At 46.7% G+C, this 71,905-nt stretch overlaps 1 protein-coding gene across 2 annotated transcripts; it reads left to right on the forward strand.

The window, feature by feature from the left end:
* Positions 1-5,926: 5,926 nt before the first annotated feature.
* EPHA2 (EPH receptor A2) lies at positions 5,927-57,569 on the forward strand. Of its 2 annotated transcripts, XM_069240097.1 has the most exons (17): positions 5,927-6,303; positions 17,036-17,103; positions 21,311-21,971; positions 39,974-40,129; positions 40,563-40,895; positions 41,371-41,495; positions 42,068-42,227; positions 42,716-42,815; positions 43,270-43,325; positions 44,368-44,493; positions 45,243-45,428; positions 45,825-45,886; positions 45,976-46,185; positions 46,978-47,127; positions 47,624-47,817; positions 51,088-51,243; positions 54,317-57,569. In XM_069240097.1, the coding sequence occupies exons 1-17, from the start codon at positions 6,219-6,221 to the stop codon at positions 54,420-54,422; spliced, it is 2,934 nt and encodes a 977-aa protein (XP_069096198.1). In that variant the 5' UTR covers positions 5,927-6,218; the 3' UTR covers positions 54,423-57,569. The 2 variants fall into 2 exon arrangements, with proteins under 2 accessions (XP_069096198.1, XP_069096199.1); XM_069240098.1 differs by lacking the exon at positions 51,088-51,243 and having other exon boundaries at positions 6,090-6,303.
* Positions 57,570-71,905: the final 14,336 nt, after the last annotated feature.

The following is a 71,905-nucleotide window of genomic DNA, read 5'->3' on the forward strand; positions in this document are numbered from 1 at the left end:
AGTGGGGGGAAGGAACCCTGAGCGTGGGGACAAGGAACGGTGTAATCAGGGCAACCGCCCCTCCTAGGGATACAGGTGAGGTACGGTTCACTTGTGTGGTCCAATGATGGTTCAGGACAGGCAGAGATCCTGTCAGATAAAGATTTATGGCTACTGATTTGTATTTCATGTTTTGTAAATATTACTGAAAGTTGAAGTGGAGTGATTTATGATTTTGATGTGATAAGAATACTATAAAAATGTTGTAATAAAAACTTCTTCCAACAAGTAAGTCTGTCGGTCTGTGTATAGCTGGTGGGGGGGTGAGGGCTGTCTGGCAGTCTCCGGATTCTATAACTGCAAGCTTGTTACCCCTTTATGACAGAGAAGATTGCAGCCTATTGCACAGAAATGTTTTTATCTGAAATAATTTGTAACGCAATGAGGGCCCTTTCTAATACACTGGACCTAAGCTCTTCATACCTTTTATTGCTACATGTGCTCCTTACCCTCAAGGGATAAGATTACTCTATCTAATTGGAAATCTGCCCACATTAAAACGCTTCCCACACAGGCTCAATACTAACACAGCAACCATGCAGCCTGCACCGTGCAGCATGCTACCAGAGAAGGCAATTGCTAGGTATAACAGCAAGGCTCAATACTAAGGCAGCACTCTGCCAATTGCACACCGTACATGGTGTAGCACGCTATCCGATGCGCAAACACTTCAACATCCCAACTAGGTGCTATATAAGTGCTATCTAAGCGCTGTATAGAAGTTATCATACAATAACATTTCAGTACACAGCTGTGCTACACATAGTACAGACAAACTGCTGAAACACTTGAATATCGAGAAGAGCAAATGCCTGCAGTGGATTAAAGTTGGCTTTTATTTACAGAAAACCAGATCTGTTTGGGTGACATTTATCTTTCTTCTTTCATTGCATTTTCTTGATATCTTGATGATAGATATTTAGACCTTGCAATAATATATTTGAAGTTAAAAAATCAATGGTATGAAAGGCACCCAGAATAATTACCAGCAGTTCAGAATAATTAAAGCATTTCCATTAGTGGTCTCATGCCCCTGGCATTGTGGCTTCATTTTCTAGGTGGAGTGAGTCTGATCCTGCAATTTAATGAAATAACCAATAAAATCACCTGTTATGAACCAGGGTGTAGGTTACTTCATTAGGTGTTCCTCACCCAAAAAGGGTCAATACAAGCGTTGACTTGTTGGAGCACAAACCCTCACCCACTCAAAGGTGGCATGCTTCACCATCAGGATGTGCTACTCATTGGGCCGCTGCTGCAGTGCCCAACGCCCCCTCAAGGGGTCTTTTTGCTGGAGATCTTTTATGAAATATAGCCGTAGGGGGTGCAATTGAGCAGCCCAGTTACCTTCAAAGTGGAAGATAAAAGTAAAATGGTCAAAATGAAGAATAATTGGTGAAGGATGTGCCTCTTAAAATTAACTACAGTACCCCTAATGGCTCTATTAATTGTTGAGTTATATGATAAAGAATAAAATGAAAGTAGAACAAATAAGAAAACAATGATCCTTATAGTCTCTCAAAGTGAAAAATGGTCAACATGCTTCTTGCACACCTATTCCCTAAGAATCTCTGGCAAATCGTCAGGATATATGATATTACCAAATCTTTTCAAATGTGGGTAATGAAGCTATGAAAATTTCCTAATCAACCCACTGCTTTTTGACCTTTTACAGTGATAGTGTATAAAGAACACTAATTGTCATTGAGGACTTAAATCCCTGACTGAAGGAGTAAAATCTCTATCCAACGCACTTTCTCAATATATAAAGAAAATAGAATGAAAACGCAAAACACAAGAAGCATACATTTAAAATAGTATATTAAATATGTAAGTTAAATTGAGATGTTCTTACAATTTCACTCTTGTCGTTTACAAGTGACCTAGTCAAAATTTGTCACACCATTGACCTGAAGACACATGCTTCTTAGAGTGCCAATAGAGAAAATCATACTGGCACCGCTATTGTGGGTAGCATTTCACCTGTTCACCCATGCATCAAGGGTTGCTCTTAAATATCACCCAAATCTTATGGTAAGTGAACCCCTTGGGAGATGTGTGAACTGGACTAAAGAAGGTTTCTCTGTAACAAAATAAGGTACATGCAAATCAGAGATGGCCATCGTCTAACCAGATGTCAGGGATTCCCAGTCGGGATAGTGTACTCACTATCCCACGAAGTAGTCCGAGTGTATATGCGCACCTGTATCCACGATTCTGGAAGTAGGGAGTGTTATATACAGTTTCCCTATTTGAGGCCGTTTTTCGCAGGCTGGGGAAGGCCCATAGAGTCTGGTATGGATTCAGCTCTTGAACCACTTTCTAAATTTTGTGACCATTTTCTTAGACCTATAGAGGAAAGCACTCCTGCATTCTTTAACAACACTGAAGATGTGTTAAGTCTGATAGACACCATCAACCATGAAGGTACTACAGATCTACTAATAACTCTTGATGTGGAAGCTCTATACACCAACTTTAACAGTAGTAGAGGAAGTGTTGAGAACAGGTGTTTGGGACTCTACCACTCCTATTCAGTTCATCATGGATTACTTCGTCATTAAACGAGAATTACTTTCAATTCGAAAATACACTGGACCTCCAAACCCAAGCAACTTGTATGGCAGCACCTTTGCCCTGAGTCTGGCCTGTCTATACATGTGTAACTTTGAGAAGACCTACATACTCACAGGCACAAACCCCTTTAAAAAACGAAATCCAATTGTAGCGCAGATTCATTAGCAATATTTTGATAATCTGGGAAGGTGAAAGAACTAGGGCAACTGAGTTCACCCAAGATTTATAATATTTTTTCTTAAAATTCATGGCATCACTATCAGACAAGGATCTTCCATGCAATGAGTTACTGATATTCATTGAAGAAGGCTGACTGAAGTCAAGAACTAATTACAAGGCTACGGATTGCAACAGTTTACTTCTTTTCAGAAGCCACCATCCGAGGGCACTGAGTACTAATCTGCCTTGTGGTCAACCCTTAGAATCAGGAGGATTTGTATTGATATCTCGGATTATGAGATACAGTCTAAGGACTTGATAGAAAAACTGAGAAATTAAGACTATCCTCAACAGGTGATTGTATGGCCCGTAAGAGGGAAAAAATAACAAGAGAGGGGCTCTATTGGAGCCTAAACTCAAAGATGATCAAACCAAATTGACTTGTGTCATCACATTTACCCTCTTATGTAATGATGTAAAAACAAATATTGATAAACGGTTGAACATACTCACTAGTGGTGGTTTGAGACTACAGAAACCAGTATTTGTATTGAAGCACACAACCAATCTGAGGGAACTTTAGTGCACACAAGACCTAGAAGACCTGCACCAAACAATACGTCGGGGCCTTCCCCCGTAGAGGAACACTGTCCCTGTGGCATTGCAATGTCTGCCAATTTGTCATGGCTGGACTGGCTGTACCAGGCATCAGGTGTTTCCCTAAGAGACTGGAGTGGGCGGTTTTGTTTCAAGGGGGTCCGTTTTGTAGCAGTGCAGCAGTTTTGAAAGCACTGCAGAGTTCCTTGTACATCTACCATTTTTCAGGCAACAATAAAAGTGCCAAGATAACTCTGGTGATTAATGCACCTGCTGAAGAGATTGGAGTTTCGTCTAGTGGCAGTTTTGATTCATCCAAGGTTAACGTAGAGCAATAAAATGCTGCTGTAAAGAACGTGTACTATGCAGATCACAGAACTGTATTATATGTGCAGTGTTCAGTGGGATAATCCTTTTGTCACAAAGGTCCTTCTGTTACTGTGCAGTCCAAAAGTTTCAATCATAATCTAGCACAGTGAGCTAAGAACTTCCATCAAAGAGCTGCATGCAAACTGCATGCTACGGGTTAGAAAGTTATGTTTTTTTCACAGTCTTTGATTGTCCTTATTTTGTTTAAAAGGGTTTCCTTGGGTAGAAATAGATTATTAGTAAAAACCCTAACCACTGTGTTAAATCTTCTGAATCCTGATTTTATGCTTCTCCAGACCAAGCACTCTTGATAATGCCTACCAGTACGGATGACATGCGAATCCTACACCTTGTAGTCCCCTTTGTCATTATGTAACATTTCCATACACTTATTTACACATGTATGATTCATTGTCTCTGTATGTGATGTAAAGTGCTCCAACACCCTTCACTGGTAGGAGAGGCGCTATCAAACAAATGAAATACATTTCCAAGAGAGGCTATGGAGAAATCAAATGCGCTGTTAAAGGGTGATGGCGAGGGAATCATTGAAGAACCCCAATAAAAATTGCTGTATTCTGATGCACTGGACGGTCATCATTAAAAATGCTTTAAAAACGAATACAATTGAATATATAATAAAAATGTGTTGTAGAATGCGCAGGTTTTTTTTGCACTATTAAGTTCCCAAATTTTCTTGGAGGAGAGAACTCACCAAGACACATTGTAGTGATCAGGCTCACTATGCACCCTAAAGGGGCTGGTCTGACAGAACTTGCCAAGGTTGCTTTGGGTTTCCAGTCCAACCCTGCAATATATTAGCTCAACAAAATAAGTAAATCTGGGACTAGAAGGAAAATGAAGCCCAATAAAATTTACTAATTGCAACATGAAGATTTGCATTTACCTAATTAGTAGGGTTGGGAGGTGAACTCTGCTCCGCTCGCGGAGTTTGTGGAGTTTTTACATACTCAGCGCTGCACTTAGAGCACGGAGTTCTGAAAAACTCCACATAGCGGCATTTTTTTCCTCATTCGCGCTCACCAACGTTAAATTGGTGAGCGCGAGCATGGAAAACCTTACTCAGACCACCTCCCAGGGAGATTTCTCAACGCGGACGGTGGAGGATGGTTGCAACCGCTCGCATTGAGAAGCACTCCGTTTGTGTTGAGGAAGGTGACGCTCAAATAAAAAAATCTACTCAAGTGGCAGAAAAGAAGCAGCGCCCTCTTGCGCTGTGCATGGTGGAGTTCACACTGATTTTTCAGCTCGGGACAAACACCCAGTGCTAAACATCAGCACGAATGCATGTGGAACTCTATGTAGTGCGGTGGAGTTTTTTGGTCACTTCGTCCAGACCTACTAATTAGTTGACCGTGCAACCTGAAAAAGACCTATCAAGATATGGATAAATGAACACAAGAACAATGTGAGATGCCACTGGGTCACTCACCACAAAAATGTCTGCGCATTTCCTAGCCTTTCCGCATATCCCTGAACATATGATCTGGGTTGTAATGGAATCGAACGGAAACACAGATGACATTCACAGGAAACTTTCTGAGAGAACTGAGAAGGACATTTCGCTTGAAAACCTATATTAGTGGTTCAAATGACGAGATGCCATGTGGGGGTTAACATGGAGGCTTTATTGGTTATTAACTGAGGTTGGGAGAGTGTTTACCGGACCACAACTTCTTTCAGTCCTCCTTATTGTGTTGAGCCTGCAGTTTTATGGTCATGGTGGAATTGGGCCCTCCAACTTCTTGTGCAGCCTTTTGGTCCAAGAGCTTCAGGTTCCTGTTTGGGTTTCTGACTTAACAGACACTTTACCAAAGAGGAAATTAGCTTTGTGTCTTCAATTGAGTTCGTCTCTCGAACCCCTGCGTCTTGGTTAGATGAAGCCTTTAAATCCTTGGAGGTCTGGAACTGCAGCGCTGGGCCCTACGTGTGTTTCTGCAGCTGCAGCCTCGTTCATTTTAGTGCGAGGAGGTGCATTCTGTAATTATCCTCACAGGAATTGACCCTGAGGGACGGACACCAGGTTCCGGAGTGGGAGGGCCTTGCGCCAGGTCTGACATTCCGCGTGCACTGTCTCTTTAAGGCGGGCCGCATTCCTGAGGGAGGGGCTCGAGTGACATCAGCTCCAGGCATGAATGAGCAGGGCGAGCCCAGCAAAGTTCAGGAACTTGGTACGGGAGCAGTCCTAGCAGACGGAGCCCGGGGCTGGAACGGAGGGAGCTGGAGGGACCGGGCATCTGCAGTCGACGGGGGCTCAAAGAGGGGCTGGAGACGGGAGCGCGGGGAAGTTGCACCTGGAGTTCGGTCGACAGTGACTGGAGCGCCTTTGAAACGTGGGGCAGGAGGAGCGGCAGGCACTTGCAGCCGGACAGGAGTCCCTGGAGCCGGAAGGGTTGAGAGCGGTGGTGGAACATCAAAGAGCACGACCTGGGACCCTGGAACCCAGGGGAGGCAGGATGGGGGACCACGGGGTCTTCGCACTCCTGCTCTTTGCCTTTCTCCTCGCCGGCTCGGCACGAGGTTCGCCGCAGAGCACTGAAGGTGAGGACAGCGCCGAGGTGGTGGTGCTTCGCGGCACTCTCAGGTTCGGTGCCCCGCTCCTCGAACACCGCCAGCCATCCCCATAGAGGCCAAGCTTAGGTTGTAACGAGGGAGCGCCTGGGTTTTATTACTTTTTTTGTGCTCATGGCCTCGAGGCTGTATGCAGCCCTCTCCGTGCAGAAACAGGTGCATGCGACTTTGCTGCTGTTCACGTATGATTGTTGCTTTTTTTAACTAGACGAAGATTTGTCTTTGGGTAACTGGTGCCATTCCTTCATTAACACTTATATGAAGTATTAATTGGCCGTCTGAAGTTGCGTACTCGAGCTAACCACGCTGGTTCCACATTTGCTAAATAGTGTCAGCGCGCGGGCGTATCTGTCTTTGTTATGTACAAGTTGTTTCTGCGTATAAGTTAGCTCTGGGTAGCACGTTGACCATGGATGCATATAGCACATTGGCTCGGTGGTTTTTCTACTTTAGCTAAGAGGGCACACTGACAGGGCACATAGTCTGGACTGACACGTTGGCGTCAGTGTCATGGATGAAACGTTGCTTTGGTTGTGGTCAGTTGGCAGACTTGTAGTGCTCGATGTAGCGCTTACTTCATGGTTTCTACACATGCTTCAGACTGTCTCTTTCTGCCTCACTGTAATGTCCATTTGCTGACGCCCCTCTTATCTCTGTAGGAGATCCAAGTGTTTATCATGGGGTTTAATGGCATACACCCCGCAGAGCGTTGTTGGGCCTTCTCTGCCCAGATGAAGAGGCTATAAACAGATATAACAATAATATATTATTCATGATGTGCTTACTTTGACACGGCTGCTTGTTTCCGGGGCCGCTGTACCGGCCTCCCCGCTGAAGAACGCACTATGCCCCATGGCCACCATAAATGCCAGTGGCTCGTAACCTTGTTTGGGAGTGTTTCCTTCCATTTCACTCCAGGGTTGTTGCACTTAGGGCTACGGGTAGGTGTCCCAGTGAGGGCGAGAGATATGGGTCGGTGGAGGGTCGGTTGATTCCGTACAAGTGCACCGAATATTTAAGAGGTTCTTAATCTGCATGGAAGCAGACGCTCTTTTATGTATTGCGCGTGATGGAATATGTATGTGAGGGTTGGGGTAGAGGCCCGGACGTAGTGTGATCTTTAGTCTGTGGGCATGGATAGGTAATACATATATCCTCCCCATCCTAAGTTTGCTGCATCTGTCCACAGCTAAATGCACGGACCTGTTTTTCAAACCTGACACTTGCTTGTAAACTGCAGCTTTCTGTTGCGTCCTTTGTCTGAATGGCGAATAAGTGAACTATTGGGGATCTGCAGGTGGACTTGGGCATTCCGAGCGCTTCCGGTGTTTAGCGGTGTTGGAATGTCGGACTGCTGCCCTTGCGCTTCCTGAGTCAGGCCCATCTGCCGTCATCGGCTCTTATTCACCCGGAAAGCTCGCTTAGAGGGTGCGGACCTGGATCAGGGGGGCAGGTCGGGCTATTGATTCATTCTCTGGTATGGCGAGAGAGAAAGTGCGGGGCTGGAGGTTAAACTGCTGCGTGTGGAAACCACAAGCTCTGATCCCGGCTCCCCCCTCTTGTTGGCTCTTCGGTCCTTGACAAATCGCATTATAGCCCCGTGTCTTACTTCCTTATCTAAAACAAATGGAGAGGTAATGAAACCTCTCACAACTAGGCACACTTGGGAACTTCTCCAGTGCTCACAAAGGCAAGAGGGTGAAAAATGTTCTAAAAGGTTACTAATTCCTAGTATATTTGCACCAATGGCGTAGCCAGTGTCACTAGTACAAGGAAGCAAATGCTTTTAGAATTGTAAAATATACCAACATTTAGGGTTCAGTGAGGTCCTGGGGGCGCTGTGCAACTCCTGCACAAATGGAGGCTCGCCCGCTGGCATCGCGTGTGGAAACCAAATACCGCCCGTCGACCCATTCCTCAGTCCTAGAAAGTAGTGGGCTGGTCAGCCAACGGGATGTGTCAGGCGATTACCCTGATAACATAGTTACTAGCCTTATACAGGTAACGTGTAACATAGCTGAGGAATACATTCAGGTAATACATGGTCTGGTAACATTTACTTTTATTGAGAGAACATGTAAGCATAGGCGGTAATTCCTTTCGATCATCCTGTAGCCCGGTGACATAACTAGCCACCTAGTTCATGTGACCTGCGGCCTGCTACGTTAGCGGACTACGTATATCATGTACCCTCCACTCTGGTAACATAGCAGGCCATCTTCTTCAGACAGCCTGCCCTGACATAGCTGAATACTTTGTGTGGTTTCGTGTTGTAGCTGGAGACCCCAGAAGGTAGCCCGTAGCCTGCTAATACAACTGATGATGTTCGGGTAAACTTTGGCCTTCGAGCATAGTTGAGAGGCTTCTTTCGGATGCCTATAGCATGTAAAAAAAAACAAAAAAAACTCTTGTTCAATCTTTGGATACTTTGAGGTGAACATAGCAACAGCGATTTACCTGTGTATAGACCATTCCGTTGATGTGCTATAGAAGTGTGCAGCAGTGGAAGATCAAAATATGCGGTAGAGTTGACTAAATTATGCAGGAGTAAAACAAATTGCGTTAATTAATGCAGCACATACGTTGGCAATACTATCTTGCCACATTTTGCCGTTTAAACACATTAGTCAAAAATTGTGCCTCCTTAGTAACAATTTTAACACCTGAATACAGCGTTCAGCAGCAGAAAGGTAACTAGTTAACCATTTTAAAGGTTATTTCATCGTGCAGCACCACGTGAGGCATTTGTCATTTTTGATCAATTTAAGTTAGAAACAAACTAGTTTTTATCTTGAGGTTTGCAAATTATGCAATATATGGAGGATTGTGTGGCAGTTGTGGTAGATGCATAACTATGTTGACAAAGCTGTAACCACATTGTTGTATAATCCCAGTGGCAGTGGTTATAAGAAACAAATGTTATTGATCCAGTCTACAATTGATTCCCTTCCTACAAATAGTCTTGATACCCGTCTCAGTGGAATTGGAGCTCAGACAGCACCGCTGCTTAATCCCCATCTCTTTAAACGTGTGAGCCAGCAGGAGCTTTCAGAACACTTCAGAACCTCCTACAGAGAGACAATAGATACCAGGACAAAGCGCCTAAGTTTTTACTGGGGTTAGGGAAGGTGGCGAAGCCGTGCTTCGGAAGGGAGGTTTGCATTTTAAGATTTTGCTTGAACACACGTTTACTCAGATTTCTTAGTAGTGTAAAGTTTTTATTTTCCAAAGAACCGCAAGTGAGGTGGGTATTACCCATATGCATCCAAAGTGAAGAAGCGTGCCCATGTTATGAATACACACATGCTTATGTATAGGTATGGAGTAGTTAATACCAAGGTTTTGTGGTAAGGTGAATTTTGGGTTATTTGCATGATGAACAAAGAATGACATATGCTATAGTTTAAAAGTGTACAGTATTGATCTACGAGGGACGGGTCCATGGCAGAATTCAGGATGACCATGGACTATATAATTGATTCCAGTTTATGCTTTTAGAATGAACAATTCCGTTTAGGATTAGTGAATAAAAAATTAACCTAAAATGGGCATCCTGGAAATCTGGTGTGGATTAAGTGTTCGTGGACCACCATTGGACATCCGTGCTCTTGGTCCTATGTAATTCATAACGCATGGATACATTTTGAAATAAACGGTTAAAAGCATTGTGACTTTTAAATCTTCGTTTTCCTTAAAATGGCCGTCCCAAATTATTGCAAATGCCTTGGTAGAATCAAAGTACTAAAGATGCAAGTCACGATACATGGAGGTGTGGTAAACTTTACACATTGGATTAAATGTTTGTCGTCCGTGACACCACCTGAGAAAGGACTGCGCATTAGGTTGAGATATTACTGATTAATGGACAGCACTTGAACAGTTTAAACCTAGCCAGAGCTGTGAGTCACCTGCTATTTTCCAAGATGAGAGAATGATTCGTTAAAATGAAGGAGAAGGTTAGTCGTCTTTTCGTAGCAGAGACTTCCGTGTGCTTCGGGCAAGCACCCTAGGCATTTTGTTCCTCCCACTATGAGATCAAAGGAGTTAAGTTGCTAACCATCTCAAGTTGGTGCTCATCTAGAGGAAATATGTTGCACAGTATTGGGTCCCAGCAATAAGTGCATCACTCTAAGTATGGGGTATACACAGAGCTGCTGTCATTATTAATTTCATAGAAACGTGGTCACTTTCTAAAACACTGAGGAGGAGGGTGGATGTGTACATTTGTAAATTGCAAGGGACAAAATATCTTCATATAACTCTTCATATTTTAATATAATTCAAATAGGGTTAAAAGAATGCATTCTTACTCTTTATTGCACAAAAATGCATGTTTCCATTCTGGTGTTCTCCAAAACAGCAGTTCATCCAAGAGGGTAAGTGCTGTTTAAAAATACCAAACACTTTTCACCTCTTAGGGTCTGATGTGTTTGACCCTGAAGTGCATCCTTGTGAACGCACGCATAATAACTGCAGTACATGATTTATTCTCACCTGGAGGCATGGGAATAACAATATATTAATAAGTGCTTTTTACCTCCCAGGGTGAAATTTTGTGTAAAATGCAAACAAATCTGAGCTCAGAAGACCAGGAACCCATGTATATTCTTATTTTAATAAAAGCTGTGCCTTTTTTAAACTGTACATTTCAGCTCCGTTTTTTTAAAACTTGACTCCTGGGGTCCAGTGTTGAGTTTATTCTATTTCATCTCCTGGGGGCTGTGGCAGCATGTCTTCCCAACAAAAACTGTTCTTTGGAAGAGTGCTGTTGGCAAATAACATTTTTATTAGTAACTGTGGAATCTGATGGACTCATTTTAAGAAAACTCTTTATTTATTTGTGGCATTGGGTTCCAAACTATGTGTATGCGCGAATATATTAAAGTAGCTAGAATACCCTGCTTAATGTGGCTTTAATTGCATGTTATGCCGCATAGCAGCCTTTTGTGCCTCATAATTCAACCCTGCCACATAATTTGGATCTGATGTACCACATAGTAGTAGTTTGACTGCGAGTACACTAATATATTACATTGTTTTAAAAATAGTTCCCAATGTGCTCCCGAGGGTGTGTGATTCCATGGCTTAACATGAGCCCTTTGGAGGGGTGAATCCGTTCCCTAGCCTTTTTGACAAATATGACCTTCTAGGCAGTTGCATAATAATTAACTCTTTTTAAACATCATGAATCTCTCCTGTCTTTGTTGGCAGCATTTCATAGGTCTAAGCATGGCAAATGTGCTGGAGGGGTCTGGTTGGTGCTGCAGTTTGGAAATGTGCACTTTTAGTTAATAAATAAGAATATTTGGCCGGCCTGCTGCTTACTCCCCCGTTCAGGAGTTCCCCAGTCTGTTGACTCCAGGAGATGTCCGGTGAGGCTCAGTGCATGTTTTTATCTCATAATATCTGCTGGGGGGTTTCGGTATTAGCGCCGGCTGTATGGAGCCCACAACTAAATGCTACTAGTCATATCATCGGAAATACTTCAGAAACATATGGCGCCACTAAACCTGTTATTCTAGGTGGTTTCCTTCCATAAAACCGTCATTTTTGTGATTCATATTTCTTCCGGAGATACTCAGATATTTCAGAGGAATCTTTCCACTCAGAGGACCTGTGTGATCCAGCCACCCCCTGTAGGGGAAAACCAAAAATATGAGACCCTTCGGAGCTACTTGGTTATATGGTACCTACGTAAGGCCTTATACTTTCTCCAGGTAGTCCCCAAAATAACCATAGATATGGATGTGTATACTGCTTTAACGCCTTAGCACGTGCCATATATCATCAAAGGGTAGTTATCTAAATAACCAATCGTTCACTACCCAGAAAGGTGGAAGACACTTGGAATGCCTTCAAACAACCCATATAGTGCCTGGGAGTTCAGCTCTCTTATTCAACTCTACAGGAAGCTGAAGACCTTGCTTTTCAGATAACCAACCTATCCTAGCGAGGGCAAGGCACTCACACCTGCTCGGTGTCAGGATACCCCCGTGGCTGATAGTCTGCCTTACAAATACACATAACAATGCATTCATGTTCTCTGAACCATTTAATGGGCTGTTCAAGGACCCCCTGAGACAGACAGACAGACAGAGAGACAGACAGACAGACACACACACAACCCTGGCAATTGTCTTGGTTGCTGATGTTGGGTCATGCCTGGTGCGCGTAAGTGCTCCCCGCAAGTGGCTATAAGGCTAGAGAGACAGCGTGAAGAGGTTAATCCCCCCCCCCCCCCCCCCCCCCTCCAAACACCCGATGAAATGTGTGGAACCCTGAAGTGCCCCCATATATCAACCCACCTCCTTCAAAGGACTGCCGGGGCGAGTCCTCTGAAAGTCATAAACGGTCCTGTTGAATGATTTTTGAGCCTTCGAGGCTCGGCGCATGAAATTGGGCTCCGCTCCTAGGGGGCTTTCAACTTTACTTTGAAAACCTGGGTGGTCAACTTAGCTGAAACTTCAAAGTCTATGCCTACAACCTCCTGTCTCCCTTCGACGCCCACTCCTAAACTGCTGCCATCTCCGTCGCAGGTGGAACGGCATTTGTGGGAATGTGGATTTCCCGAGCCAGGAAGCACCCTGTCTCGTGTCCTGTGTGGGCGCCCCCGGGGCACTTCCTCTCCCTCCCTCCGCCTTCACAGCTCCTTCCAGGACCCCAGAGGGGCACTGTGCTGACAGAATTTCGGTGCCAGTGTTGGCCTAACTGCAGCGGTGCTGGCCAGAAGTCCAGGCACTTGAAGGGAGTGTGTGCAGCGCGTTCAAACAAGATGTTGTACCCTGCACGACCCTTAGTCTCATCGTCAGTCATACTGTTGAGCTCTTTGAAAAAATATATGTATATATGTGTGCGTATGTATGTGTGTGTGTGTGTGTATGTATATATATATATATATATGGGAACCGCATTTCTTGTCTTTTGTAAGGGCTAAATATAAATTTTGAATGCGCACACTTCATTCTGCATACACTGAGTTTTGCAAGGGACGGACTTTGTTCGTTTTTATTTCAAATACTTAATCTGTTAATGTGAATCACCCGACTTTGCGCAAAGAGTGAGTGCATTTTTGAATAAGGCGAGCACAGGGGCGATGTTTCAAAGATTTTATCGGGGGCACCCCCATCTCACTTCAGCACCCTTTCCATACTGAGAGCCAAGTGAGTTGAGAGCTGGATCTTGAGATCTCCAGATGAGTATAACCGAAGGGTCGATGTCGCCAAAATGGGAACCAGCTATGTACTATTGTTTGTAAATGTTCATGTGAAGCACTTTGGCCAACTCACTATACAAATAAGAGAATATTTTGTTACCCTCTTATTGTATGGTGTCCGGCGCACCGTAGACGACGGCAGAAGGTTCCAGATTGTTTTCGGACCCCCGCCCCCCTTGTGTGCTGGGACTCAGACAGGGAATGTGCCACATGGTTGTCATGCCATGAAATGGCACGAGACAAACAGGTGGTACGCTAGCCTTGTCACTGCTTTATCAGTGGAGTCATCATCCTCTGCAAGCTCGAGTATGGTTTACATAAATGCAAACTGCTGCAGCGCGGTGCAGAGACTTTGGAAGCCGTGCCTGAGGCAATGTGTGCCATGAGGAAACCTGGACATTATTTTCGGCTGCATGTCCTTGCCCCTGCCTTGGCAGTTCTACCTTTTGGACGTTAGCACTTCACCTGCGTGGTGTGGGTATGCTGATGGCTCCACATGCCCGGGCATGTGTCCTGAGCCCCTGACTGCAGAGTCCCAGCTCATACAGCACGTTGTTCAGTGGGGAAGCGGTGCTGTGGCCCTTTGTTGGGTTCAGGAGGGGCGACTTCTCAGCTCCTAGGTGCCAGTATTCACAACTCGCTGTGACGAGTTTGCAAAAGCAGTATCACTATCTGCAAAGGAACTCATTCTCAGTTGATAGCTGAAAATAAATTGAATGATGTTAAACTCGCACCTGTTCTAGCTCCTGTTCGCACCCACACACTGAACTGCTGCTCGCGTTTGGAAACATGATTTCACAGAGACCCGGGTCAAGTGAGGTCTCCAGCCGTTGTACGTCGCTTCCGTTACAGGGCTTAATGTACACACCCACAGGTGGTGCTGATTGGTGCTTGCGCTTTCCGGGCCCTAAGGGCTAGTCTGATTTGCAAGAACGTTGGGTCCTAGTAGGGGTGATGACTTGCATCCTCCGCCAGCGTTTCTTGGTTGGGCAGTTTCTGGCCATTTCTCCGTTTCCCATCTGCATTTCCCCTTCCTCCTGCCCCATTGCTTCCCTCTGCCCGTCCAGTGCCTTTCTTCCCGCGCCCCTTCGTGCTTTTGTTGATATGTGTTGTCATAAGTTAAGGAAGTGCTTAATTTTCATACCTGATTTTTACCCATGTTTGAAAATAAGATAATTATTTTTAGTATTTTGAAGTACACTATTTGTATGCCTTTCAGGAAAACTTGAGGCCTCAGATTGTGTTTCAGACACGGTTAAGAATATGTAGAGCAGTGTTTCCCAGACTGTGGGTTGTAAGCTACTTTCTAGTGGGTCGCGAAAATGCAAGCAATAAAGAACGATTCCTTTAAATTCTGTATTTATCTTGTTACATTTAATGTGCTTTAAAGACTGAGGTCAAATGTCAGGCTATGCCTTATGACAATTGCTGCTTTTGTATCGTGGGAGTATTGGTGTGTACAAACTCCTCTCACTTTGCAGTCAGAGAATGAAAAGTGACATTTGATAAACATGCTGAAGTACAGGAGTATGAAAGGAAAGGCTGTACAAAGCTATTTGTTTCATTGCACACAACAAACTAAATATCTGCTAATGAACTGTAAGCACTTAGCAGTCAGGAAATCAAAAATTAAACCCATTTTTTTGTAATTCTGAAGTGTGATGGAAAACAAAAAATTTAATAGGACTTTACTTATGGTGCATAAATGATAAATATTCACTGAACCCCGATTTCCACACTTTATTATTTGGATGCAGTATAGTTTGATCAATAAAACTGTGTCTGTGCAGACTTAGTGGCCACTTAAATGGAAAATGTGCTTTCTCTAAATGACAGCATACGACCACAACGCATTAGTTACCTTTAAAAAGTCACCCACCGCATGTGTGGTGCAAAAAGTTTTGTCATTCTTAAAAGTGGTGGTTGTACTAAAAGTCTGAAGTTTGGGACCCACTGTAAATTATTCTCTGTGTGTTTGAAAAGATAGGGACTGGTCATCCCTGCAGTGCTGCTTCTCATTCATTCATCTCTTGAAAAGCCAGCTTGCTGCTTGCAGGATTTCTAAAGGTCCTACTCTGTTGGCACATTGTTGAAGTGTCCAGGTTTCATGTGCCGCCGTCATCGAGGTGTACACGCCTTAATTACACAGCTGTTGACACTAGATCCCTTCCAGTAAAATATTGCAATCTGTATTTTAAGGTCCAACAACATATGTTCTCCAGGGCATCCCCAGATATGACTTTCAGAAAGCCTGTCATGGCACGAAGTGATCTCATGAGTGACCTTTTCAGTGAACAGTTTAGTGGGTTTCATGTAAATTATCAGTTTGAGCAAATTGGTTTTCCAAAATGAGCGTGCCCTGAGTTAGGTATTAGAGTGTATTTACAGTTGAGGATGTCATTGCCTTTGTGGGTGACTTGCTTCACCAGGCCCAGGCCGAGGTCAGTACCTCGGTGCCAATTTATACATTTGACACTTTTGCAGACCTAGGAGGCACCAGGGCTTCTTACAAGTATTGCCAATGCCAATAGTACTCACCTTATTGACTTACTGGCTTTGTAAAACCTTTTTTGCAATTCTATAGAGAATAATTGTTAATATTTGGACAACGTGAATCGGTTTCTGCTGCAGGTTTCCGCCGGTAGAAGTGAACTCAGTGCATTTTCAGAGATTCTAGACCAGTGGTTCCCAACCTGTGGTCCAGGGACCCATCGGGATCCGCAACTGCTTAGAAAAATTAAATAATATTAACAGATTAGGTCCCCAGCTTTCAGTAATGACTCATTGGGGGGGGGGGTCCCCAAATTGCAATTATGATTCAGTGGGGGTCCCCTGGTTCCAGTAATGATAAAGTGGGGGTCCACAGAAGTCAAATGGTTGGGAACCATTGTTCTAGACCATTTGGCTTTACCCTGCATTGCTTAGTTCTGCGAGGCTCTTTGTAACAGTTTATTTACAGGTATGTGACTGACAAACGTGCCAATTCATTTATTTCCGGGACAGCAGGCGATGTTGAACTGCGCAACTTCTGCTGCTGGGATGTAGTGCATGTGGTTTGAGGTTCTTTTTCAGGAGGCGGTGGGTGTTATTTCAGCAGAACGGAAGTCACCTGTTATCCCCTCAAGTTGACGACTCCTGTTTAATAGGTCGCATTTTGTCACGGTCTGTAAAGGGCAGCTTTTCTGTTGTCCATTTTAGGAGGATGACACCTTTGGTTTTGAACTGAGGAGGCCACAGGTTGAGGGACTGCGCAGAAGGGACCCGCATGTAAAGTTCCTCGTGAATGGGTCTCAGCCCTCTCCGGGTTGATTCTGCTTCCCCGTCTTACAGCCAGGCAGGCGTTGTTGCTGTCCCACCCTGGGTCTCCCATTGAGGGAGAGTGACATTGGTTTAGTGAATTTGTCGTTTCCCCAAGGGTATGCATCAAAAGTTGTTGATTTTTGAGTTTACATCTTATCATCATTTTCATATTTTGTTTTTACCTTACAGTTGAGCTTCTGAATTTTAAGAAGGCGCACGGAGAACTCGGCTGGCTGACACATCCATACGGCAAAGGAGTAAGTGAAAGCGTGCTTGGTGCTCTTTTATTCATTCATTTATTTATTTATTTTTGGTTGAGGGAAAGGGGCCTGGTACTTTGTGACGGGGACCATGCTCTGTGCCGGTTAATGGCTGGTGCAGCGTGACAGGAGTTTAGGTGTTGTGATCCGGGCTTCAGTACAGTGGAAGGGCCTGGTTTAGAAGTGCCATTTATACGTGAGACCCCATTTTATGTGTTATGTGAGGGCCACATACATTTTGCTGTGTAAGGGCCCAAATGCTGTAAGTTGGTGTGGTGTTGCAAGGGCCCATTCTGTTTGAGTATCCAGGTGCTGAGTTGAGTGGCTGTGCTGTGTGAGAGCCCGGGTGCAGAAATTGAGTAGTGTGCTGTGTGAGGGCTCCGGGCAGTTTTTGTGTGAGGGCCCCGGGCAGGTTTTGTGTGAGGGCCCCGGGCAGGTTTTGTGTGAGGGCCCATTCGCTGAATTGACTAACTGAGTGTCCGTGCTTTGTGAGAGTCCCATGCTGTTTGCTCTGTGAGAGCCCAGGTGCTGTATTGAGTGACTTTGCTGTGAGGGCTGCTCAGTGTGAGCAACTCTTCTGTGTTTGTTGTACGAAGACCCGTTTTATTTGCTGTCTGAGGGCCGGGGTACAGCGTTAAGTGCTTGCAGGGCTTGTTCCCTTGTCATTCCTCACCCACTAGTGTCAGGAGGTTAATTGGTGTTTGTTTTTGACTCCCCCATCCTAACCCCGATGACAGCTTTAATCCGAGGTCTTGGCTAAATCCTGTTAAAACCTGAAGCCTCCTGGGACCTCCTCTCCGTGGCGGACTGAGTGAGCGGCAGGCTCGTTAGCTCACAGTGAGCTTAAGGCCCAGCCTGGCCACGGTTTTGCCAGGCCCTGTTCGCTGTAGACCGGGCCCGGTCGGATGCAGCCCCGGCAGACTATGGTTCCCGTCAGATGCAGGCCCTCTGGGCACCCGATGTAGGCTGCGGTCCAGGCATCGCAGGTTCCGTCCTCGGTGTGAGCGGCAGGCCCTGCTTCCTCGCGGTGATCTTCATGTTTGTTAACTACCTGCCCAGCTTCTGGCCTAGTCCCTGTGGACTGCATGTTGTTTACCGCATGTCCAGATTCCTCCGAAGCGACAATTAGCTGATTTGTGCAGATGAGGTGAAACACCTCTCTCAGAGGGACTTGTCTTGTTTATGCTGTAATCTGGCCGGAGCACAGCGCAAAGGGCTTTTGTCGTGTCTGGCTAAAACCAAGGCCCAGAGGGATCGCTTTTCCTACCAGACCTGGCTTCAGCCTCGCCTCTGACAGATGTGCACCTGCGCTACTTGGCGATGGAAATTGCAGTCGGCCATTCAGCGCTAAGTCACCATGGCATAAAAATAAAAAAAACAAGGAGGGCTCAATCACTGACTCTTTGTAGCATTCCTAGGATTTTATTTATAAGGAGCTCGGACAGATTGGACGTCCTCCACAGGTACACAAATGACACCCAGATGTACTACAAGTAAGTAAAATAGACTGGGTGTGTCACCAACAACCTAAACCTGTTGCGTAATCTACAGTCATAGCTAAAAACACCACCATTGGCTCTTCCATCGAAGTCCCACTCTCCACCCCAGCAAACCATTGCATCATCTGGCGATTGCCATGAGCCACTGGTCACCTTTCTCAGCTCCTTAGGAAACGTTTCATAGCCTGGATGTTCTTTGATTCCCCTTCAACATCTTCCCCTACCTGTTCCTGTTTAGAGGTTCAATCAAACTACTGTAAAGCGTTTTATGGTTGCACAACCACATATCTGAACAGATTGTTCTCATGTTACCAGTTCATAAGATGCCCTGTGCATCCTTGCAGCATAAAAATGTGCCTCCTCCTTTTTGAGATGGGAACTTGATAAATGAATAACCCGGCAGGCTCAGTTCTCTAGCCAGGATCTCTATCCTCGTACACTCTTGCATCGGCGAAGACTGAGAAGTTCCTTACAGTTCTGCCTGGTCTGCCACTTGTAACCACATTCTGAAGAGGTCAAGGCACCTAGTCAGACACAGTGAACTGGTTGTGTCCAGGCTTGATGTGGCTTGAAAGGAATTTTCCTACCAGGTTGCACCTCAGTATCTATTGTAAGGCTGCATTATTATTACATCTGCAAAAGTAGTTGGAAGTACTCTCAAAAAGATATATAGGTGCATTTAAAAAATAGGCAAATTAATCATTAAAAAGTTGAGAATGACAGCTGTATGCCTAGACAAATAAACCTAAGAAGATGCCATCTGCATGCCCAAATGTTCTGTCCGCTATGACTGTATGTGGCAGGGAGTTGGAATGGGGATGGAGGTGTCATTTGATAAACTTGGAGGGTGGGGGGGCTGAAGTTTCATTAGACAGGTTACTGGGGATAAGTGGAAGTCTTGCAGGTCTTCTCTCCTTAGCATTTCAAATTCTCCTGATATTACCTCTTCTCAGCAGTTCTAGCCGTTCCCCTGTTCTCTCCTGGCCGGCCTTGGCATTTCCTGTTTTTCAAGGATTAGGCACAGGATTTTGCGTGCATGTCATTACAGACCTGGACACAGTTGTTGAGTTAGGGTGTGTTGGGTTCACGTTCTGTGCTACTAATCCCTGACGTTAAGTACACATGCTCTTCTTAGTTGCTGCATTGTTGCAGTACTTATTTTTTGGGAAGTCGGCCAGTGTCCCTTTCTTTAACAGCAGGTCTAGGTGTGCTTGTATTGTTTAGAAACTAGTTGTAGTGGGTGTGGTCATCAATACTGATGTTTTATTCTACACTGAAATCCTCTTTCCTAGTGTTCCACTGTACGTTTTGATCTACTGGCTGTCCATATTAAGGGCTGACTGATTGCTGAGAACCAGAATGTTTAGCTTTTACTGCCTTTAAGAGTCCTCCTTACACCTAGTATCTGGGTGTTTGAGTATATTCCCTTTTTTTGTCTGGTTTTGGCATTCAGTGGTGAGTTGATGTCTGCAGTGGGAGTGCAGAAGAAGATGGTTTTGAGTCAGATGGGGAAAAAATGAGAATTTAGTTTTTTCTGTAACTTGCGTTGTGTGATGGATACATAAGAAGGCGTGGATTTTCAAAAAGATGAAAATATAACGTTTTGGTTAAAAGAAAAAGGGCCTATACACGTGTGCCGATTTTTCTGTCCGAGGATTAAAGATGTCCTAGTGTCTACAGTGGGACTTCATCACACTGCCCTTTTCTTCTCTTGATGTGGGGGAGAGGGGAGGGTAAGGTTTTAGAGACACTGGTTCGTGATTTGTGAGACCTACGCTAGCCAGTCTGTATGTTTTTTTTCTTTTTCTCTTTGAACTTTTGTGTCTGCCTCCTATTGTTGGGTGGGGTGTTTAAAGATGACAGTGAGTGAAGTGACAGAGAGATTGTAGAAAAAGTCTACTACGACCAACAAATGTCTATTTTGGAGCAAGTGTGGTTCTTCTAACTCGTTTTCTGCAGTGGCTTGTTTGGTAATGGGCGGGGGGGAGATCAGGTGGTGGTGAATGGTTTCTAACTTACAGGCTCCTCTCACTTTCCATAAGGGGGTGTTGGATTTGGTGAACACATGTTGTAGTTTGTGGTCTTAGGTAATCTTCTGATTGCTACTGTGAGTGTTGGAGTTTCATGGGCTCTGTAGTTACTAGTTGACTAGCTATCATGCCCCCGTATTCTTCCTGATGTTGAGGGTGAGCTTTATGGGAGACGAAGTAGCTTTGGTGAGTAGTCTTTCTGTTTTCTGGTCTTTACACCACTATGTCCTTGCTGTAGTTAGCCTTGTATTTTAGGGGAACTTTACTTAGTTATTTATTCATCCTCGGGCCCAATTATTCTCCTACTGTGATGGGTGTTGTGTTTTCGGGGTAAAGTGAGCTGTGGTGAATTGTTTTTCTCTATGGTAAGGCCGGCTGCATCTCCTTGCTGCCTTGGGTCCTGAGTTGGTCTCTGGATGATTGGTGTGCAGGGTGGTTTCTCCGTCCACAAGCCTCTCCTTGGTGCATTGTGTTGAGAGTCTTAGTGGAGCTCCAAATGTTGGTCTTTCCGGCCTTCTGCCTCCATAATTCATTGTGTGTTGGAGCTGTGAGAGGAAATGTCATTTGTGGTCTCTCCAGACTCGTTCTTCAAATTGATGCAGTGGAATCCAGGCTTAGGTGGTGGGGACTGGTCAACCTCCTTCCTCCACTCATGTCTCTCTCTTTCTGTTGCAGTGGGACCTGCAGCAGAACGTGATGAATGGATCCCTCATCTACACGTACATTGTCTGCAATGTGTTTAATGGGGACCAGGACAACTGGCTGCGCACCAACTGGATCTATCGCAGCGAGGCCAGGCGCATCTTTGTAGAGCTGCAGTTTACCGTCCGCGACTGCAACAGTTTCTCAGAGGGTACTGGCCCTTGCAAGGAGACGTTCAACCTCTACTATGCAGAATCCGATGTGGACTATGGTACCAACTTTCAGAAGCGCCAGTTTACCAAGATCGACACAATTGCACCCGACGAGATGACCACCCAGGTTGACTTTGCATCGCGTAATGTCAAAATCAATGTGGAGGTGCGCCCAGTTGGTCCACTTAGCCGTAAGGGTTTTTATCTAGCCTTCCAGGACATTGGTGCATGCATTGCACTGTTGTCGGTGCGCATATACTACAAGAAGTGCCCAGCCCTAGTGCAGAACCTGGCCTCCTTTCCTGAAACCATTGCTGGAGCTGACTCGCAGCCTCTCACCAAGGTGCATGGGGCCTGCGTAGAGCATGCTGTGGCTGCGGAGGAGCCCATGATGCACTGCAACGGTGACGGAGAGTGGCTGGTGCCCATTGGGCAGTGTCGATGCCGTCCTGGATACGAGCGGGTGCTGGAAGCCTGCCAAGGTAAGACAGCTTGGCTTTTGTGTTGGGTAAGCACAGTGATGAAGAGTCCTACATACTGGTGGGGGTGTGGGGTAGTGCGATGGGAGAAAATGGGAAGGAGGAGGGCAGAGGCAGGTGGGGTGCATAGAAATGGGAGGCCGTGAAAACTTTCTATGAGGTCCATCTGGCTCGTAGCCAGAGAACACGAGCGCCTTCTCTAACTTGGCATCCAGTGTGCTCTTGAGGAAGAATATGTTTCCATTACATTAGTTAGGATTTATTAGTTTATTTGAACATAGAAGTACAGTTTTTCGAGATTTATAAAGTGCGTGAAATATTGTAATTCTATTATTGTTTTAAGGAAGTTTGCATTAATTACAGAAAATTAAATTAAAAGTAAAGGAAAAATAGTCCATCTTTGTCCGTCGCCCTCCAGGTTTGTTTGATTTTAGATTTGGTGCAAAGGCAGCTTAACCACGATGGGTGGAGTGGGGCTTGTATGTCCAATTCTTTTGCACAAACCCATACTAAAAAGTGCTTCTCGCATCGTTGGTCGTCAAGTTTAACAACAAAGGGGGCATTGTAACATAACATGGTTCCCGCCTGTAAATCTGCCCCGTTTACCATAACCAGAAGGGCTCTCTCCGTTTCTGGAAAGCTTTCCGAGTCCATTCACACAGCGTACGTCTGTGTGCGCAGCGGTTTAACTCGTGTCCCCCCGTCTATCGGGGGTGCCTGTGTGATACAGGGCCCGGCTCTGGGGTTACCTGTACCTGTCTTCTGACTCCCCAGGCCTTGATTTGAGATGCAGCTTGATGAGCGCGGCCTGTTAATCAATCGCCGTCCCATTTGGCAGCTCGACCCCTCGGCCTCTGTGTACAGGACGAGACCGCAGTGCATCAGTCTCCCCGCAGGTCATGGCTGGCTGGACACCTTGTTCCCAGCGGGCCCCCGTGCATTAATGGCCTGTTAACCTCCTAAGCCCCGCTGCAGTTGCACCCCATCCGCTCCCCGCCATTATCCATGGCGTGCAGGCCCCGTCGGGCTCCTTCCATCCGCCCTCTTAAGACAGGCAGGACAAGAACACGCTATAAAACCCCCTCAAGGCGCGCTGTGGGGTAGGGGGAGCTCGTTGGTGGGAGACAACAGTTTTGGGTCTTTCAGCTTTTATTGTGGGAACAAACACAGAATGCCTGCTTACAAGAGGAATGACAAAGGAAGGTGAAGCCTGGAATGAAAACGACTGGTTCACTTGTGTCTACAACACCGAATTCAGGGTTAGTTTGTCGCGATATCTCAACTGATTGGGTGTTTTATTTGTATACTTTCATGCATGTGAACATTGTGTGGCCGAAAAGAGGCGGGATTTTCCCTGTTCCAAACCACCATTCGCTTTAAACCCTAATGACATCACGAGAAATGAATGACCTCGCACTAACGTGGCCTTTGAGCACTGTGGCTGGGCATAACCCTACGAAAACATATCTCCACCATCTGACGTATCAATGCAATGGACTGTTGTTACTAAGAAACGGCAGGAGGCGCTGCAAGACGTGCATTTCAAGGCACTACCCTCATAGACGGTTTATTGTTAATTCTCTTCCTGTTCAGGTTGTTGAGGCTTACACTCTCAACTGGTTGAATCCGGAACTCCCTCAGCGTGGCATGATCACACTATATGTTTAACATTCGTTTTACTAAAACGCAGTAGTCGCCCTATACCAATAGGTTTGGCGTCAGGAATAATTTTAATCATCAGATTTTAACCCAAAGCGAGAGAGAGAGAGAGAGAGAGAGAGAGAGAAAGAAGAAGCGAAAGATAGAAAAAGGGGCAGATAGAAAAGGCAGGGATAAAAAAAGAAGCTGTAAAAGGGAGAGGAAGAGACGGGAAGTGTCGTGGTGGAAGAAAACTGCATGAAGTGGAATCAAAACCAGGCTGCTTTGACATGCAGAAACCCAGCATTTGGCAGTCAGTGGTGGACTTCTAAGGAAAGCGCCTGGACATGCTTTATTTATTTAAAAACTCAGCGATAGTTGGAAAGTTCATATTTAATTTCCACTTACATTTATTAATGCAAATAGAATATTCCATCAATAAACTACTGCCGTGGCCTATTTTAACATGCCTACATGTTACTTTGCTCTCAGGTTTTGCTTCAACCCATACTCATATCTTATGATTTTTTTTTTTTTGTTAGTTTTTATTTTAATATTTTATTATATTTTTTGCGGGAGGGGGCATTTGCATGTAGTTAAAACTGCTTCGAGGGAAGGTTGGTGGCTAAGAGGTATGTGTGAGAGGGCCAGAAGGCCCTTTGCCCACTTTAACCTGTTCCTGTCTTACTGATCTTGGGGTGATAGTTTTACTAGCCATACTCTGGAGGCCCAGAGCCTTGCCAGCTTTTCAGAATGTCCATGTAAGATAAATTTACTACCATGGACAAAAATGGAAATAATTGACAGTGGTTATCATGAAAATCTGGGTGGATCCAGCACTTATACAATTATGTTAGATGCCTCTGGTTTGATGCATTTGTTTTTATTGCATTTCTGAAAAAGATGGGGCTTCATCTAACAGCCGTAGAAGGAAACCTTACTTTGGGGCCAGTATGATTTTCTCCATATTTCTTTATGGTAATATAGGTTATTTGCATAGCACAGGGGCTTCCACGCTGTGTCTACTAGTTCCTTATCTATGCCAGATCTTCAGGATGACCATATAATACATTTACATACAACAAATGCGTACAGAATTAATTTCCATATGTTGTGGTCATTTTGAAAATGTGTCATGGATCCAGTGGTGCTCAGCATCCTACATTGGGCAAATAAAATACTCGAAACTTTTCCAGAAACACTTCAGCGTGGAGACGATCTGCCCTGACAAAAGAATGAAAAAGTGTCATTTTTAATATGGGCTTGTAATATGAGTGGGGAACTGCCGTGTTCTGCTGATCTATCCCTGGATATTTGTGTACCAGTGCTTGACTATCCACGTGTATCATCTATCCTTGCAATTCGGATACCTAGAACCTCAAGGAGAAAGAGTTTTTAGAGGGACAGGGAGCCAGAGCACACGGGGCCCTTCGTAGACTGACCAGACGTTCGGGATTTCGCAGGACAGTCCCAGTTTTCAGAGGACAGTCCAGAAGGTGCAAAATTGAAAGTATGTTTTGCGCCTTTTATAGTTTGAAATAACTTTCGGAATTTGTTTTTTTTTCCAAGTGGCACAGGAGGTCAGCAGCGTGCTCCCAGCAGAGGAAACACCAAAGTGGGACGGAGGGCAAGGGTGCTCAGGTGGAGGTCCTGCCACAGCTAATTTTATTTAAAGGTTGTAAATGTGTGCTATGTATGTATGTATGTATGTATTTATTTATATATATAATATATATATATATATACACACACACCTTGCCCATTGTCAGCCTCCAGTCCTACTTCTGTGTTCCAAGTGCAGCCTCTCCGGGGTTTTGCTTCTCAAAATCTGGGCATCTTAGCCTTTTTTGCAAACATTGCAGAGGACGGATTCTTACACACACACACAGACCCCAATCTTTCCTAATGCCACCAGTTTAATTTCTCCAGAAGGGCAAGAGTTTCATAGCAGATGCAGGTTAGAAGAAGTCCTTGCATCCCGATCCACTGCACAGAGTCATCCCTCCTGTAACTAACATTGGTTAGTTTGGAAGGTTGCATGATTTTACAACTCTCCCTCTTAATGGAATATCATTTAAGAATAATAAAAATTATGTGTATATAAACCCCACTTCCCCTCACCCCCATATGGTCCTGTAATGAAACCTGCCAATGGAGAATCTCCGTTGCATGATCCACAACTGCATACTGATGTCTGCACAAAGCACCAAAATGATAAGTAATTGATTGCTGTGCTTTACAAGGACGTAGTATATCACACCTCACTCAGCAGCAGTCGCAACACATTACTTTTTTTTTCAAATACAATTTGAAGGATGTTCTTTTATGAAGTCATTAACGAAACGAGTATCCCTTTCAGGTAAAGCTCTCACTACTTTTGCTGTAATCCAGGACGCCCAGTACCAGGGGTTACACGGTGTGCACACCTGGCTGGGCAGAATTTACATTCCTAATTTAGAATGTGCTCTCTTCGAGAGTAAACCATGCTTTTGGAAACAAAACAACAACTAATGATTCTTGTCTTGAGCAGAGATTTTAACGTGAACTAAAAAAAAAACACAAACAACTTTTTTTTTTTTCCATGGAGTTCTTATGCTGAATTACATAACTATCCATATACAAGTATTGGGTAAAAATGTGTCCTGCTGGTGTGCAATGTATTTACTGATGCCTGCCACATGGGGGATGTATTTATCCGGGATCACTTTTCTGAGTATCTCTCCTGTTGTTCAGTAGTGAATGGGGTTAAAAAAACATCGACCAAGTACAAAGAGCCCCCTGCCTATGGAAGGCTGTTTGGAATGGGGCCAAGTCAATCCCACCTCGCGCACAAGAGTGTAGTGACCACTCCCCCAACACAAACACACACACCAAGATTCAGGCTTATTAAAATTCATGCACGCAAACGAACCTGTGTATTCTGGGTTTTCCTACCAGCCAGTAGGACATCGCCTTCTATTTGCCTCCGGCAGATTTTGCATTTACTTGTTTGAAGGATGTGTTCCTTAGAGACACGTGTGTCCCCTGCCCCTCTTTGGGCGCCCCCCTTGCATCTCCCACCCCCAACTCCCCTGCTACAATAGCTCTCTGTCCCAGCCCGGCAGATGGAGCCTCGGTAGTAACTCCCCGGTGAGCGCAGTGCTGAGGAATGTGCCCTGGTGAAGGGCCTGCAGATAATGAAGAGGGCTGAAGGAGGACTGTGTGTTTGAAGGATGGAGGGGGTACTGGTTAGGGGCGGGAGTGGGAGAGCGAGCTGCAGCCCATATACAGAACAGACACTTTCACCTTGCTGGAACCTACAGCTTTTGAAGTGCACCTTTAGAGTGAGCTCAGAACAGATAAAAAGCTGGTGCCCCATGTGTTATGTCAAATTTACCAACACACAAGGATGATGGGTAGAGTGTTGAAACTTTTCAAACACACACCCCCATTCACAGATCTGGGTTGAATCCATCGTTCTTTTACTAACGTGACCCTGCGCCTCCTGGGAACAATCCAGCCCAGCCCAAACTGCCAGGCCAGGCCTGGACCGAAAACTAGCATCCTCTGACGGTTTCAGGGTATCGTTAGCCAGGCCAGCTTGAATCAGTGGAACAGTGAGAAAGGGACCTACTTCTGGGCATATACTGGCCACTTAAGGCGACCTTAGCAACAAAAGAGGATGATGGAGAGAGTGCTGAAAATTTTCACTCGCCTCCAGTCACAGATCTGGGTTGAATCCATTGTTCTTTTGCTCTCCATGCTACTCCAGATTGAACCCAGCCATATTTTTTTTTTGTGGTGTTGCTGTGTGAACCCCAAGTGGCTAGGGTATGCCCAGACATTGGGTTCCTTACTCGCTGTGCCAGGGGATACCCCGAACCCGTTCCCAGGATGCTTGGTTCCAGTCCAGGGAGGACCTGGCTAGGCATTTCAGGCTGGACTGCTCCCATGATGAGCCGGGCCAAGACTGATTTCCCTATGGATGGGTCCAAAATGGTCTGACATGGCGAGCAAAATAACAATGGCTTAAACCCAGATCTGTGACTGAGGTTGAGTGTTAGAAAAGTTTTAACATTCTGTCGATCATTTAGTTTTGTGGTGGTGATTTGTCAATTTTACACCTGCACTGCACTAGTTAACCATTTCAAAGGCAACACTTAATTTCCTTGAAAAAGCTGTAACAGCCTAGTGCGTTTCGCTCCATAGAAACTGTACAATGCATTTTGTAGTATAATGCGTTGCTTGTGTTTGACAATACAAATGTTGCCAGGACATTCATCAATATTTTTTTATTTTCTCAGAGATCTGACTGAAAAAACGGTCTTAACCTTGGCTTCTTGAAGAAAGGCGGCGGGGTAAGGGACTGTGGGCTGGGCTTGTTCCGTGTAGCAGCTTTTAGCCTTTGGATGTGTCAAAACGGAGAGAATGTAACAAAACAGGAGCCTCATCCAGCCCATGAGCCATTGATGTACCTTTAGACATGACCCTTTACCCTAAGAGGTGGGGCAGGGCTCCGGGCGAAGCCTTCGGTGTCAGCAACGAGCTGGAGCCATATCGAGGTCACTGGCTAGGTGTGGTGGTGTCTCCATGCTTCATTCTGCACCTCTCCTCCCTAAGCCGTCCTAGTCCTTCCACCCTATCTTTCTCTCCTCGCCACTCCTCTTTAAGTACTTTTCTCACCCTAATTAGATCTTTTCCCTCGTCACGCCCCCATCAGTTCTCCATTTCTAACTATTTGACAATCACTCCATCTCGACCGCACACCCTACACATTGTAATCGCTTGTGTCTAGTTCTGTGTGGGCGTCGGGTTGGCACCAGTCACGTGCCCTGCCCTACTCATCCTGCCTTTTCTGGACCTACTTACTCCATTACCCGTTCTCCCCAGCCTTCTGAGTTGCCATTTTCCCCATCTTCTGTACCTACTGCTCTTCCTGCCAGCCTGCCACTCCAAGGTCTGTGGCTGGAACGTCATGACATGCTCATACACAGAAATCCCCGACACTTAAGTCTGCGTGGCCAGCCGCAGGCAGTGTCATCCGATGCCTACCGTCCGACCCACCCTATGACGCACTTCCTGATGCTACCAGGTTTCTCCCCGTCAAGGACCCCACTTCCCGGTGGTGCAGTAACCTGGCCGAGTGTTGGGACAGCCTCTTCAAATTTCACAAGCTGTCGACGTGGAGTTCTTGGTCTGTCACCCTCTCTTTTTTTTTTTTTTCTTCTTTTTTTTTTTTGTTCTTTTCCAACCGAAATGTGCGCCGAAGCAGTCCATCACGGGGCTTACCATAGGGCCTCCCTTCGAATTTTTCCGAGCACAGCACTAAACCATGAAGTTGTAAAGTGGTTACGACATTCACGTTGCCGCATCATGGCTCAGACACAGGCTTTCTGTGTGAGCTTAGACAGGTGCCTTTACCTGGCCCGCCAGTTCCCCCGCTGTAATTGAGCCCTCATGAACGCAGCCCCCTCGGGACAGGAAGCCGGCTGCTTGAATGAGTTTCCAGAGCACCAGGTGCCGTGTTAGACATTTTACGGGGGGTGGAGGGGCGCGTGCCTGGACCTGCTCCACTACCTCCAGGTGCACGAGACTGGAGCGCCTGGTAGAGGTGCCGCATTGGGAGTCTAGGGTTAGGCAGTGACGCTAGGTCTCCTACCGAGCCCCAGGAAATGCACAGTTTAAACCGACAGCGACTTTCTGCCGCACCCTGGAGCAACGATTGACCTAGCCCTGCCATCTGCAACAGCCAGTGTTCCCTCACTGCCCGCTGGAACAGCCATCACTGCCCACCCGAATGTACTACGAACTGTGGGACTGGCAATTGGAATATACATCGTGTGTCACTGCCATTTGGAACAGCCAGTCTGTTACGCTTGTCTGCACTATATCACGATGTATATGCATGTACTGCACACACGAGGACGTGCAATGACACAACACTGCACACTTTAGCAAACAGTGGTACAACAACACTGTCCACCGGAATGCACGCTGGTCTGGAAACCGCTCTATGCGTTGACCTGGCACCATCAGTTGCATTTACCTCATTTCATAGTGATATTTCAACTGTGAGCCAACTAATGTCACCGCTTACAAAACGTGATACTTGGGCAGAGCTTGGTAGTACAGAGAGCAGGGTGGAGAAAGGGTTATGGGGAGGACACAGCAAAAGTTCAGTCGAAAAAAGAAGTGAAGGCAAACCAGCAAGATAATTGTGCAGCTCCTCAACCATAGAGAACCAAGAGGCTCTCCGAGCGCTAGGAGGCTGAGCTAAGGGTGGGCCCCAAACACGGTAAAGTCCGGACAGAGTAATATGTGACCTATTGTAATTCATGATCTAGATATGTAATCTGTGCGCTTCATGTACAGCGTTCTGTAGTGAAAGAAGGTTACTTTGCTAGGGTAGGATATTACAAAACCTCGAGCTGGGAAGAGGCATGCTTCGTGCGTGCTGGGTCATCGGGGAGCAGTTTAAGCTGTACATGCTGCCGCCCGTACAGTTTTAGAGCTATGCCCGGTGCCTTCCGAAGAGCCACTCTGGGGTCCCATGAACTCGTCCTGGCAGTCCACGTTTGCAAAGACACCCTCGTCAGCCCTCATAAGTGACTGCTGAAGCTGCCGCCTGATTGGGCAGTGAGACAGTTTTCAATCTGCGACAGGCGTAGCTTTGAGAGCGTAACCCCCGCACTAGAAATGATGTCATGAAGTAGTTGGTTTCATTGAGGCAGGTCTGGGCTAGGCCGGGTGTCCAAGACACGAGTTGGTTTCATTGCGCTCAGTCTTTCTGAAATTCCAGATGGCCAGCAGGTGCTGGGGGCAATGACTATGGGCAGTCCTTGAAGCAAGGTGTTCACTACGATGACTGTACCCTCCTCCCCCCCGCTGCACACGCCACCGTCCCACCAGTACAGGCTGCTTGCTCCTCCACCATCCGCACACTGCATCACAGGCCACATCTGGTGGCGCGGTTTGATAACTTGACATCCCACCCACCATCACCCTCGTCATCTGTGGCCAGGTACGTGGACCGCAGTACACTTGTAGGATGCGGCCAAATCTGTTTGACTAATCTGACTAAATCCCACCTCTGTGTCTTCCAATAAAGGGGCGTGGCTGCACTTTTGCTTCTGCACCCGACTCCCATGTTCCCCCTTCTTTCCCGACCACACCTTTTTCTTTTATGCATATCTAATAGAGGTGATTTAACCTGTCACATTGGTACCTATAGTGACCCATGCTAAACTAAAGTATGACAGTGGACTTCTAAAACCAGCCCAGTGTTGTGCCCCGATAATACACTGTACCAAGTTACATAGTGCTGAGTTTTCAAGATCTAAATGATTTCCATCCATCTTTCGGTGCATAATAGCCATACCTATTGCTCTATGTAACCTACAGTTTGATACCTCCAGGACTATGAAACCAGTTTACGTTTCCAAGATCTCAGTGCCTCTTATGTGGTGCTATTGGGTTTTGAGTTACTGGCCCTTGTTGTCTCACCTTGTCATCCTTTTTTTTTATTTTTTATTTTTTTTATTTCCCCCGGCTTTACTAGCTTCTATGTCAATCTTCTGGCAGTTGGTACCTTTTGGAGTTATTCTTTGACCTTTCCAAGAGTGGTGAGCCTTGCATTCCAAATGTCAGGGAGCACACCAGGGTTGCCTTCACTCCTGGTGCACCTAGCTCATGTATTTGTTCTTGTATTGGCTTTCAGTCTTCATTGAGAATCCAGCTCTCTTGATTTGGTTTTCCCGGTACACAGAGGCTGCTTAAGTTGCCTACAATTGTCTTCAGCGTTGTGTAAACGTATCTCTTCCACTTCTTCATTATCACTCGGATATATTTGAGCCACAGTACAAATAGCAACTGTTGACTTGGGGATGTTTGTCTTTTATTTTTGTGTTTCTACCTCGGATCCTATCTCACATCTACCCTTTTGTCTTCCAAGCTCTTTCTCCCCTATTTGAGCTGTCTCTTTTACCCGCGCTCTCTCTCTTGCCGCATTCTCCACCCTCATTTTCACCTCTCTTATTCGCTCTTTCTCTTGCCCCTCTCCTCCTTCCTTGCCCTCTCATTCTCATGCCTCCCTCTTCCCATTCCTCCCCCCTGTGGCTGCCTCGGTCACATTTCCTTCGTCTCTCCCTCTCCTCTGTGGCTGGCTCCCTCTTCTTTCCGTCTCTTCCTTGATCCCTGTGGCCCTCTTCCAGTAACAGTCCTGGCCTCCGTCCCTGTCTGTTCCCTGTACATCCTGCTCTCTCCGCACTGCAATTAGAGATTGGATGGGCTCGTAGGCTGGAGCGAGGGCCTTTTTTCCGTTGCCACATTGCTGGCATCCCCAACTCTGGGCTGAGCAGTGCTTCCACGCTGGCACTGCCATTCCTGCGGTTGCTTGGCCCACCTGCCCAGTTTGCGGACTTTTCCGTCTGCCTCTCTTCCTTCGTCCCCCTAAACTGGATGATCCCACCTGTAACCACAGTTGTTGCTACCGTATTTATTTGTCAATGGCACTGTAGGCAGCTGTCTATGGCGCCATCTACCCGGGGGCACCACATTTCCAAAAAAGCATCGCCACTGGCCCTGTTGTCTGGGTACAAGGTGGCATATGGTCACTTTGCGTGGAGCTCCAAAAAACCCAAAGTTCGATCCGAGTGGCTGTACAGACTTTTACAGAGTGAAGGGCCCTTCAGCCAGCCGTTTTCTCGCTCCTCTCTGTTAAAATGCTCCTTTCATGGTATTTGCTTGTTGTGCGGGATTCTTGTATTTTTTTCTGGAGGGTGTGATTTGCTCGTGACTTTGTGTTAAGGACAGAACATTCTTTCTTGTGGATCTGAATGTTTCCTTCGTCCACGACACGCTTTTTTCGATTCGGGGGTGGGGTGGTGGGGGGGTGTTGGCTGCTAGGGGGCAGTGGTATTAGGATTAGTATCCCACACAGGTTCACTAATGAATGATGGGACCCGAAGAGCATTTGCCTCTGACGGGATTTGTCCGAAGGGGTAGTTTTACTGTATGATTTTCGGGGTGAAAGTCACTGGGGGTGGATTTAAGGCAGTTGTCCTGCCATGAAAGGGTCTCTAGGCGAGGCTGTATTCGGGTGACAGAATTTTCCTATGCAGATATTCTCCCATGACGCACCGCCTTTGATTCCTGACTCCGGACGTCCCTACAAGGCCTTCCGTCCGCACCTTCCAACACTCATCCGGGACCGATACCATCTCATCCCCCACGGAAGTGTCCCGACATTCCCTCGCTTCCTGTTGGCCGAGCCCGGGACCTCCTGGCGCGTTCGAGATGTTTCCGTCCTCGTGCTTTTTGAGTACCTAACGTTTCTGTCGAAATCACAGCTCACAGTAGGATGAGAGTGTGGAATTTCCATAAGCCATCTGAGCTGTCATGCAGGGGCACCTACCTCTGGCCAGTGGTTGCCATGGTTACTGTTCTGAAAGCGCAGACTCGGGCACTGTTATCATGCCTTAACTCTCAAGTCGTAGCTAAAACTAGCAGTGATTGTCATTTTTATCGACCTTAAGAGAAAGGAAGGCAGAGTTGGCCCTGTGGGATGAAAATAACTAGTCTGCAAATTACGCACAGATGCTTGGCCCACTGAGCTATCGCACTGGTCAGTTTGTGACCATTCTGGTGAGATCACCCGTCACAGCTGCCAGACATTTCAATCACAGGCTTCTTCACGTCCTGCATGTGTTCGTTGTGCAGCCCCCGCCCAGCAAATATCTCTCGTAAAGGAAATCAATGCTTTCACCTCGCAGGTAGCCCCTCTGCCAGGTCGGTGGTATCGGAGGAGTGGGCGGGGCTTGGTTCCTTTAAGCACTTTGCTTTGCAAACAACCAGCAGGAAAATGCCTTGATTTGCGAACCGTTTATTCAGAAGCGTTGGCAACAGAACGTTTTAATAAATTTATGGCACGTTATATAAACTTGTGTCAACATGGTTTCTGAAAAATGCAATAAGCCCCTTATTAGTGTGTGGTGGGAGGGGATCGTGGTTACTGCTGATGCTATGCATATTTTAGCGGCTTGGCGAGGCTGCCAGGTAGTGGGGAGGCTGGGCCTTAGCAAAGCTTAGCAGCAAGCTGTACCACTGGCCTGGGGTAGTGACACAGCTCCACGGAGCAGAGGGATTCTTCTTTGGGCAAGGGCAGAACACATGGGAAGTGATAGATTTTGAGTAGGGGGCAGTAACAGAACTTCTGGGAGCTCATAGATTCTGGTTTGGGGTACTAGCAGAGCTTCAGGGAGCTGAACGATTCTATTTTCGGGCAGTAGCTAAGATCCAGGCAACATGGAGATTTTGGACTTCCTTGGAGTGTAGGCTATGTGTTAGGGAGTTTAAGAGATCCTCAACTGCATGGCAGGGCAGGACTCAAGAGAACCCAACAAACTGTGGGTTTCGTGAGAAAGGCCCCCAAGAAAGGTGAGCGAGAGATCCTTGACTTGGTCAAGCTCCAGGGAGCTGAATGGATTCTGAACCGATGGGATGTGTGGGTAAGGTTATAGGGAACAGCAAGACTAGGCTGCTCAGGGAAGGGCACTAAAGAGCAGATAGATTCTTGACTGGGAGAAGGAAATGGCACCTCGGAAATGAGATTCGGGACTGGGATGTAGTCAGGACAAGTCTTTGGCCAACTGGGCGACTCTGGGCTGCAATGTTTGGGTTCCACTGAGAGTAGTGATTCTGGACTGGCCTTGGGAATGTTCCCAAGGAGCTGAGGGGTTCTGGACAAGGGTAGAGCAAGGTTCCAGAGAACAAAGACGTTCTTCTTTTGGGGCAGTTAGGGTTTTGGGTCAGTTTCCTGATCCAGAAAACAGATTCTCTTGCTTGGGGTAGTGATTCATGTTGCTGAGACTCTGCGCTTCCTGAGCACGAATATTCGTCTTGCGTTATCTGAGAAGCTGTCCTTGCGTTCCCACTTTAGGTCTGATGTTCTTTTTGGGGTTGTATGTTTCTTGTTATTAGTAGGCTCCACCTAACTGTGGAACTTTTGAGGATGCAATTGTTGCTCTGGTCTGAGGGGGCAAAGTGCTGGGTATGGTAGCGCCCATAGACTATGGGTCATCCATTTCTGTTGCGCTGGGCCCAGCAGGTCTTTTCTTGGGGTGGGGCAGGGATTGGGATGCAAGTGTGTGTCTGTGAGTTATTTGGACCCAAGCTGGCAGTTCTTGTTTTGCTGAGGCGTTTCAACCCTCCTGTCAAAAGGACAGGCCTTGTAAGCAAAGATCACTGAGCATAGCCATTGGAGCTTGTTGTTTAGTGGTCCAGGGACCATTTTACAGGAATCTCGTCCTTCTGTCAGCCCACAAAAATAGCAGGACTGACCACACAACTTTGCAGTGGCTTTTAGTTGGAAACTGACAGAGAACAGAATTTTTTAACCCTTCAGATACAAACAGGATCTCCTTTCTGCAGGTAGCAATAACTGTCTGAGCTCAAAAAACGTAGTAAGAGACTGTCTGCCTTCTGATCTTACTGTGAAAGTGACTGGTGAAATTATCTCTGAAGAGACTGCCTTCCATATTATGTGATGGAAGTTGCTTTCTTGGCAGGAAGAATGGTGCTCTCTGAAGTGGCTACGTTGATACTGAACAAGACTGAATTTATAGTGACCACCTTAACAGGTAGACCTGGCCTGTGAATCAAATGCCTCGCCGTGTATACCTTGTCTATGAAGTACTTGCCTAGCAAATATTATCAAGTGTATGCACTGTAAGGACCAACAAAACTTTCTCTAAATCTAAAATATTGGAAGGTGGTACCCAGATTAGCGTCACAGTGAGTTAGGGTGTCTCATTTTGTTTATGATGTCCATAGAATTGCTTTGTGTTGACATGAATTCTGAAGTAAAGGTTAACTCTGCTGCGTCCACTGTAGTCACTGTAGTGCATTTGTGCACCGCAGGGCAGTCACCATTCATGGTCATGGCCGAGAGTGAACCGTCAGTTCATTATGTACAATGTGACTTTGGACAGGGGGTTGCCATTGTGACTTGCTGGTTCAGTTGCCGTGGGGACAGTGGCCATTGTTAAATGGTTCCTGCCTGGGGACTGCTGAAGCGGAAATGTAGGCATGCACATGAAAGTGGTGCAAAATGGCCGACTGTCGGCCCACGATCGAGCGCTTCCTTCCTTCAGGGTTGCAGCCGCTGCCTTCCTGCGGTGTCACGCCTGCATCACTGTAATCCTATTTCGGTGAGCAACCTGGTCTTTGGGTGACACAGCTGCGCCCCAGTTGGTGAAATGCTTGTGCGCACTGGTGGTACTTTTGAGTTGAATGAGTACCATTGGACACTTTTGATGCATTCGCCTGCATTGGTGGGTTGTGAACACCGCAATGCCTGGGTTCTGAAAAGGGCCAGTATCTTGAATTTACAGGTGCAATGGTGGTGTTCTAGGGCAGTGCCAGGTTACTCTGCAGGTGTGCAGGGTTGTTAATAAAACTGGGGATTATGTTGCGGTGTCAGGATTGCGGAAGGACACCGCATCAGTACTGGGCGGATGGGGAGTGATGGTGATCTAGAGCAGGACTGAGTCTTGGAACTCATTCGGCAGTGTTTGTGCTCTGCAGGGGTTTGTCTCGGGATTCCTGAAAGGGGGGGTGGGGGGGAGTGCTCTTGTCAGCATTCTAATAGGAGCTGCCACCAGCTGTCCCTCCTCGTTCGAGTCCTGTCGCCCCTCTCGCTGGCTGCTGACAGATGCCCGTATCCATCCTTCACACGCTCCCATGCCCGCTGTCTCCCCCGACGTGCTGCCCCCTCCTCTGCCTCTGCCATTGTCGCCCCCTCTACGCCATTCATCTTGCTAATCCCCTACACTTGTTCCTGTGTGTGCCTGTCTGTCGCTGAATGAGGGTCAACAGGCTTCGCCGACCCCTCCACCAATCTGTCCTGGGAAAATGGGGATCAGCTCTTGTCACTTATTCCTGCCAGCCCCCACCTCCGTTCAGCCCCTCCCAATTAAAAAACGAAAGCGGAGAATATGGGGCCTCTGTCAACAGAAGCTAAGTGGACTAGACTCCTGCAGTGAATTAAGAGATTTTCTCGGAGGGGGTGGGTTTGGCGGAAATTTGGATTATAATGCCTCCTTTGCTTTGCATAGTGTGGTGAATTGGGCAGCATTATTAAGTTTGTTTAATGAATGGGGTTGCTAATGTTGGAGGCATGGAGGGAAAGGATACTTGGCACAAGAGTACATGGGGGGAGGGTTGTTTCTTTTAGGCATCCCAGTAAACGTAAATGTTTCTCCAAAACACGGAGATTAATGCACAGTCCTCTTGGGCAGAGAAAGAAGCGGGTCAGTGTAGCCTGGGTTTGGGGCAGGATGCCATGTCACTTATGCAAGTCGCCCGTTTAGGTTGTTTTTAGTATGTGGCGCTGTGCACCTGTGCCTGATAATAGTAGTAATAGTTCTGCACTACACTGGAGAGTTTGCCTGCAGGGTTGCATAGCTGTTGGACCCCTGGCCTAGTCGTGCTGCAGCTTCTTATGCGTCGTGGAGGCAGACCTCATGGACTTGCCTCCCTACTGCAGGAGCCGGATAGGTACCAATCTTTTAGATGTACTTGTGTACCTGAGGAACACAAGTGTTATTGGAAGAAAGTTCATAAATTGCCACTAGTTTTCTGAAGTCACCCTGGGGCCGTGCTTACATTTCTAGGGCAGAACGCTGTATGCAAGGACCACCATTCACCACACAGCAGATTTTGGATGGTTCTTGCCATCCCAGCTTCACGCACAAGTACGCTTTTCAATTCTGTGCATACGGGCCATTGGGCCTTTTGTGACCCCCCCCATTTCCATTGTGTTGGACACAAGCAAGGTGTGGAGCACAGCAGTTGCACATGGTATGGCCTCTTCCTGACGACGGCTGAAGGTGAGCTCTTTCGGAGCAGAGAGCATGTAGTATAGTTAATCGCCAAGCCTACTGCTTAAGACTCAGAAATTCCTGGGATTCCTACAGAGTTGTGAATTTAAGGCCTATAAGAAGAGAGTCAATTATGCATGAACACAGTGGGACCTGAATTTCTGTGGTGAACATGGAGCGGAATAACTATGAGATAAAATAGAGGCCGTTCCCCGCTGTGTACATCGTCTAAAGATCTCCCAAGTCTTGCCAGATGTGGGAGCCTCATTCTTCACATTGTTCCATCTTGTTTCAAATGGTTTCTGTTAGAGTGATGGGACCAGTTAAGTAGACCAGTGTTGACTTCTTAGAGGGTTCATTTGAGGTTTGTCCCCTGTTCTAGAATCTATATTTCAAGGAGTATAAACATGTTGGCAGTAACCCTAAATAGGTTAACCAAAAAGATGGACAGTTGAAAGCAGTAACCTAAAAGGGGTGGGTCTGTTGAATGACTCCACTGCTACACTGTGGAGTTCTGCTTTCGTGTTTGGAAGTTCAGAAGCTGTTGGTGTTTTGTTGGGTGGAATCTGTTCTTAACGCTTCCATCCCCCCAGGCGCAATCAACCCGTGACTGAGTGACAGGACCGTCCGGGAAGAAAGCCTTGTCTGCCTTTGAAGAACTGGAGGGCGCGATGCCGCGGATGTGGGGGGAGGGGAGGGTGGCCGAGTGCTGTGAAGGAACCGTTTCTCACAGGTCGGACAGCTAGCGACGTTTCCTTTGCAGCCCCAAGGCTCGCACAGTTGAGCGATAGGTTTCATGTTTGGGAAAGTACGGACCTGTATTCCGGAAGTGCTGGCAGGGATTAAATGGCCGCCTCCCAGGGGGTGGTCCAGTCTGGGGTCGAATGTCGCATTGGAACACTGTGGCTGTCCTTCGGCCCCAGCCCTCTTGTCCCCCGTGTGAAGACAGCCATATGCGCTCGAACTGGGAGCAGGGGTTACAACAGGTGCAGTCGTCTCCCCATTTAAACGTGTGAAAGGTAGGGGGGTCGATCCCTGTTTGGAAAGTAGACTTAAAGGATGACACCCTCCCACCGGGCGCCAGCTGTTACCTGCTGTGAGGAAAACTGCAATATGTGGCAAATTATTTTTAACTGGGCTTTCGGCTTGATTCGGCAGCCCTCCAAAATTCCCCTTACGCGTCATCAAATGGTACATTCTCTTATATGTATTGATGGTGGCCGAAGTTTTCACTCTTGTCCTGTCCTACCAGCTGGCTTTTTGTGGCACTCCATGTTTGGCTGGTTCCTGGGAGCACTCTTGGGTAACCCATTGGTTTTAGTACAAACGGTATTGCACCACATACTGAACCTCGGATGCTGTAGTAACCGACTGTGCTACAGCTTGACCCCTTGAGCCAGGTTCTCTTTTTCTCTATCGAAGATAGAAGGGTAATAAGCCTATGAGTTGTCCACGCCCCCTTTCCCTCCCGCCCTCATAACCTGGCTATACTTGAGCTGCAGGCACCTTGGTCTTGCTCTCGAACTGCGTCACCCCATATTCTGGTACCAGAACTCTCTGCACTGCCTTCTATTAAAAACGTCTTGATGCAGAGTACCTCACCTGTGGCTAGGAGGTGAAATAAAGCACTGTCCGTCTTCAGTAGTGCAGCGCGTGGCCTCCTCTTTTATAAGGGGCACGATAAATTATGAAATGTGCTTAATATGGAATCGTGATTTTTTGTTTCCCTACGGGGATTTGTATGCTGCTTCTATAAATAGACAACTTGACTGACTGCTCTCGAAACCCAAAGGCTTTTTCACGAATATCTAACCCCTTGTCGATGCAGCTGCAAAAAGAAAGTATGCAACGATTGGCAATAATACTTTTAGTAGGGCAACCTGGTCTGCAGCTGATGTAAACTGTGAAGGATGCCCTAGAGCGTACTCCCTTAATTGGAACCTAAGACCTGTGCCTTGGCAGGGCACGAGGACGCAGACTCCTAGAGTGCCACAAGCAGGAGGCGCCAAACCGCGTTAGCCAACTGTTTCCAGTCACAGTGGAGCCAAATATTTCAATATGTCTAGAGCAGTAACATTCCTTGTACCTACCCTGTCTGTGGGCATAACCGAGCTGCTTTTCTGTTTTAGCAATTTATTTGTATCATTCAACTAATTTTGTTATTTTCAGAGATGGAATTTGCTATTTTTATGCTGAATTATTTATAATTCTTAAGTTACTCCTTATGGTCGCCCCTAGTAAAAATATAATAGTTTTATACAAAAAAATCTGAATATAAATAAGTACAACGTCCTTGTTAAACTGTTTGTTTCATAGTGAAAATATTTCATGCTGAAATTATGTAGTTGAAGAACTTACAACTCTATCCACAGTGGAGGCTGGCGCACCCCTTCCTAAAGTGCACAGGCATTTTGTGTCCACCCGGGATAAAGTTCAGTTTGAATGACCAGGACATTAAATCAAATGTGATGTTTATCAGTGTCCTAAGACGGTCACTTTCTGTCCCAACAGCCTGTCCTCCGAGCCACTTCAAGGCTGACGCGTCTGACAGTGCCTGCCAGAAGTGCCCGCTGCACACCTTGCCCTCCGCCTCTGGTGCCACATCCTGCCCGTGTGAGGACGGCTACTTTAGAGCTGCTGAGGATCCGCTTTCCTACCCGTGTACTCGTAAGTGCTTTTGTGTTTTTTCTTCTGTTTTTCAGTTTGTTACAGTCAACTGTTCTCATTGTCTATTCTGTGGTGGGACAGGCCCATGATCTTATGTCTAAAGCTTACCTGTTGCTGTGAAATGGCTCACTCTTTGCATTGAGTCTGTGCTTTTTTATTTTTTATTTTCGGCTTCACTCTTTGGGCCACTGTTCGGGACTCTCATTTTTGTTCTTTGGCATTCTTCTGTTTGCTCCTTAACTTTCATCTGCAAACTCTATGGCGTGCCTGTGCTTTCTCTTCAACACTCTTTACGCATGCCCTGTGGCACTCTTTCCGCCTGCCCTGTGGCACTCTTTACGCTTGCACTTATAGACCATTACTTTTTTGGCTAAGGCTTTACTGTTCTGCTTTTGATACGGCTCAAAATGACTGTAATCTCTTCTTTCTTTAGGTCCCCCATTGCCCCCACACAACATAATCGCTGTTGGCTTGGGTGCCAAGGTAGAGCTGAAGTGGTCTCCTCCACGTAGCTCTGGTGGCCGGAAGGATGTAACTTACACAGTGACATGTGAGCAGTGCCGCTCTGATGCTCGGGAGTGCTACCCCTGCGATTCCAGTGTGCGCTACTCTGAGGCACCACAGGGACTGAAGGGCACCGCATTGACCGTCTTCGATCTGGAGCCTTATGTGAATTACACGTTCACCGTGGAGGCGCGCAATGGCGTGTCTAGCTTCACCAACAGTCGCAGTGTGGGCACCGCCAGCATCAGCGTCAACCAGACAGGTTAGAGATGAGAGACCCCTGTCACCAAGCATGCCCCATGTCACTGCCTACCTCTGTGCTCCCTCACCCGGAGATTAAAGCAGACTCCTGAGTTGAGGGTGACTGGACTTTCATGTCTTGACTTTAATATTTGAATGTGGCCTAAACATGTAGCCCTTCAAAGTTTAGTGGATGCCGGAGGAGTTATACAGATGCAGAATAGTGTTTTGAGTAAGCGGGCTTAAGACATGGTGTGTTGTTCAGGGTTATCATATGAACCTTGTGTCACAAGTGGTTACTTTACAAGTCCCAGGGTTTCATGAAACAAATGAGCGCATTTTGAGTTTTGTGGTCCTTTTTTGGGTTCATTTTACTAAACACTGGAAAAATAATTTCTTAAATAAACACCTGACCTGAGACCTGGAGTATTAAGTTTTGTGTGGTGTCTGTACGTGTCGCAGCTGCCATTTTAACCTTTGCCTTGTTCGACCACCAGAGCCCCCCAGGGTGACGTCGGTGAGTCTGGAGAGCCGCAGTAGCAGCACCCTCAGCCTGTCCTGGATAGTACCACAGCGGCAGCTGAGCCGCGTCTGGAAGTACGAGGTCAACTACAGCAAGAAGGTAAGCAGAGGGGCCCTCGGTGCACAGTGCCCCATCGCACCTCTACTCTCACTGATGCACCCGAGGGTGCAGAACAACATGCCCTTTCTCCACTACACCGGGCAATACACAGGATACAAGACTGTTTGCAGTTTAGCATTGGAAGGCATTTGGTCATCAGTGACACCCTGCAACCTACCCTACTCCCTCATGCTCCCAATACCCTCAATACCTTTTTTGTTTCCTCTACGAAATTGGGTATTGTCCCTAAAAAAAATATAGTGACCACCCAAGCAGTGCTGTTTTTCCCCCTCTGTCTAACCTATTCCATTAGAGTACTCCACAGGTTTGCTGCACACCCTCGCTTTTTTCTTCAATAAAATGTACTTTCAGGCTTGGTATAAGAACCATACAAACACAAAGGCCAAATCACAAGTATTTCATATCACATGCAGCATGTGGCATTGGATGGACCCCGATCTTTCCCTGGCTTTTCGCACATTCTTATAGCTTGACATCGAGCCAGCCCTGTCAGAACATCAATTTGCTTTTCTGGCTTTCTCAGTTCCATAATCTCCTCTTTTTCTTCCCAGCACGATGAAAACAGTTATTCAGTACTTCGATGTGAGGGCACCTCTGTCACCATCTCCAAGCTGGCTGCAGGTACCACATATGTGGTGCGCATCCAGGCTCTTACCCAGGAGGGCCAGGGCACCTTCAGTAAGGAGCACGAGTTCCACACTTTGAGTGATGGTGAGTAGTGGGGACCGTCCATATTACTTTAAAGTGCCACATTGATGGCTTTGCTGCACTGAATGAAGAAAATGTGAAATAAAGCAGGCTGCATTTTGGTATACTATATATTCATTTATTTATTTATTTATTTATTTATTTATTGTGTGACATAGTATTGGTTTCTGCTTTCATTACTAATATTTTCTTCCTTCACATAAAGAGCAGATTAAGTACCTAAAATGAATAGTTTGTGTTTTTGCCAGGCTGTTGTGTTTGGGTTTAAACCCCGTTCACCTTCTCTTGTCAAATATGGATTTACTGGGAGCAATTGAAAATTCACTGTCTCATTGTTTCCTTATTAAAGGTCTGGGGTATAAAGTTGAGATTTTTTTTAATTTTTTTAAGGGAGGCTACTGTAATTTTCTTTTGTGATGCCTGATTTTTTTTTCGCTACTCTTTTCCAAGTATGTAGTGATGATCATGTTCTTATTTTTCCTTTCTGGCAGCTTCCAGTGGGATGGGTATGGCATCGGCCATCGGCGGGGCAGTGGCAGGTGTCCTCGTGCTAGCCGTGATAGTGGGCGCTGTCATATGCCTCCACCGCAGGTAGGTGAAACGAGAGTCCGCTGCTGACCTGTATTCTCTCCCGGGTATGCTTCTCACCTTCATTCAGATGTCCTCTCAACTGCATGCCTTTCTCATCCATTGTCCCCCAAACAGCCCTAGTCTGAAACACTTCTCTTCCTCTGGCATTGCAGCCCCATTACTTTGATTGGTCTGCTGAGGACACTGTTGCTCCCTTTAACCTTCTACCTGCTGGTTGCCTATGTCCCTCAAACCCACTTCTTTCCCCAACCTATCTTTCCTATTCTGGTTTTCCACACCTGCGCCTTTGCCCTCCCCCCGCACCTCTGCCTCTTAGCTCCAGTATGACCATAATGAAAGTAGAATGCTGTCCATAGAAAGTCCAGGCTGCTGAGGCAGGATGTGTAGAAACTCAAGTCCTTACCTAGTGATCTTTCACAAGCCTCATCCTCACTCACTCTCCTTTACTCCGCAGGAGGAGGATGTCACGGGCCAGGCAGTCTCCAGAGGACGTACGCTTCTCAAAGTCTGGTAAGTGTGAGAGGGGTGACATTTAAGGAGGCTGGGAGGCAGCGCCTGGGAATAGTGCCCGCCACCTTTAATAAACATGGCACAGCATTGGAGAGGGGAACATTTATGATGGATTCAGTTACATGATGCTATTGTACTCCACTCGAAACTTGTCACTGTACTAGGTTATCCCCATCTTGGCCCTGTACTTGTTTGTCCTTCTCCATTGCCCCAAATCCCGCCCCCATCCCCACTGATGCATTCAGTCGAGATGCTCAAGAGTTGAATGTGTGGCTTACAAATTATAACATGTTGTTGCCAGAGTTATTCTGCCACTGGAATATTTTTAATATAGCATTGTTTTTAGACATGTAAACGGAATCGCACCACAGAGAAATCGAACCTAGAGCTCGAAGTGCCTCAGTGCTGCTGGTATATAGATCTACTGCATTGCCAATTGCACTATGTGTTTGGGTCTCTGTTAAATTTGAAGCTTGTTAAGCTTGGGGCCGTTGCCTCACTCTGTCGAATTTGTAAATCAGGGTTTTCGGTTACAAAAGTTTGTTGTCTGCCTGGTGGTCTAGAGGAATGAAAACCCATAATCCTAGTCTACATCTCCCAGCACAAATAAGATTGTTAGATAAAAGCCCAGGACTGAAAGTACAATGTCCAGTTGGTGTGGATGAGGATGCAACCCAAGGAGCAGGTCTTCTCTCAAAGCACCTGCCCTGTTGTTTGGATCTTGCAATGCACGTCCCAGAAGTATTGCCTGGAGATGATGGGGTTCATGGCTCCTTGTTTGTGCTCTTCTTGAAGGAAGTGCCCTAGAAATAGGAGGATATAGGTCTCCTGCAGCACCCCTCTTAAAGAATGTGAAGTGATAATAATGGGATGCCTGGCTTCTGTAGTGCCTGTATCAAAGAAAAGGTGCTGAATGAATAATACCAGGATTCTGCTGCCCTCCACCCTCTCACACGAAGGACCAGGGGATAGCAGAATATGGGTTACATGTGCAACTGTTGTGTCTGCAAGTATGAATTCTATTTTCTCTTCCCCCTACAAGAACAATTGAAACCTTTGAAGACATACGTGGACCCCCACACTTACGAAGACCCCAACCAAGCCGTTCTGAAGTTCACCACTGAGATCCAGCCCACCTGTGTTACCCGTCAAAAGGTGATTGGTGCAGGTAAAGAATACCATGATCATTGTACTCTTCCTCGCTCAGTTGCTGCGGTTGTAATGGTTGTTTGTACTTTTGATACTCCTGCATACCAGGAGCACACTATTACAGATTACAACTTTCTGGTGATGTACCTCAGTCCCGGATAGTAGCCCTGTCCTGCTACTCTTGTCATGACTTACTTGCCCTACTGTGGATGACTAGGATATTGTTGCTTTGAATATGCTTCTTCCAGCAGTCCTCAGTCTTGCCCTACATCTCCCCCGGCTATCACTGCAGACCTCTCAAGCATGACCTACACCCATCCTTCTGCTGATAGGGAAGGTTGCACATGGAGTCTTTTAGAATTGCTTTGTTTTTAGAGTCTAGTGGTGCAGGCCCGTGCACAGACACCGCTCTTAGAAAAGACAGATTCTCCCTCCCGCAATACTATTTGAGTGAGCTTGGAAATTACCCAGGTGAAGCCCATCTGCTTCTTGAGGGTGCGGTGCTCGAAGACCTTTCGTGATGTACACTTTTCCAGTTTTGAAGTGGCTGGATTGAAATGTGCATGGGGCAGTTGTGGGTCCTGATTCAGAGAGGACGTTAGGGTTGGTCTCAACCATGTCTGTGAATAGGAATTATGGGGTGTGAATTATGATGGTTTGATAGCATTTGGGATGATGACCGATTTAGATCCTGACTGTGTCAGATTGGATTGGAAGGTGTCTACCAGCGCTCTTCTTCACCAGCTGTGCCATCTTGTTACCCACCAGGTGAATTTGGAGAGGTGTACAAGGGGATTCTGAAGCTGCCAGGGAAGAAGGAAACACCGGTGGCCATCAAGACCCTGAAGGCAGGGTACACAGAGAAGCAGCGCATAGACTTCCTGAGCGAGGCCAGCATCATGGGGCAGTTCAGCCACCACAATATTATCCACCTGGAGGGTGTGGTTTCTAAATGTAAGTGAAGCCATCTTGCCAGTGCCTTGCTATTCTATGTTATGCCCATGCAGCATATTCACATATATCTGGCAGCTGTTCATACCCCTCTCTCCCTGGCCCCCCAAACATATCATAGAACCTCCTTGGCATCTCTCTGACTCTTTTTCTCCCATTTCCTTTACCAAATGCCAAGCTGACCTCCCCCTCTGAATCGCAGTACCTTTCTGACCCCTTATGCCGCTAGCCATTTCTTGCACACTCCCTATGCATATGCACACTAATCCGGTCATCCATAATCATTGCCCTTTTCCTGGCTGTCTCCAAGTGTTGCAACTCTTCCTCACTGCTGGTTACCCTCAATACATGTGCAGGATTTCCCCTGCATCTCATTAATCTTTGACCCTTTGTCCTCAGATAAGCCTATGATGATCATCACAGAACATATGGAGAATGGTGCCTTAGATAAATTCCTTCGGGTATGTGCCATTACCATTTTTTTTTAACTTGAGTGTGTTATACAGACTGCAGCTAAGTTTCTGGCTCATAGTTCTTTTCCGCTTTGCAGGACAATGATGGTGAATTCAGCGTCCTCCAGCTCGTGGGCATGCTGCGTGGCATTGCTGCTGGCATGAAGTACCTCTCGGATATGAACTACGTGCACAGGGACCTCGCTGCCCGCAACATCTTAGTTGACAGTCAGCTAGTGTGTAAAGTCTCTGACTTTGGCCTCTCACGTGTCCTGGAGGATGACCCTGAAGCTACGTACACAACAAGCGTGAGTACCATTGTTTGTTGCTTGCCTAGGAGTAGAGTTCTGCCCATCTCTGGGCTTATTAATAATTGCCCAGTACAAGGGTCTCGTATCACCTGAGCGCCTAGCATAGCTGGCCATCTCGGGTTTGATACTTTTACAGATACAGGGCATGAATGGTCTAATTGGTTGTGCCTCCCAAGAATGCCACCAGGAAGCCAGAATCTAAATGGTATTTCTCCCCCGTTCATGGTGCAGCTTTTTTCAGTGAATTGGGGACCCAACACACCTATCTAGGCTAGCTACCACACCAAATTAGGGAATCGAGGACTCCTCCATACTTAAGTATGTAGACATTTTCCCTCCTCCTTCTCAAGGTCTCAAGCATTGTTAGTGACCCATAGTTTCCCAGTAATGCTATGTAAGTGTCTGTATCCATAGTGGGTCACCTACGAAACCACTGTTACAACATCTTGTTAGTATGGGGAATCTAATGCTACACCTCGCAGTATTCTTTGGAGCTCATGGCTTGACTTCAGTGGCGCATTTTATTTTGTGGAAAGGGCGTGGGAGATTCTGTCTAATTGAGAATACCAGTTGCCACTGAAGAATCTGCCTTGAGCTGCACTGCGCTTGAGAAAATCAAAGTGTGATATTATTTGTGACACTACTGTCGATGCGACCGTGCGACATGCACGACGCAGCTGAGAGGTGGTGGCAGGAAGAGGAATCAGGAAGGGTAGCGGGTGACTGTTCATTGACTGTTTTCTTCTGCATTCCCTTCCATGTCTTTACTTGCTCTTTTCCTTTCCACAGGGCGGAAAGATTCCAATCCGCTGGACGGCTCCAGAAGCCATCTCTTACCGCAAGTTTACTTCAGCCAGTGACGTCTGGAGCTATGGAATCGTCATGTGGGAGGTGATGTCCTACGGGGAGCGGCCATACTGGGAGCTGTCCAACCACGAGGTAGGTTCCAGTGTAGGAGTTCTCAGCCTGTTTGAGATGGTGTTGATCAAGTTGGCGAGTAGCGCCACTGAAAACTGATTTCTGGTCCTAGTTTTTAGAGCTCTCCCTGTATATTTTGGAAAAGTGCTTTGCTCTTCATATGCCTCAATGTGAAGTGGGAAGGCCGAGAAATTGTGAAGTATGTACCTGTGTGAAAAGTAGTTGGTTGATCGAACAGGGTGTTGGTCTGCACTGTTCCACTATGCAATTCCTCTATCAGGAGAGCCATGAACAATTGAAGGAAGTAGATGTAAGAACCTGGCAGTAGAACTAAGAATAGAACCTACATGGTGACTGAATCCGCAAATCGGATGGTGAACAAAGACTATGACCTAGCCGGGTGGTGGTGGTGTTAGGGAGGGGGCACAGAGCGAAGCTAGTGCCTTTTAATTAAAAGGTGCCACCAGGTTGCAAGTCTCTTCCTGAACTCTACATGTACTATATTTTTCTTACTCAGGTGATGAAGGCTATCAACGAGGGCTTTCGATTGCCAGCACCCATGGACTGTCCATCTGCCATCTACCAGCTCATGATGCAGTGCTGGCTTCAGGATCGCAGTCGGCGCCCCAAGTTCCCTGACATAGTCAGCCTCCTGGACAAGCTCATCCGGGCACCCGACTCCCTCAAGACTATGGCAGAATTTGATCCCAGGTGTGCACTCCGAGGGCTCTGTGGTTGAGGGAAGGTGTCAATTAATTTCCAATGACAGCCTTTGGCTTGTTGGTGTTTTGGGTGGATGTATGAACTCCAAGTACTATGTCTTTATTGTTTGTGGGGAGGGTTTTTGGTGCTTACTTTTTATTATTTGGAGGTTATCTATGCTACAGATGGGAGTTACATGAATTAGTTGACAGTAACCGACCTGTACTTTCTTATGGTAGTTGACTAGCTCCCAATACACATCTCATTACTTAGAGCTATTTTCTAATCGCCCAGATTAAGGGGTCAGTAGCCTCGGTTTGCAGGGCTGATGGTTATATAATTTGCAAACTGGGTAAAATGCTGTTCACTCTTTCTAGCAAACAATGGGAGTTTACGGCAGGTGTGTACTTACAAGCCCAGTCCCAAGTCGGTGTTTCCCTTACCATGCCCCGAGTAATAGATGAAGAAAGATGGCTAAACTGAGAGCCCTTAAAACCAGCTGAAGCCAAACTCAAAGTTTGTGGTTACAGAGGTGTGCGGATTAAGGGTGGGAGAGGAGAGGGGGTTGTTCTTTCCTGTTTACCACTAATATTAGAGGGATTTTATTCTTGGGATTAGAGCTTTCTTTGGGGAGTTTCTGTCGCTGGTGAGTCAGTAATGCAGGGAAAAATAAAAAGCTTAAGTTAAAATGGAGGTGGCAGAGGCTGCAACTTGGACCTCAATTTCGTGTATCACATATATTTTGTCTCTGTATATAAAGCGCCTTCCTAATATAGACATTCCCTTCCTTCTGGGTCGGTCGCCTCTGCCCAGGAGATCAGTTCCTTTACTATCTTTGTTTTTCTATCCAATAGTTAGACAAATGTGTTATTTTGAGGCTCTTTAAATGCACAGTTTGTTTTTTGTCTGGCACTGTGCTGTTTAAGCAAGATTGTGCCATTTAAAATCCTAATGATATCAGAGTAACTCTTTGAGGGGGGCGAGTATACAGTATGCAGGTCTATCCTTATTTTTGGCCCAGATTGTCCTGTCCATTTTTTCTGCAATGAGCAAGTGCTGGCCTTGTGAAAACGTGTTTCCTAGGGCCCACTTATTCTTAATGCCGCCAACTGACCACGTAGCCCTAGACGTTCCATTCTGACTATAAGTTTTATGTTGGGGATTTTAGGGTGGAATGAACTTTAAAGCTTTTACCGTTCCCTTGATCACCAACCACTCTTACGTTTCTGTTTAAAATGAGAAAAGGTTTAGCATCATCTATGCACACTTAAATGTTGCTTTATGTATACACTGGAAATCAGGGTTTTTAGCTTGTCTGTCTGTTGTTCACCTTACGTGCAGTACTACCTATGTACAGCACAGAGTGTGGGCATGTGCTCAGCTCGCCTTAGCAGCTGGCTGCCGGCACTTGTTAGGGGTTTTCACTAGCTGGGTGGGCTATCCTTACAGCCACTGCATGTCTTGAAATGTACATGGGACTTAAAGTAGTAACATCACTACTGTTGGCTTTATCACTCGGCCCTCCCTACTACAGTCTCTGTTCTTCACCCACTTCCTTTCTTCCCAGCTTCTTGTAGGATGTGGTTCACACCACTCAACATGTACATGCTCGTGCTTTTGGCTTTGTGCTGGTTGTTGAATTGCTTCAAAAGCACTAGCAAAGCTAAATCATTCCAAAATGGATGCCATGAATGTTTGCACAAGCATGACATCCATCTTGTAATGCATTTTTTTTATTTAGCATTGGAAGATGGCTGTCACGCAACCACACGTGTGCTCATCAGCCATCTGGGAAGAAACAAAATAGTGGAAAAAACAATTGGTCAGTGCCTGGTATCAAATGTGCGACCCATTGGCTTTGCCCATGTGACACTGACATTGCTTTCACATTCATAGCTCCTATGCCCTGTAGTACTCCCAGACAGCTATACTTTGTTTTATTTATGTTTTTGTGGCGCAGCTGTAACTGTGTATTGGTTCAGTCCTATATGGGAATCTGTTCCCGCAGCCGACATTTTTTGGCATGTGCATTTAAAAAAATATTGTGTCTTGAAATCCTGAAAATGAAATGATTGTCCCCTGCCTGAATAAATTAAAGATGCGTTTGGTTCCATATTGAGAGTGGTCTGTACAGGTATTACAGAAATCCCTTTCATTATGGCAGAACCAATCACTATGAGTCCCTCATTTGAGAATGTGAAATGACCCCAGGGCTGCAAGTAAAAGTGGCAAAAACGGGCAGGTGCGAGCATAGGAAGGAAGCAGGAAATAGATTTTAATTGTTTAAAGGGAGTTCCCATAGAAAGCAGCCATTTACTTGGTATCACTGCTGAAATCGCGATTCTATTAAAAAAAAAGAACTGCGAGAGGTGTGCATTCGGCAGTAGCTGTCATTTAGTGCATAGGTAGAAGCAAAGAAGCCCAGTCTGAAAAGAGGCTCTGTACTAGTCGGCCTCTCAGACATGCAGGCCCAGACGATATGTGTCTAAGACGGATTCCAAGCCCCTCTCACCGCCCCGCGTCTTTCAATGCCTGATGGTGCTTTTCTCACATCCATGTGCGAGGGCTTATTAGTGCGAGAATTCCGAAAGGGCATGGAGCTGCCATTCCGTCCAAGGATCTGCCCAGATAGCGCTGTCCCATGGGAAAAGCTTCTGAGAACGTCTGTGGACTACTGTATAGGTCTCAGACCTGCGTATGGGAAGTCTGTCTCGGCTTCCGGGTAAGACCTCATGTCTTCCGAGTCCCTCGAGGTGTGAAGTTCCACGGCTAGTCACTGCTGGGGTCTTCACATTCTGAGCTGTAGTGAGACTTTTGGAAGCAGACCAAGCCTTCTACAGGCAAAGATTGTTGTAGCATTTGATCTGGAACTGAGTTTGACAGTCTGGCCTCTGGGTCTCTTTGTTTCCGGCTTACTCTTCGGACTCGCGCATGCCCATCCTCATGCTTCCTGAATGTCATTATAACCATAGCCTCTTTTGTTTCAGTACTCGCATTTGAACCGCTTGCTTGACTTGCGGCCCCTTTCTGTTGCAGTCCTTGTACTACACTCCCCTGTGCCTTTGCACCTCAGTAGGGTTCAGCAGCATCCTCCTTGCACACCTAACCCCAGTCTTGGTCCCCCACAAGTAGCCCTTTTAGTGCATCTTTGCCCTCCTCTGCAGCGCTATAAGCTATTCTTTAGATTGAAATCATAGGCCACCCGATTGTGATATGGGATAGTGAATTTGCTGCATCTCTAATACTGCAGGACCTGACTCTCTGCTCTGTGTCCCTCAGGATCTCCATCCGCCTACCTAGCAGCAGTGGCTCCGAGGGGATGCCCTTCAAAAGCATCGCTGATTGGCTGGAGTCCATCAAGATGCAGCAGTACACCGAGCACTTCATGTCGTCTGCCTTCAACTCCATGGACCGGGTCATCCAGATGAGCCACGAGTGAGTACCTGTCTTTGGCGCGGAGCATGTGAGACTGAGGAGCAGTGCCTGTGTCTCGCCTATTCCATGAGAGTTCAAGACAGGGACAATGAGCGATTACAGGGACTCATGTGAGCAACTGAGAAACGCTGTAATGGGTTAGAAAAGAGGGAGCCCATGGGTCAGACCTAGAGCTAAGTGTCTCTGACACCCTTTTGCTCTGTCCATCTAGGCCTCTATTACTGTCCTCGGACCTCCACTGATTTGTAAGCATAGTGAATTAATAGATGGCACGAGTTTAATTGCACTCGAGTCGCTTCATTACTCACAACCTTCTTCACAAAAAAATGGATGCGACTGTGATGGCCCGATGGAGCAATATTTATTACCCAGATACTCGACATTCAAGGCAAAATATATTACATTTAATGGAGCATGAAATATATGCAGGCGTATATACTGTCTGTGGCTTGAAACACATGGGGTCTGGGCTTCTGACCTTATTTTAAAATGGTGTTTTTAGCTCTGACATCAACCTATAAATGTGCAGACCATGCCTTCAGTTTTTGGTGGGGTCGCCTGCACAGTGGGCACTGAGCTTGTTTCTCATCAGCTCTCCAGTGTATTTTAGACCATCCATGCAAGAGAGGTGTTTTTTATTAGAAAGGCTGCCCCAGACACTTTCTATCCTGAAAAGGAGCCTTCTCAAGACTGAAGGGCTGCATCGTCAAGCAGAGTTGCTGGACCATACACTCCCCCTCCAAGGATGCCGAGTTCTCCGGGCCCCTCTCGGGAAGCTGTGAAGCCATGCATCTTCCCAATACTTTCCACTGATTCTTAGCTCCCTGTTCTTGAGGAACATCACCCAGCTGCATGTCCTTACTGTTGTCCCCTGATTGCGTCTGATTGTCTGGGGTTTAGCAGTCACACAGGCATCTAAGGAGCAACCTCCTTACCCTGGGAATACGGAACATAGCTGGGTAACTCTAGTGCAGGGTGCCACCTGGCAATATTAATGGTGACACTGCATGTTCTGTCACCTGGACCCTAGGTGCTATGATGGCCTGCATAGGTTAGTCAACACTCCATTTTTGTAATATCACTTTCCAGCAAAATCAGTGCTACATTATGGTCATTACAGGCTGATTTAAGGGTAAGAAAGCAACAGCCAGCAAAATTACATTCTGGTTGGGGCTCAGAAAAAACAATACAACAAAGTGAATTCCAGTAGTGTCCAGAAAACATCTCTGGCAGGGAGGAGATGAGAAGAGGAGCCACTTTGCAGGATGGGTGTAACCAAACAGGTTCCTCTTGGGCTAAGAGGAGGGGGGTCTCTTGGTCAAGGAGGGGGTAAGAGGATGAGCCCGGTAACAGAAGAGAAGCCTCAGGCACAGTAGGGTAAAGATGAGGACTCACTCTGGTAAGATCGTGGTAATGTAAGGGAGCATCTCGGGTAAGGTAAGCTAAGACAAGATGGCCTCTGGTGGTGAATGAGGGGAAAGGGGATCGTTGAGTGCAGTTGAAGTACCTCTAGAGGAGGCTTCTGGACAAGAATAAGGGTTTTTGGGGATGTGCTTCGGGTAAGGGTACCAGGAGTTCTGGAGCAGGATGAGGGGAAAAGCAGAGAGGCCTTTGCATGGATTGAAACAGTGAATGTCTCAGTGAATGTCTTGTTGCTTTTTGTGGGGGAGAAGTGACTTATAGGGTTGGCTAAGAGGAGATGGTACTGACGTGATATTCACAGCCTTACTGGTGGCACGTGGATCACTCAGTCTTCTTTACCATCTCCTATACATCTCTCACCCACAGCCTTCTCTCTCTCCCTCTAACAGTGTAGAGTGACACTTCTCAGTATACCCTATTCTTTGACACTTTTAAGTGGTTTCTAGTCTTGATCCGTTGAAATCAACCACAAAATGGCGCCTTTGTTAACAGTCTCCATAGAGAGTGATGAGTAGGTTGGAGGATGCATGGCGCTATATAGAGCCCTCTATTTCTTTCACTGTTGAACACGAGTCTCGATAGACAGGCCAAGTTCGAGTACCGTCTTGCCATCTAAGACGGAGTTGGTTTCATTGATGTTATCACATGCCTTCTGCTGGTACCACCGCCCACCCCCCTTCTGGGAAACCATTCCGTTTTCCCATGGGCCTGTCTCCCATTCCTTGTAGGTTATGCAACTTCTCGGCCACGTGGCTAGTTGTAAATCTCTTGGGAACGTCATCCACGGGGAATTTGGACACACAGGCCCCATGTCTGGAGTACAGACAGAACTTTTCAGCCACAACAAAATGTCTCCCTAATCTAAAACAAGAAAAGAGCCAGCTTGAAAGGGCAAAGGTCAAGAGTGGTAGTCAGGGGCGCAGGTCACTGCAGTGTTTGAACTTCAAATGATGGGACATCCTTTTAAGATTTGCTTTTTGTTTATTTGGAACGTCGGATGCTGTCCTGGGGCCGGAAAGGGATGTTCACTTCTGCAGGCTGCTGCCCAAGCTGTCTAAATAACGCGACTTAAGGCTGGTTGTGGAAATGCCTCCCTGGGAGAGAACAACCTGCTGGGTCCTATACCTCTCCATCTCCACGCTCCCTCCGCTCCTTCAGAAAAGCATTCCCCTGCGTGCCTCCGTTTGTACCTTCTGTGTTTCCAAACCTCCATGTTGAATTCATAAGTTCTAGAAGCCTTGTCACTGGATGCTAGGCAAGCTTTTACTTGTATGGCATCGTTCGTTTCTCACATGTTTTTGACTATCATGGCTTGATTTTCGTGCTTGCTTTGGTACAGGTGTGCAGGCTGTCAAACTGCTTATTTGGCATTTGAGTATCAGGAGCCCAAAAATGGATGCTGTGTACTACGTAATGATATGCAGCTTATTTAAAAAAAATCTCAAAGGTATCAGGACTGGATTGAAAAGGTTGAATCTCTACTATAAGTTTATGACGACTTAAAAAATGTAAAAGTTAAGCATTATGAACAAGATTATTCAGGAAATACTAATGGCAATGAATGGGTTAAATTCAGAGAGTACTGGCATTTTGTCTTTGGGAAAAATCATAGCAATCTTTTTCTAATCTTTCAATTTTCCCTTTTCATCAGGGATATAAAGAAATTGGGCATCCGCCTACCGGGGCACCAGAAACGCATCGCCTTCAGCATCCTTGGTCTGCAGGAACAAGCTAGCACCATGGGCATCGCCACCTAAAGTGAAACCAGTAGGATGCAGCTTTAGCGCTATCGTATCAGCCAATAGGGAGCCACCTTCTTGTGTGTGGTGATGATGGACGCTGGAAACAGTGCATCTAAGGAATCCTAGACTGAAAATACTTGAAGTTTGAAAGTCTGACCCCGCGGCTGAAAGAACTGGCCGAAGGCAGCCGGCACTGCCTCTCTGTGGATGGACCGAGCTACCCCCGAGTGTGATACCAGTGGGATTCTGCATGTCCAGTGTCGAACTAAAAGGACCCATTTTCATCCAATATTAAGCCAGGCATGGCATTTACCCACCCAATGTGCAGCAGATGTGCCTTCAGGTTTCAAGCACGGAAGCATGAGACCTGTTCTTACTTAATGTATAACTGCATCCATTGCGGAATCGATGGGGATTCAACGAGCCCAGCGGGAGTCTGGCTCAGCCTGTAATGGCCCAGTGACAAGTGGACTGACTGGTATCTGCCTATGCATTGTTTCAGCTGCCGTAGCTACCACCCCGCCACTGAGGACTTGTTTGTACTTAAGATGTTGCTTATTCTTTTTGTGCAGAGAGACTTTACCAAGACCTGTCTGGAGGTTGTAGGGAAATGGTGTTGCCTCAATCCGGCAGATATTCCCACAATGCTTTGCAGTACAGTGTGGTACATTTCTTTTGTTTTCTCACACGATGCCTTATAATGTCGAACTTCCATTTTTACATTTGATTTTTAATTTTGTGTTTGCTGTTTTAGGCAGTTATCTGTTTCAGAGTAACTTCGTAACTCAGTTTCTCAAATATAAAGCACCCTGGGAAATCTTGGGAGGAGGTACTTGCGTCAGAACAGTAAGGATACGTACCCTCTCTTACCACAACCCCTTGTGGCAGCTGTACATTTTCTTTCTCAGCTGTATGGATGATGGACCTAATTTGTGCCTTTAAAATTTAAGTTCAGCAGGCGACCTGTCCTAGACTAGCTTTTGACACATTTAAAAAGTCAGGAATTTTCTAAATACCCACGCTTTAATTTCTTGTCTTATGGTCCGAGGGCTATGACCACATTACATGCCTTCAACCAACTAGGGATGGGGGACATGGTAAACTTTGACTTATTCTTCACTCGGCGCTGGTGTGTCCTGGTAGGAGGGTTTCCAGCTGACTGGGACCTCTGAAAGGTATGTATGGCTCGGTGTGGTTTCAGCAGTTTACAGCTCCAGCCCTGCACATCTTCCAGAGCCACTGGCCTCTGCAGAAATCTAACGCTTGATTACTCTGTTCTATCCACCAGTCTGCCTCTTGAGTTTCCATGATTTCAGAAAGTCCTCACAAGAGTAGAACAGTGGGCTTCAAAGGGGGAATCTTGCTGACATCCAGGTCCATGCATGCTACGCTTGTCCATATTAAAATGGTGCAAGTCAGCTCAACTTTGGGGAGTGCATATGGCTCTGTGAAAGTTTATGGAGCACCGCTATGGGTTATAGACCATTCTGGCATTATCAGTGGCACGCGATGCCTGGAGCGGACCAAACTCCATTGAAGTGCACTAGTCACCTATTGAAAATGTTGGAGGCCATTGTGAAGAATCGGGCCCCCCCTCTTAACCATTTGACGACCCCTGCAAGTGTGGGCTGCCTAACTGCATTTGCATGGTGACCCTCCGTATAGGGCTTCGCCAGACTGGCCTGAAGATTATATCAACACTGCTCACTGCATGCCAGAGTCTTGTGCCAAATATTGCCTTTCTGATAATTATGCTTAAAAAGTTTGGTACAGCGACTTGTACCAACTCAAAGGCTGTATGTGGTTTTGGGGCTCATCAGGGCTGACCAGTCAAGCAACCTCACATAACCATGACCTGCATCCCCAAAGAGAAGTTGCTAAGGTGGGGCAGGAGAACAGGTCATTGGAGGGGTAGATATGTCGATCTTCAGCATTGGGGAAAAGGGAGAAACTGACCTGTTCTTTGACATTCAGATTTGTATTTGATCGGAGCGTCTGTTTCAAAATGTCTTTACAGACTTTCCCATCTCTCTAGTTGCCCCCCAGCCCATTTCAAAATATAGGTAGCAGTCATTGCAAGCCGGGGGCACCTCCTTTAAACCTGTACGCAGAAGGGAACATGTTTGTACATCTCTGTATTCATCGATAGTGTGCTAAGGCATTTAGGTTTCACTCTTGCTGCTAAACGTTTTATTGAGGAATCTTGCAGGGCTTTCCTCCATTTCTGCAGGAAAGTGACTTCGATTTCCCAGAATGCTTTGTGCCCAATAGTTAGTAGACTGCACTTGATCTACCCTCTTTGGTGTCACGGAGCTTTTGGCTCACTGTGTAGGCGGACAGTAGTCTAGGCATTGGATGCCCGCCAGATATTCCTATGGTTGTGGGATGGTTTTGCTGCTGTATTGAAGGTGGCCCTGTGCGAACAAGCCCTTTATTGAAACTTATTTAAAAATGCAGTATAGATGACTATTGGGGTTGCTGAAAGAAAGGCATGGCACAATATGGAGATCTGCCAACAGGTCGAGGCTCAAGTGGACATTGGTTTAGGGGTAGTCTGCCACATCCTCCCCATTCAAATGCACCTACTTGCTTGAAGTCAGCCAATCTCATGGTTTCATATTTGTGCCCTCCTACTCTGACCTGAATGCCAAAGTAGACCTTCATTGTTTTCATATTTGTTTCAAAACTAGCTCTCACATGCCCAAAAAAAGAATACCAGTACCTACAATTACCTCAAGCACAAAGTAATAAACACTAGAGTCAGAACAGTGGTGCAGGAAGCCAGGTTCTTGCAGTTGTACAAATCATGAGCAAGCACAGTTCCAGGTGCCTGCAGAAAATATCCATTCCCATCTCCTTTAGGTGGGTATCTCAAAACTGATGGGGATACCAGAATAGTGCCTTCCAAGAACATTCCTCCTCTGCAGGGAATGCAAAGTTTAATAGTTGAAACACTTTTTTTCGCCTTTTATTTATTTATCCTTTTAGGATGTCATCCTTCCAGACAGTCTGTGCTTTGATAAAAATGTGACTGCTGTTCAGTCAGTGTTATATTCCTATGATAAACTTAATAATATTTATTTTTTTATATTTATTGATAGAGATTCATAAGTGTATTATACTTTCTCAGAATTGCTGTTCTTAAATAAATCTGCAAATAGATTTAAAGAGCTAAAACGTCTGTGTTTTCCTGTGAGAGCCAGCATTAAAAACTTTGACCCTAGTAGGATAAATCCTGATGAGGTACAAGACGCTCACACAATTTTTAACAGAAAATACTAGGCTTCCTGCTCGTGCATGGTGATGAGTCGTGATGGTGCGTGAGACTCTTGAGCGATGTTTCATAAAAATCCTAGGTTTCTCGTTTTTATGCATTGAAATGCATCCTGATGATGCTGAAGACGCTCATGCAATTTTTCACAGAAAATTCTGGGCTTCGCTTTTATCGCTTCGAGTTACTCAAGGCTCCAAACCACACATTAGTAAACATATGTTCCCAAACTAATTTTTAATATCATTGGCAATTTAGTCCACTTTTGTTTCACACCCAACACATATTGTTGTATGCTATTAAATACCACAATTCCTTTTCTGGTGAAATATGCCATTTTTTTTTTTTAATGCATAAGAATACCCAGACAATTTACCACGGTTTTCTAGCTGGCCCACATAACCCACCTGTTCTGTACTGCTGATAGCAGCAGATTATCCTTAGTAGTGTATTATTGCATATCGTTCGAGTGACATGCGCTTCTTTTGATTCAGATTTTCGAGCATTTGATCCAAGGCTTGTTCATATTCTACCCCAAAATAATATCATTTTCCAAATGTCGTGATTTGAATCAAATGTTGATATGTTTTAACCCACAATGGACGTTTGCCGCCTTCCTCTTGGCTCCTTTACATTAATGGATTCTAGTATGTTAATTATTTTTTCACATTTTCGACGCTGTGTTTTTCCATGCTAAGTTGAGGCCTTTCTGAAAGGTTTTCATCTACTAGTTTGCCCGTTATGGATGCCTTCTTTCCTCACTAATGGAAGACATTAAAACTACTGGTCACAGAAATCTCAATGCGTTCCTTAGGCTATGGCATGAGGTCCCCACAGATCTTTAAAAATATGCCAAAGAGTGGTATGCGAAAAAAGTGAGACTTCAACGCTTGTAAGGCACTTAATTGGGCAATAAATGAAACTTGTTGTATGAGAGCAGTGAGGCGAATGAGACTCCATTGAGGTGTATGAGGCAGGTGAAGGTAGAATAAATCCATTCAAATCTGAAGTTAATGACGAGGGTTATTGTTGCATAACTAGCTTCGTGCATGTCAAAGATGATGTAATGACTGAGCCTTAATTGAGGTGTAGGAGAACATGCTATAGGGAATTAATGAAATTCCTAAGGTAATAAGAGTACACAGGAAGATTAATCTATCTGCAAGCAAAAAAGAACTTCGTACATAGAAGAGCATATTTCTTTACATACCTACGTAGGAGATCATGAATTACACATAATATTGGAGATGAGATAGAAGAGAACTATGTAAAACGTGCAGGGTGATTACAGAGTTAGCATGCCCGAAACAGGTTAGGGTGGAGTCCTTCACTTATGCATGTTGGGTCGGAATGCCATAGACTCAGTGCTGCGTAAGCAGTCTGGTATTAGGATTTACCATGCCCACAATAGGCCTAAGATACTTCATGCTGGCTGGATATGCTGGCATACATCAATGGGAGTGTGCAGGAGTTTAATCAGAACTCATTATGAGAAAATCAGTGTTGAAATCAACTTTTGGAGACCAGCCTTTTCTGTTAAGTTCTTTTCAACCAGAGCAGCCAGTTAGAAATGTACACACACAGTATAAATGTTCTTTCTCACTTTTGTAGGAGGCTTGGTGTATTTGTAATGGGATTGCATGAAACACCTGAAGGAGGATTTAACACTCCTCTCCCGGGTGCATTAGCTATGACCCTTCCCTTCACCTACTTTTGTGGCCTTCCACAAAGCAGCCTGCTGGGAAGCACCAATATCTTCACTGCCGCTTGCTTGCTAAAGCCCCCCTGGACAGGGTTACTCCATCACCCTAGAGTAAGCACTTGAAAGACAGCTGCCACAGTCACCAGGAGCTCCTGAGAAATGGAAGCAGTTTTGCCCTTCCACCAATATGGAGCATTAAGCTGATGTGGACAACTTTTAACTTCACCCTGTGCACTGAACTCGTTAACTTACCACTTCCAATGGAGCTGGCATTCTATAATGTTCAATCACACCTCTCATCAACCTCAAAAAACCTCCCTCAAACGAGAACCTTCCTAAATGCTCCCAAGAGAGGACAAATTCTGTCCCTTCTGAAAGACCCTCCCTGGAGTTGACTACCTTTTCAACCCTACTACCTTCCCAATTCCATCACTCATCTGCCTTTCATCATAAGCAGCCTTCAACACAGTCGACCATAAAGCAAGGACCTAGACTCTGGAAAATTCCACGATAGAGCGACGCAGTCTTGCAGTGGTTTACCACGTAGGTCACAAGTTCAGCTCGTGAAGGTGGATATCTCAAGTTTCCAGAAACTTCCAATCTACTATTGCACTTGGGATACTTTTTTGCACCCCTCATCTTCATCTTCTACATGGTGCCCCTCTCATACATGCTTGCCAGCATCGAGATCAATCAATACAGCAAGGGCACTCAACGCTACCTCAAAATCTCCTCAACTAATGACTCAGAACCTGCCTCATGCTTATCAAGAATTAGATGTGTAGCACCTACCAAAACACCAACCCTATACATTCTTCTTTGCTAGCAGCACCAGAATAAACATAGACTAAAACAAGGCTATCTGACTTCAGAATAGACTCAGACCTCTCCTCCGTCACCTGACAGTCCTCCCCAGCTACTAGTAAACACCAAATCCTTTTGATTCATCTCAGCACAGACCTCTCCTTCAAAGAATACATTGCCAGGAAAACCAAAACAGCTTGTATGTGGTCTTTTTCCTGAAAAAAATAGTAAAAATCTTCCTACTGGAGCTAACTTTAGAGCAGAGGTCTTCAAACTTTTTGATGCCGGGACCCGCTCTCAAAACATTTTAGGCCTAAGGACCCCCCTCCTGACAAAAAGTTCTAGAACCTGGTACTCCTCTTCGACAATCATAAACATCCCCAATTCTCACTGCAAATCATTTTTCCGTTGAGGAAATAATATGAAATCGTGTTTAGCAAACCACAGGTCAGTGAGTGTTGGGACGTGGTCAAGGGTGTGGCTAAAAACAAAGGTCCTCATTTATGAGAAATTGGCGTGGGGCAGTGCCGCAAGTCTTCTTGCTACATTGCCCTATCCAAATATAAAAGGGCTAGTATGCACTGTATTTATGAAATATAGTGCATTCCTGTCCGTACACCATGCGCTGGTGCACAAATGGCGGCCTTGCGCCAACGTAGGCAGGATTGTTTTTGTCCAGGAAGCGGCACCTTCCTGTACAAAAACATCCTGAGAGGTGTTTTCCTCTTCCCATGTGTGCAGCAGAGTGCAACACACATGGAAAGAGGAAAAAAGTAGGAGAAAGGAAGACATTTCTCCTCGTTATGTCTGTGTAAGTTTTTGGCACCTCTCCAGTTTACGTTGTTTTGTAAAACCTGGACAGCGTCAAAATCCATGGGTGTTGCATAGGAACTTCCACTGCAACGCCCATGAAACACCTCCTTGACACAGAGTAAGGCAACGCAGAGGCTTGCGCTGCTTTGACTTACTCCATATCTGTGAGGCCATGCAAAGCTACTTAGGGTGGCTGTGCGTCGCCTCATAGGTATGACTGAGGCTTGTTCTGACGGAGCCCCAATAAAAGTGATGCTCTGGTTGCGCAAGCCTCTCATAAATATGTCCCAAAATATTCTGTCTGTTTTTTTTAGGTCTTTCACCGTCCGGTACCTACAGATAAAATAACAGGTGGCTTAAAAGAAAAATAAATAAAAGAAAGGGGTTACTCATTGAGAAAAGCACTTCAGTGCATTATGAAACCTATATTAGTTAATGCACTGCAAAGGTCTGTGTGTAACCAGAGCGCCACAGAATACAATTTTGGTTGGTGCAGTGGAGAATAATGACTTGTGCATTTTTAGTGCCACAAGGTCACAGCCTGTGACAGAAAGCACTGTGAAAATGTAAGTCATTATTTTATATTTGCATTACACACTGTCTAAGATAGGCCACTACAAAATGCACAAAAAAGGTTTAAGATAAAATGGTGTTTCCAAAATGTAGATTTAAGTAATACCAGACCATATGTAATACATTTTTTAAATAGCTGTCCCGTCAACACACCCTGAGGGGTATTAAGCACTATGTATATACAATTACAATTAAAAGCACACACTTACCAGCCCAGTTGTTAACTCTTTTCACTCACTCAAAAAGAACAAATCTTTGTCATCACAAAGCTTTGAGTGATTGAATCATTTTGTATATTTTACCATTTGCAAATCAACTCGTAGCTCACATTTGCATTTCATTCAGGAAGCAGGCGCCCTGGCAGAAAGGATTCTTTAGCTATCTGTGCATCTTCATGTCACAGCACAGGAGACTCAATTAATAAAAATTCAGCAGAAGCATTTTACGATGGCTGGGGGAATGCGCGACCCCCTTTCCAGGACTCCACGCCCCCCCTGGGGGTCACGACCCACAGATTGAAGACCTCTGCTTTAGAGGAACATTAAATGCTTCCTCATGGTTGGCAACAGTGCTACAATACTATTTCAATGACACCATGCTGGACCCATGGAAAGCATTTGGAACAAATACATTACTCCCCCATCAGGCCTACATTACCTTTAATGACCAGCTGTATCACCCATAAGGACATCAGAAACAACAGTACTCGCGTTGTGAATCTAACCACCTCCGGTAGAATGTGCTAAATCGGGTAACGGGCATCACTAGGCTGAAAACAAACAAATGCAAGACAGAATGTAAGCCTTTCTCGTCTATTTAGACAGGATCTGGAATATGCATCCTCATTAACATCAGTACTGCTCAAACTCTCCTGCAGTTCACAAATAAATTCAAGATCTCTCTCTCCAAGGAGCACAACCTCACCACACAATCGAAGCGTACTTGTCTCCTTGTAAACAATCTTGAAATAACCTTGGATCAGCGGCCCTGGTCCGCATATCTTTGCTCCCAAGCTAGTTTACACTATAGAAGTATTTTTACATGCATTTATACATACCTAGTGGTCTCTTTGACAACGGTGTTGATTGGCTTGGCTAAGGCCTGGTCCTGCAGTCTAGTCTATAAGGAATACTGCGAGTTCTCCATAAGTAATAAATGAAGACCTAATCCCAACTCTTGATGAGGATCAATATATAGTTCTAGAACTCCTATACCCGTGGCAGCGTACAATACATAGGGTAATAAAGTACTGCTGCAACAATTTCACTACTAAATAAACATCACTGTTTTTGCACTCACCAGAATTCAACTATGGGCCTGATTTAGATCTTGGTGGAGGGAATGCCCTGCCACAATGTGACGGATTTCCCGTCCGCCTTATTACGATCTCCATAGGATAACATGAGATCGTAAGAAGGTGGACGAGATATCCGTCACGCTTGTGACGGAGGATATTCCCCTCAGACAAGATTTTAAATCGGGATGCACCCAACATATTAAGACAGCTCTCAATCATCTAGGTCAATAGCACTGAGTGGGGCTAAAGTTTGTGGCAGGATTGATCATATTCTGACTCATTCTTTGGAATGTCACTGTTTTGACATGTTAAGTCTTTTACCCTAACAAGTAAATTGTCAGCCCTTTTAATTTTCAATTATTGCAGATAACAACTGAAAAGTGACTAGTTGGCTTTTGTAGGTGTCTGATGTCCTGTAATGGTAATAATGTTTGTTCGTTTGAAGCTTGTATTTTTGCAAAATCTGAAGACTATGCAGAAAATGTTGGATTACGCAGTGAGTGACACAGATGTATAACACCCTGATCTGTCCTTGGGCATTCAGGTGACAGCAAGACATTTACAAGTCAAGGGTGCGCATAGGCATTAAACGAACCGGATGCAGCAAGCCCAAAAGAGAACGCATCAATCCCTATTAGTGCCCAATAGATCACAGTGAATGCAATGATGGCTTGTTTAGACTGTAATGGTGTGCAACTCCACCAAGGCCCCTGCTGCAAAGAAGAGCCTAAGGGGAGAGAGAACACCCCAACAATACAAAAGCAATTAGGGGGTGCACCACTCCAAAAAATCCAATGAGACACAATAAGTTCAAAAAGTCCAATACTATTGAGCAAATAATAATGCAGAGCTTCTATTAGTTTCTTCTCAAAGACTTTAATTGGTGTAAGAAGCTTGTTACAACATAAGGTTCATGAAGAGGAGCCGCCAACGCGTTTCAGCATATACAAATGGGCTTCTTCAGGGCAGCAAAGTAGCATATAACCATAAAAGAGTAAGGGAATATAATTGCATACGTGAAATAACACGAATAGAACATATCGACATACAAGATATTACTTTACATACATGTAGCAAAAACACAACAGACAACAAAGTTACTTTATGAGAGTACAACAATATTACAAAAAGAAAAAATATATATAGACAATGTCTTAATCCAGACCAACATAAAGTCATGTATAGTTGACAGAACCAGCAAGGAGAAACGATAAAAAAATGAGGGATCAGAAATTAAGTTCAAAAAGTACATTGTGAAAGAGTGTGTATGGGAACGTAGTGAAGTGAGTTCCTTATAAAGAACCAATGCGCATAGCGTTATAGAGACTCGAAAGAGAGCATCCCTCCGCCAGTAAATCTGAAATCCCATTGGTGACCAAGAAATAACATAGAATAACAAAAGTTTATTCAGGTAAAAAAAAAAAGGCACTTTCATTGAAATAGTGGTTTAAGGAATGGCAAGTCATGGTTTCTTATGACTGCCATGCCATACATAGGTGAAAGTGTTATGTTCAAACATGGGGAAAGTGCGCCTTTATATTATAGTGGTCCTTTGTATGCACGAGAAATGTGGATTCTGGCACAACAGTGGTGATTTACGTAGCTCCATCATAACATTGTTTATTTTGTAAACATTAATATACATAAGCTTCTTGGCACTACAGAGTTATACTTTAATGTGGTTTTGGAGTAGAGAGACTTAGGCCCTCATTGCAACCCTGGCGGTCGGTGATAAAGCGGCGGTAACAACGCCAAATGGCCGATGGTAAAAAAAAACTGGAATCATGACCACAGTGGAACCCGCCAACACATACAGCCACTTTAACACACTGACAGCCACAGCAGTAGCAACAAACACCACGGCGGTAACCGCCAACAGCCAGGCGGAAGACAAAGTACCGCCCACAGCATTACAACAGGCCTGTCCGCCACCTTTTCCGGGGCGGTACCAATGCCATCAAAAGCACAGCGGAAGCAGTACACTGAAGGGAAACAACTCACTTCTTAAGACTCAAGGAAGAACCACAACGGCATGGAGCCCGAGCCGCACTTTTTTTCAATGCTGGTGCACCTTATAATACACCAGGAGCATGAACTCTGGCGAAGACGACCACAGTGAGTACTGCACCTAGCACACAAGGGAGGGGGGGAGGAAAAAGAGAGTGACCCACAAACACACGCAACACACAACACCATACACACAAACAGATGCAACAACATTACATATACACCCCGTAACCCTCAGGAATAACACAAGGACAAAAGGAATGGATTAAAATAAGTGTAATAGTACAGTTTTAGATAAATACGTCCTTAAACAATAAACAGTATGTACAATATATACAAAAGGAGGGACAATACCCACTCCAAAATGTCCGTGGCCCACGGGACCATAACACATAGGCCAAGGCCACACTTGACTCCTGCCTCAATACGGAGAGAACACTGCATGGGCATCAGGTCAGAAAAACATGGGCACCTCAGGGGGACGGGGAATGGGGGGGGCACCTCAGCCGGAAGATGGTACAACGCCACTGGCCTGGAGGGGGCTCCATGCCCACTGCTTGGTCCTGGGGAGTGCAAAGCCACAGTCTCTCAAGTGGGTGGTTTGCCCACTGCTTGGTCCTGGGGAGTGCAAGGCCACCATCTCTCAAGTGGGTGGTTTGCCCACTGCTTGATCCTGGGGAGTGCAAGGGCACAGTCTCTCACCTGGGTGTCACACCAACAGGTGTTGCGGGGCCAGGACGCACTGCAGCCCATGTAGTCACTACTACACACTGCTCGCCGGTGGTGACGGCTGCTCAGTGGATGGCAGTTGCGCTGCAGGTGCTGTCAGTGGTGGTGGTAGGCGCCAGCCCTTCACCTGCAGCCTCGGACGGCTTCTGCTGGCAGTGGTGCTGCTGGCGGTGGGGCAGGTGGCAGTGCTGGATGCGGTGCAGGCAGTGGTGCTGGTCACAGTGGTTGTAGGCTCCAGCCATTCACCTGCAGCCTCGGACAGCTGCCCACTGGGGCTGCTGCTGCTGGCAGTGGTGCTGCTGGCGGCGGGGCAAGTGGCGGTGCTGGCCGCAGTGCAGGTAGCAGTGCTGGCCACGGTGGTTGTAGGCTCCAGCCCTTCACCTGCCGCCTTGGACAGCTGCCCACGGGGGCTGCTGCTGGCGGCGGGGCAGGTGGCGGTGCTGGCAGCGGTGTAGGTAGCGATGCTGGCTGCGGTGGTGGTAGGCTCCAGCCCTTCACCTGCAGCCTCGGACGGCTGAAGTGCCACGGCTGGTTTTGTGTGCCCCTTCCTGCCCTTGGTAGATGGTGGTGCCTCCGTGCTTCTGCTAGCTGGTGTTTTGTTCTTGCCCTTGCTGGTGGTGCCTCCTTCCCCTTGCTGGCTGGTGGTGTCTCCTTCCTCTTACTGGCTGGTGTCCCCTTCTTTCCCTTGCTAGGTGGCGGACCCTTCATGGCCTTGGCAGGTGGTGCTGGCACACTGGCTGTGCTGACGGGTGCCTCCTTGGAGCCTCTCACACCAGCAGTAGCTGCAGAAACCACAGTGGCCGTGGACTGGGTGACTGAGGTGCTGGGCAGGGTTCTAGCCAACCTGGCCCGAAGTGAAGGACGGGGGGGAGGGCAGGGAACAGGTCAATGGTGGTGAGGAAAAGCTACTTAGGGACACTGGGGCAGGAAGAGGGTGAAGGTTTGGGAGTGGAGGAAGAGGGAGTGGTTATAGGAGTTGTCAGTCTGCTGTGTTTGGGTGCAGGTGCATGGGCTGGATGCTGTTGTGAGGTGGATGGCTGTTGGGTGTCTGTGTGCTTGAATTTTTGTACTTTGGGAGGAGGGGTCACAGACACAGTGGGAGAGGACACAGGGGACGTGTGCATGGATGTGGTGGTGATGACTGCCAGTGAGGGGCGTGTAGTGACAGGCATGCTGGTGATTGAGGTAGTGGATGAGGATGTAATGCATGCAGGCGTGAGTGGAGACGCTACTGGGAGGGAGGTGGATGAGGAGGAGGAGGGGGACACAGTGGAGGCAGTGGATGTCGGTGTGTCTGCATGTGGATGGTGCTTGTGTGAGTGCCTGTGAGATGAAGTGTGGTGCTTGTGTTTGCCTGAGCCACTTCTGTGTGTTGAATTGGGTGAATGCTGGTCTGAAGGTGTGCTTGGGATAGGCTGAGGTTGAGGGGATTGGGACTGGGTAGAGGAAGTTGGAGGGGGCTGGAGACCGGGACAACGGCTGCATCAGTGAGTTGGCCAGAGTCGGGAATGCTCTCTGTTGGGCCGCACGCCAGAGTGAATGCCCTCCAGTTATGCATTTGTTTGTTGCAAATGCCCTGCTAGACCCTGGATGGAATTCAGTATGGTTGACTGCCCAACAGAGAGGGATCTCAGGAGGTCAATAGCCTCCTCACTGAGGGCATCAGGGCTGACTGGGGCAGGGCCTGAGGTGCCTGGGGCGAAGGAGATGCCCACCCTCCTGGGTGAGCGGGCATGGGAAACATGCTGGGGGGCTGCTGGGAGGGCGGTGCAGGTACGGGGGTGGTGGCTGTACCTGTAGTTGGGGTGGGCACAGAGGTGTCCGCCACCGCCAGGGAGCTCCATCGGAGGAGGAGTCGCTGTTGGTACTGTCCCCTCCTGTCTCCGTCATGGTGCTCCCCTTGCCCTCCGTCCCACTGGTGCCCTCATTGTCTGTGGATTCGGCCTCCAGGCCCATGTGGGATGCAGCTCCCTCCGTCACCGGTGCCTCTGCTCCTCCGCCAGATGATGCTAATGCACACAAGAACAGGGTGACAAAAAAAAGGGGGGGGACAGAGGATACACTTGGTCAATGCCAGCAACAACACTACCGTTGGCGTACACAACTCACAGGGAACAGCCCTATGCACTAGGCCATGCCCTACCAGTTACAATGCTAGTCACCAGCCCATGGGGTACAATGCCTAATGCCATTAGCTGCACACCTGAAACCCACAGGACCCTGCCCAGTAGTAGATGCCCACCAACATTATTGTGGTTGGAGTGCATCTGAGCTTGCCCATCATGGAACCTACTCTCCCATGTTTGCCCTGGCCTATGGGCACCCACAGCCCCCACCCCGGCAACACCTTAAACGTGCGCAAAGTCAATAATCTGAATCTGTACTCACCCCCTTGTGGCTGCTGTGATGCTTTCAAGCGCCCAACCAATTCCGGATAGGCCACTGCCAGGATGTGGAACATCAGGGGGGTCAGGGTACTACGGGCACCCCTTCCTCGTTGGGAGGCCAGCCCCAGCTGGGCCTCCGCCATCTTCCTTGCCCAGCGGCGCAGGTCCTCCCACCATTTGCAACAGTGGGTGCTCCGCCTGTCAAAGACCCCCAGGGTCCGCACTTCCTTGGAGATGGCACGCCAAATACCCTTTTTCTGATGGGCGCTGACCTGCAGGAAAAATACAGCAGATACCGTCTGGCCTGTTACACTCATGGCCCATCATATTCCTCCCATCCCCTTATGCACAGACATTGACCACCATACATGCAGCACTCTGCCCAGGACCCCTTGCCCCCCCCCCACCCCACATGAGGCTTACACACACAGCACTCCATACATTCATGCCCCACGCATCATGCTCACAGTGTACTCACCTGTTGGTCTGGAGGACCATAAAGTAAAAGGTACTGGGTAGGACCCCATCCACCAGTCTCTCCAACTCCTCTGAAGTGAAGGCAGGGGCCCTTTCCCCAGACACTCAAGCCATGGTCGCTTCCAAACACAGGCCACTGCAGCACTTGCAGTGTAGGTCCTCTCCAGTTGAAGGTCATGTAGCAAGTGAGTGAACAGATAGAAAATGGTGGTCACGTCCGCGGCAGTGCATACCGTCACTGCCGGCGTACATCACCATTGGCTCCTGGAACCCGTAGGCCCCTATGATAACCAATGCAGTGTTGCGCGGCGGTTATCGACCGCCGACTGCAATGGTGCACAACGCCAGCAGAATTACCTCATTTCCACTTGTCCCTCCTCACAGGTCAGGCAGCTGCCATTTCAGGGGGGCACAGGCCATGGCACTTAACTACGTCACAGCAGACATAGGCACATCAACTGACTTACAAGTTCACATATTGTTTCTGTAAAACAAAAATTGCATATTAATCTGAGTACATGTTTGAATATGACATTCTGCTCACCGTTGTTCACTCTAGATTTCAACCACTGAGGATGAATAGGAGATGGAGACACCCCGCCGTGTACAGACCCCTGGTGGACCTGGCGACAATGGAGGACAGGCACATTATCCTAACTTACAGACTTGATAGGGCCACAATCCAAGAGCTGTGTGCCCAATTGGAGCCAGACCTGATTTCAGCTATCCTAACTGTACATTTGAAATGCAATGTTTACAGCTTGTTTAAGTAATACATATTTCAATCAGTTGACAGACTCCTTACTTGTATTTGTTCCAAGGGTGTTTATTTCTGTGATAATATGTGTAGGGGGTATTGCAGTGGGCTGGGTTGATGGTGGAGAAATGTACAGGATAGACTTCAGTTTATTGTTATAACAGGTGCATTGCCCAAGGGGGCACAGGAAGTGGAGCAATGTCAGTTCAAGGTGGACAGGGTGACAGAGTGGGACACAAGGGTGACAATCAGGTGAGTCCTATTTCCTGGCGGGGGTCTTGGCAATGTTCTCTGACTTCTGCCTGGATCGCAGGGACCTTTTGCGTGGTGGTTCTCCTTCTGCAGGGGGTGGGGTGCTGGTGGCCTGTTGTTCCAGTGTCAGGGCCTCCTGTCCACTAGCGTCGGCGGAGGTGGGGGGCTGTTCTTCGGTGTGGCTAGTGTCAGGGGCCCGTTGGTGTGCCACTGCCTCCCTCGTGGCATTGGCCATGTCTGCCAGCATCCCTTCAATGGTGACCAGGGTTGTGTGGATGTCTCTCAGGTCCTCCCTGATCCCCAGGTACTGTCGCATCTGCAGGCGCTGGGTCTCCTGCAACTTGACCATTATCTGGCCCATAGTCTTATGGGAATGGTGGTGTGCTCCCAGGATGTTGGTAGGTGCCTTGTGGAGAGTTGGTTCCCGGGCCTGTCCTCCCCCTGTCGTACAGCAGTCCTCCCTGTTGTCCTGTGCCTCTGTCCCCTGAACCGTGTGCCCACTGCCACTGACCGTCCTGCGTTTGTGGGGTTGCCTGGGGTCCCTCTAGTGGTGGACACCCTGCTGATTGACGTGTCCTGGGGACAGAGGGATGGGCCCACTGCGTGGGTGCTGTGCTGGTGTTTCCTGAGGGGGGAGGCTCTGTGGTATTTTGGGACTATGGCTGGGTCACCGCCCTTCCAGAGGTCCCTGATGGGCCAGGTTGGTCATCCTGATCCAGGCGTGCAGAGCTGCTGTCATCACAGTGGGCCTCTTCTGGGGGGGGGGGGACTGGATGTTGCTGGCACCTCCTCTCCAGTGACGTGTGGCGGTCCTGTGGGGATGTAAATGCAGTGTTATTGTTTCTGCATGTGACATCTTGTGCCTGGGTATGTTTCCCTCTATGGTTGTTTCTTACCAAGGCAGCTTTGGCTTGTGTGAGTTGTGATTTGGTTGGGTAAGTGATTGTCACTAGTGTGCATGCTGTAGTGATGGGTGTCCATGCAGGTCTGTGACGGGGTTCATGCATTGGTGTTGCATGCAGGGCTTGGTATTGGGATGGGTGGGTTGTGGTATTGGGATGGGTGGGTTGTGTTGGTATATGTGAGGTGGTGGAGTGATGGCTTGAGGGTAGGGGTAGGAGTTTGTGATGGCATGTAAGTGGGGGGGGGGGATAAAGTAGTAAAGATTTGACTTACCAGAGTCCAGTCCTCCTGCTTCTCCTGCCAGGCCCTCAGGATGCATGATCGCCAAGACTTCCTCCTTCCATGTTGTTAGTTGTGGCGAAGGAGGCGGGGGTCCACCGCCAGTCCTCTGTACAGCTATCTGGTGACTTGCAACCACGGAACGCACCTTCCCCCATAGGTCGTTCCATCTCTTCCTGATGTCATCCCTTGTTCTGGAGTGCTGTCCCATGGCGTTGACCGTGTCCACGACTCTCCGCCATAGCTCCATCTTCCTAGCAATGGACGTCTGCTGCACCGGTGATCCGAATAGCTGTGGCTCTACTCGGATGATTTCCTCCACCATGACCCTTAGCTCCTCCTCAGAGAATCTGGGGTGTCGTTGTGGTGCCATGAGTGTAGTGTGAGTGGTGTGTGTGAAGGTGTGTGGGGTGATGTGTTGGGGTGTGTGGATGGTGTTTTGTGGCTCAGATTCAGTGGGTGCTTCTGGCTTCTCTCTCTCTCAGTTGTCAAATTCTATGGGTCGTAAAGGGTTGTGGGTAGTATGGGTATGTGTTTTATAGTGTTGTGGGTGTGGTGTGTGTATGTGTGTCAGGTGTGTGTTATTCAAATTGTCCAATGTGGTGTTGTTTTGTTAGTGTGTGTGCATTTTGAGCGTGGTGTCAATGGTTTACCGCAGTTGAATATCCGCTGCGGTGATTTGTGGGTCATGATGCTGTGAGCGTATTTCTGTTGGCATAACGGTGTGGGTTTTGCTACCGCCAGTTTATCACTGACCTTTGGGCTGGCGGACTTGTGTGTGTCTGTATAGTGGCGGATTTCTATGAGTGGGTCATAATACCCGTAGGGGTATACCGCCGCGGTCACGGTATGTTGGCAGCAGTCTGCATGGTGGTAAGCGGCACTTACCGCCAATGTCATAATGAGGGCCTAAATGTGTAAAAGCTGTTAACAGAAAGCCTACCGACCAGGGCTTTTAAATAAAAAGCCAGACACAAAACTGTTTCCTAAAAGAAACCAACCAAGACTTCTGGCGCAGATACAGACAGGGGCGTAGCTTGGTCAGCATAATTGGTGGTGGGGTGTGTGGGGGTGATGGCTTCAGATTTCCCGACAATTATACGCTGGCAAGTGATGTTAAAATAATGTATAGGACAAGCAAGTCGCACAAGAGTGGCTTAAAAGGCAGTGGAAAGGGAAAGGAATACAGATTGGTAGGTGTACTAAGTGAGAGAAAGGGCATTATTTTGTGAAATAACCAACATTTT

This window comes from Pleurodeles waltl, chromosome 6 (assembly GCF_031143425.1).
Source record: "Pleurodeles waltl isolate 20211129_DDA chromosome 6, aPleWal1.hap1.20221129, whole genome shotgun sequence".
Lineage (NCBI taxonomy): Eukaryota > Metazoa > Chordata > Amphibia > Caudata > Salamandridae > Pleurodeles > Pleurodeles waltl.

Coding starts and splice junctions, on each gene's coding strand:
- EPHA2 (XM_069240097.1), top strand. CDS start 6,219: ATGGGGGACCACGGGGTCTTCGCACTCCTGCTCTTTGCCTTTCTCCTC. Junction 17,104..21,310: donor CACATCCATACGGCAAAGGA/GTAAGTGAAAGC, acceptor TTTCTGTTGCAG/TGGGACCTGCAGCAGAACGT. Junction 46,186..46,977: donor AAGCTACGTACACAACAAGC/GTGAGTACCATT, acceptor TCCTTTCCACAG/GGCGGAAAGATTCCAATCCG.